At 44.9% G+C, this 62,461-nt stretch overlaps 1 protein-coding gene across 1 annotated transcript; it reads left to right on the forward strand.

Moving 5' to 3' along the window:
• Nucleotides 1-14,264: 14,264 nt before the first annotated feature.
• On the forward strand, nucleotides 14,265-43,122 carry LOC120839583 (venom metalloproteinase 3-like). The gene is made up of 10 exons (XM_040209897.2): nucleotides 14,265-14,307; nucleotides 25,219-25,394; nucleotides 25,906-25,998; nucleotides 28,732-28,858; nucleotides 36,500-36,538; nucleotides 36,634-36,752; nucleotides 41,393-41,470; nucleotides 41,528-41,655; nucleotides 41,774-41,823; nucleotides 43,010-43,122. The coding sequence occupies exons 1-10, from the start codon at nucleotides 14,265-14,267 to the stop codon at nucleotides 43,120-43,122; spliced, it is 966 nt and encodes a 321-aa protein (XP_040065831.2).
• The last annotated feature ends 19,339 nt before the right edge of the window (nucleotides 43,123-62,461 follow it).

Here is a 62,461-nt window from a genome sequence, read left to right on the forward strand (position 1 = left end):
GCAATCGCGGTGCTCCTCACCTGGGAGCGAGATTAGGTGACACGTTTTCTATTAAAAAGTGTTTCCCATTTGAAAAGGAATTTGCCTCTGAGTTTTCTTCATACCATGTTTTCTTTTTACGAAAGGCAAATCGGGAAAGATGCTGATGCACAGGTTTCGAAACTAACGTTCGACGGGTTTTCTATACAAATTCGCTTTTCCGTCTGGCGAAATTGGCTCATTTGAGCGGTGGCTCATGGCGCTTGTTTCTTTTTGTTTCGCTCATCGGCGTTCCACGGTTTTGGCCACATATCGCGCCATGTGTGCTTCAACGTCCCCTTCAGTATGCAAACTCTTGGGAAGCTTGAACTACAATTCAAAGAAGTGAAATAAACGCTTATCGAGATTCAACAAGCATGAACAGTTATTCGAGTGAGATCCAGAGTCGGATGTAGCGTCGTCCTTCAACGAACAAGTTTAAAATCCTCATAGGATATTCTCAGGAAACACTAATAACGAAAAGAGCACCTGGAAATCCCGATGTGCAAGAAAGAAAAAAAAACAGCAAATTGAAGCGGTGGTTAAATCACGTAGGTGCTAAGCAACATTTCCTTATTGCAAACTATGCGGCGTTGGCTAAGTGATCCCCCCAAAATGGAAACTGTAAACTATGCGGGCTGGCCTGACCGCTTTTTCCGCTGTTTAAAACGTTACTTTGTGTCACTTACATGTTTCTACAAAGGCTTGTTTTAATCGGCACCACTACATAAAGCGTTGGGTAAGGTGCCCCTGCTTTCGGTGATCGCAACCAGGATCCAGCCACCAGGCAGCCTAGTTTTTGTAGTTATGTTTACCTCCTCTAACTTTCACGGGCGCAAACACAAGTCCAGATCATGTTGTGCGTGAGGCACTGAAATTGTCGGATATGTTTGGCGGAGAGAGGCAGGGTTGTAACCTTCTGTCATCAAGAGAGCTCTCATTGAAATTTTAATTTTTCTAATTAATCTTTGATCAATTCGGCTGATGTTAATAAACTTGACGCTGTAACTTTTTCGTTTGTGATATTCATGGATCGAAGTCAAATCATTATATATGTTTCTTCGGAAGTCTCCTCCCTAAAGATGCTATCAGGGAACACCTTAGATTATATTCACTTTGTGGTTACATTTTGTATATTTGATATGAGAGCCTCACATAATAGGTTTGTCTATTCTTTTAGGAAAGCAACTCCCTCCCGAACCAGTGAATTCAGTCTGGATGTACGTGATTAACAGACAAGTAAATGAGAACGGTCATGTTATGGGAGACTCGTGCCCCCTGTCAACAGCGAGTCAGTAGTATGCAGCTGCAGACAAAGGTGGACTGAAACTACCTGCTGGGTAGGAGGAAGGTGAAGTGACTAGGACTTGAGTAAAGCGCGCAAGCTCTTGAATGCATAGACCAGAATTCTATGCTGTCGTTGAAGGGCACTTTAGGGCATAGGCGAATTCTTGTAAAATGTCTATCCAGCAGTGCAAGTCGGTACCCGATGTTTTCTTATAAATGAGTGAGTATGATGCCTGGGAGGACCACATCAATCTCAGCAATGCTGCACATGATTGCACTAAAATCGGAAAGCATATCGCCCCGCTCACGTGACTGCAGGAACTTCCCCTTTTATGGCCTATCGGCGCCTGGGTGTGGATCGCCGCTCATCGCTTTTCCGCCTCTCCGACGATGTCAGAGCTCCTGTTGACTCACTCATTAAGAAACTGTGGCTGCCCTTTCCTGCAGTCGACACGCTGTTCCAGAGTCGGTATGACATGTTTTGAGTACGACCAGACGTAGCGCCTCATAAAAACATATGCCAGACTGTTTGAAAACAACTGTGGCACCCTGATTTTTTGTTGAGTAAAGCGACGACCATCAATTGGTCGCTGTACTTAACGAAGACCTTCAGTGCCGTGTTCATATGGCTACTTGAACTTTTTTGGCTTTGAGAGTAAAGGCTGGCACCACTGCACTCTTTTAATAGGATCAATTATGACCCAAGCTGTCCTTTTTTTTTTTTAAATGACCCTCCTCTCGTGTCCTCGCCATATTGTTTTTCTTCTGCGCCACACACCCATTAAGCTTGTAACACTTTTGTTCACATTCACAAGTTTACGACGCGCAAAACGTCAAAGGTTTGGAATATATAAGCGCCGTGGAAAGGGTTTTTAGCGGCTATAAAACTTGTGGGTTCACTCTATATTAATCGCCTCCTCATTGGTCTAGGCTTCGATTGTCAAGCAGAGCCGGCAGTCTGGATTGCCGACCCTGGTTGTCGCCCGTCGTTCAGAGCTGGCAGTCGTAGCTTGTGCACAGGCCTCCGGATTATCCTTCCCCTGCCTGAGCTGCGTATGCTATAGCTTTTCTGGGCTATAATCGCCCGAGTCTTGCTGTGGTAGCACTCCGGGATCGTCGTGGCCTAAGCCGGTATGACCAGGGCTCGCTGTTTCCACCGGTCCTACTTGAAACGTCGCTGTTGGACTGTTGCGGGGATCGCCATGGGCCAGACCGGCGCCATTGTTCCTACCACACTTGGGTAGTAATTCAATTACAGGAATTAATTTGCTGTGATTTAAATGCTTTTTGGTAATTTCCAATTGGAAATAATTACTTTCGGCTAGAAGAAATTGTAATTGTAGTTTAATTACTTTCTAGCGTCAGTAATTGCATAATTTATGGCAATTACAATTACATTTACCAGACTTTGCGGCGCCGACAGAACCTCTGAAAGTGTCAGCGCTCGCACAATATGCCTATAGTCTGTTGCAGCATAAGATCAGCAGTAGATGGTACGCCTCCGGAGCGAGCTTTCTAACTTCGGTAACGCTTCGGTGCACGTGAAGCAAAACACGCCTAACATATTTATTGTGCATCATTGTTTCAACACTGACTCTTTTAAAATATTTTTTTCTTTAAATCTATCGATGAATGAAACTGCCTATCCACGAATGTTGTTACCAGTGAACATCTGTGTGGTGGTCTTGCTAATGTTCCTAATAAATTAGTGTGTTTCTAGCTTTAAAATGAAGACGAGTCTGTGTTGGCCTCATGGCTAGCAGTATATTAAAATAACAAAAAAAATTGTTGGTGGAGGCAAATTATGGAAATCACGGGGTGATTCTTTAATGAATAAGATAGCATTTATTGCTGCACACAGGAGCAGGTGTTTGGTTCCCCGCTAAATTTAGCGGGTAGCATGAATTGGTGCATAGATTACGTGACGTAAATTTTCCGCCAAATTTAGCGGGCAAACTGAATTGGTGCATAGGTCACATGAAGTTTTCTGCAAAATGTAGCGGGAAACCTGATTCCGCTAAGCTTAGCGGGGAACGTTTATTGGTGCCTAGGTCACGTAAAGTCAGTTTTACGCTAAAGTTTAGGGAAAATTTACCACATAAGAGGTGAAATACATACACAGAAATTTTCGATGAGTAGCTTAACAATGCTATTAATTTGAAAAAAAATGAATAAAATAAGACCAAATAGCGGGAAAATAAATTTTCATACACTGAACACATCCTTCACATATGGTATCATAAAAAAGTTCTGAATAATTAAAGCGAAAAAAAAAAACGAGTCCCGATGCTTCTTCGTTTGTTTCCACGTACGGGGACAGACAAAGCCAATGCATTTCGATGAGTTCGACTGCTAACGGACAACCCGGGTTCATGAAGGGCGTTGCGATCAGCTTTCGCCCGCGCACCGCGGGAGTTTCTAGTATTGGTCTCCATTGTGTTTCTGTCGAGCGTTTCCCTGTATGTATCCATTCGTTCCGCAGGGGTTGCACGAAGCTGCAGTGTTCAATTATGCCACTCGCGTTTGTAAGGGGTACTGAGGGCAACACACCCTCATATTTTACAGCGGTAGCTGTTATGGACTCAAATGACGCGTATTTTTGATGCTGTAGTTGTAATTGTTCATGTTGTAATCGTTCATGTTACAATTGTTCATGTTGTAACTGTTGAAATGAGTGATAAGGCGCAGGCCAGCTGGTTTACGTTCATGTTTTAAATTCATTTAGTTGGGTTCGTTAGATCATGAGGTTCAGGCGCGAGTACAGTCAATGGCCAGAGCAAGTGGGATACTCAAAAGTTATTTTGATGATTTCTTTATATGTGCATTTGAGGGCCCAAGTGTTGAAGAGGGGGTTGATTTCAGAAAACAGCAGGCTCCTGAGTTGTCTTTCACGAGTGATCTGTGTACTACGCACATTCTTCAGTTTCTTGATTTGAAAGATTATGCGGAGGGCAAGTTTGTCTGCTTCTTGAACAGAGTTTGCGGTGACGTCACAACGCTGAGCTCTGATTGGCTCTGCTTGAAGGATAGTGGGTCAACGCGACCCCCTATCTGAGCGTCGTCTGCTCCTTTGCAACGCCATCTGCTATTCAACAGCTGTCTTACCTTGACGAGCGAGCTCGACTTTGCCTTTCAGCGAGGACAGACGAAATAACTCGAGCGGTGCGCTGTATGCTTGTCTAACAGCTAGCAAACACGTATCAAGGAGCGAAGCCAAAGTTCTCACGGGAGAGGTGGCCGACGCGCCGAAGTTTGTTTGCTAACAAACGAGAATGAGGGTGGTTAGCCTCCGCAAGTTCCCACCTTTCGTGCGTGGCGTCGAGCGTATCGCGGAAGTCTTGTCGTAGACTCGTTGACGCCAAGAAGTAAATATTGTTTTTATTTTTGGCGAAATTGTATGGAAACTTATTTTTTATGCCCTGTTACTTAAACAGACGAAGACTTGTTCGGGGGTGATCCGATGGACTTCAATGAGCCCTCTGTATTTACTTAAGTCACTTTTTTCTGAGCTCATTGTCTTAACGGACAGGGATAAAAAAACGCTGCTTCCCACAGTGTAGCGCGCGAACGGCCGCGGACATCTAATGACATCACAGACCTGTTAATGCTCTGTTTCGTGCGGCTAGGAACCGCTTGTCCTTCTAAGAAGGGTGCAAGGTGCAGAGAACCACGCACCTATCTAATAGGCTAGAGTCTCGTTCATTATCGGAATTAACCAGACAAATCCCTCCACCAAGTAAGAACGGACATGCACTACCATCCACTGAATCACGAAATAAACTCTCAATCTGTGAATCCTCTCAGAAATTTAAAATGCTACACACCATCGTGAATGCGTCCACCACATCCGAAGACGGAGCAAGTTTTCATTTCCCCTGGTAACACTGCCCCTTAGACAGCGCCTGGTCGGAGCCGACCTCTCAGTCACACAAAAGAAAAGCGGAACGTTCTTTTCTCTTTTTTTGATCAACAATTACGCGAAGGACGTACGGCTACAGCCACAGCTGCAACAGCACGTCCTCCATTACCGACGCCGAAATGTTCGCACCCGCGACCACCCCCCCCCCCCTCCCCCCGTCCCCCCCTCCCCGAGGCGGAGTTTCGTATTACCCCCTTCCCACCTTAACACCTCCTTTCCCATGCGCAGAAAACCGAAACGCGCCCATTTGCAAGGTGTATTCTGTCAAAGGATTGTGCTGGGGCTACGGCAAAGAAACGCCGAGGCGTATTTGGCTGTACCACTGTTGCCATCCTAAGGCAGTGAAGCGAGGAAAGGCAAATTCACTTGTTACAAGTGCGATGAAAATATCATGCTGTTATCACCTTCAAATTAAAGTGGTTGTTCAAATCTCGAGGTTAGCGCAATCAGGCTACTGTTCGAATGTATCGGTTAGTGCGGTAAGGAAACACCCGTTTAGCTTAGCGAAAACAATCTGGAACGCAAAAAAAAAAGGAAAAACTAGGTTTGTATACCGTTCTATCATCAGTTCTCACAACATCCGAAATCTTCGGAAGGGAAATATGGTGTCTCCATGGTGTTCAAAAATGATTTTAAGTTGAGTAGTTCGATGCCCTTCTCGGGCCGTTTCGAAAGGTTGTCCGAAGAAACGTAGGGGTGCGTCAACTGGATGCGAAGAGGCTGTGGTTTGCGAAATACCGACGGCATCTGGTTTTTCCTATATAGGGCAGACGCGACGGTGCATAAATGATACGATCTTGAAACTCAAACGGGCAGTACTGACGTACACGTCAAATTCGGACACAGATTTAAAAAAAAAAAAAAAAAACATCTTGGGGAATATGGCAACGGTTAACCCCACGTGGACTGAAACTGAAATTGTTAACAAAAAAAAAAGATAATTGTAAAACGTTGTTGAAGGAGACTGTTCGGATAACAAGTGCTTGTAGCTGCATAGATGTTCTGTCCATTGTGTTAGACAAGGAGTTGCTGACGTCTTTATCTTGGGAGACTTCTCGGCGATCTTGAACTTTATGTGCGGTAATGTGAAGTGGTGTCTGTGTCTTTTCTGTTTCTTGGAATCGGTGTGCTAGGGTTGAATTCCGGCGCGTGTCGGGGGTGACGGTGGATGTTTTCTTGTTCTATTGTTATGGAAGTTCGTTCGGTTCTGTTCGGTTTCTTCGAATTGGGTCGTAGGGCCTGGGCTACGGGCCGTTCGTCGAAAAACAATTTGTAACAGGGCAATTCGTAGCAGGGCATTTGGTCGCGTAGGGCAATTCGTCATAGGGTTATTCGTCGCTAGGGCATCTAGTCGAAAACTGGGTTTTCTTTTTCTAGCTTATCCTTCTTTAGGAAATTTTAGAGGAATACGGGAAAGGGGGAAGGGACGGAACGTGAATGTATAAAATATAAAGTTCAGAAGTCTTCCAAGAAAAGTTCGAATACCGCCTTGTTGTCCGCGGTTCTTTCGGAGTTTCGGAAAGGTCGGGGTTTAAACATGCATGTTGTGTTGTATCCTGTTTGGATAGTTCACGATCCTTCCTTCGGTCTGACCGTACTTGGGAGGCGGTGTGTTCGCCGGGCCAATCTTATCACTCAAGGCCAACAGTTTGAGGGGTTCAGCAAGCGTGCAACGTTTTGTTATTTCTTTGTTATTTCTTTGTTATTTCGATTCCGCTTATCTTTTTTTTCGTAAACTCCAGAACAAACTTTCAAGACTTACAATATAGAGTTTATGAAACCTCTTTTAAACGGAGATGTATATGCAGAGTTTGCGATGCAAATAAAACTGATCATGATGTAGAAAACCCGAGACTGCTAAAAGCAGGGAAACGGTGTCGAAAAAGAAAGACAGAGGAAAAGAACATCTCAGACTCAGCTACTGCGTTTATTTCCTCAGTGTCTTATATACCCACAACCTAACCACCGACCACCGACGTCACAAGGTCAACCTTTGTTATCTATACAATCCTACCCACACTGGTCTTCACCTCAACCGTAAACGGTGACCTCAATCCCAAACTGAAAGCTTAGGACCTTGAACAAAACAAACAAAACAAACACACGGACCCACTTCCTTTCCAGCCGGAGTGTGGAAAGGCTGTGTTTTATCTAAGTGAGAGATGATATGACTTCCAAATGAACCCCTACCTTCAAAATGACTAATTCCAGGTTCACTTGCAACTATTACAAAAAAAAAAGAAAAAGAACTTTCGATATTAAGAAACTTGTTTGGAACTACTTCCGAGTTGCATCGAAGCATGACCGATACAATTACCGTTGGATTTGATACGAACTGTCACTCTTATGAGCCTCTTAGTGTTGTTGCGCTCTCTGTGCACAATGTCAGTTTGCGACCAATGTGCCGTACAATCGTTACACTCACTAATGTGTTTAGCAATCTTTGAATTGGGTGCGTTTATTTTTACATTTCTTTTGTGGTCTACCAATCTATCCTTAATACACCTTGTCGTTTGTCCCACACACTTGAAAGCGCATTCCAGTGGTATTTCATAGACCACCCCTTTCTTGCTATCAACCGACTTATCACGATGCGCTTTCTGACACACTTCCTGACTCGCCTGAAACGGTGTCAAACGGTTCAGCTCAAAGTTGGACTTAAACGCTACATCTATCCCAAATTTATTTGCGCATGCTTTAAGGTTATGAGAAATTGTGTGAAAATACGGAATAACCGCATAATGCCTTTTCGCTTCCTTTTCTGGTCGTTGCTTAGCTTTTTTGCTGTAATTCCAATTGTCTTTTTATGTGCACACAGTTATAGCTTGCGTCTTCTAACCTTGACCACTGCCTTTCTACCTCACAACCCATAAAATAGGCACACGACTTATCCATTGCGTTGCCGATTAGAGATCTGACTACACCTGCTTTTACAGATTTAGCATGACAGCTTTTCCTCCTCAAAACGGGATTTGCGGCCATTTTTCCGCACTCCCAACATAGAATCCCGGAGAAAAGCTCACCGGAGAAAAGCTCACCGGAGAAAAGCTCACCGGAGATAAGCTCACCGGAGAAAAGCTCACCGCAAAACCGGCGGATGCGGAGAAAAGCTCACCGACCTTTTTCTTCTTTTTACATAAAGGCTGTTAAATCATGCGTAACATATATCAAGTTATTATCATCAAAATTCGTCAACTTTGTAAAAAAGACAATGTAATTTTTTGTATTATTTGTTCAGCTTATTGGGTATATGGCCCCCAAATTAATAACTGCGGGCGAGTGTTTTCTGTGGCTTACTCTCTGTAGAGAGTAATCCACAGAGGGTACGCCAACGAAAGCCCAACTGTAAACTTTATGAACTTCAAAAACAGGAAAAAGTTCGAAAACTTAATAATGTCTGCCTAAAACCTAAAAAAACAAAACTGTAAATGCCGGAAATCCGGAAGTGCATGCGCAACAACGCGGTGCCTGAAAATCTCTTTGAAGCTTTTGTTAACCTTTGAAAACAGGATAAAATAATCATTAGGATATCGAGGCTTCTTTCTTCCACGGACATGCACTTTTTCCAGCCGTTCGTGCTGGTGTTTCCTCACGTTGCCTTTTTGTGATAGTGCCCTTCTACGGTGCGCCACTCATGACCTTCAGAGCTGCACACTGACACCTTTGTTCCTCGTGACCTATATAGGAACTAGTCTTCTGTACGGTAGCGAATACAGCGAGTTGGTAAACGTTATGCATGATGAAAACGGCTCAAACGACGACGACGGAGTGAAGACAACAAGCGCGACATGACGAAGCTGTTCTCGCAACTAAAGTTTTGTTAGTGAAATTAACAAAAAGAAAACAGTGTAGGCGACACTGACTAAATCAACAAATACCTACTTATATTTAGGCACAACAAAATATTTGAAGCTGAAACTAGTCACCACATCGCTATTCATATTAGTCCGCAAAAAACAAACCATTTATCTGACAGCGCTACCGACGGCGCACTGTCAGCTATTAATAAATTGTTGCCTATTTTTTTACCGGAGTACGATGTTCTGATTTCATACTTGCGGCTCCATTAATATACAGAATGGGTGATTACTAATTTCTGAGGAATTAGTAAATATTTCCAATGAACTTCAAGAATATTACAAAAAAAGAGGATATATTTTTAATGGAGTAATGAATGCGCCATGTTTCACGCAAAATCCGCTAAGCTAAAAAAAAAAAAATTTGTGAGCTTTTCTTTGCATTTGCTCAAAGGCCGGTGAGCTTTTCTCCGCATCTGCCGGTTTTGCGGTGAGCTTTTCTCCGGTGAGCTTATCTCCGGTGAGCTTTTCTCCGGTGAGCTTTTCTCCGGTGAGCTTTTCTCCGCCGCCCCCCAACATAACCCCCATACCTCCACGTGAATGGGTAAGTCCAGCAATTGTAAAATACCATTGTCCGACATTTCTAAGGTGAACTTAAGTTCCGGCGCCGCTCCCCTCATCGTCCGTTCCAACTTGAGTATATCCTCTTCGCGAAATGAGCAGATGAAAATGTTATTGACATATCTCCTTACAAAGCCCGTACTCGATGAAAAACAATTCAATTTATCCGTTACGGCAGCATCCGCGTTGTTAAGGCATATTTCTGCTAGCATTGGAGCAACAGATGAACCGATACATACGCCATCTCTTTGTACGAATTTGCGTTCATTGTACTCGACTATCGTTGCCTGGAGATGCAGATCCACAATTGACAAAAAACTATCCACCGTTATTCCTAAGTTGGATTAAAAATGAACCAAACTTAATTCCAAAGCCTCACGAACCCTCTACATTAGACGTGCCTTCTCTAGCGAATAACATAAGTCCTTTATGTCCATACAGACTACCGAACATCTCTTTCCATGAATTCCTTCCAGGATACTGATCAATTCATTCGAATTCTTAAGGGCCTGACATTTTTCATGCTGCACAAGATTCAACCCTTGTTGAAGAAATCGCAAGACGGTGTGCCGCCACGTTCCGTTCTGACACCTGTGTGGTTGGCCTATCAAAAATTACTGAAACATATTTAAAACTCGGCTGTGGCGTATATACCGTTTTTTCGTATACGCTCGTCCCCAGCCACCTAATAGGCGTATCCGGTATGGGCGAGGAAAAAATAATAAAACATTTCAACCTACATTAATTAAAAAAAGAAAGGGGAGGCGAAACGAAAATGGGTAACAGTTACGCTTATATCTTAAATGTATTTTATTGGCGTGGCGACGGCAAAATAATGTTTTCTCCGGGTCTAGGAAAAAATGTTCCCGGAAAAAATGTATCTCGGAAAAAATGTCCCCGGAAAAAAAGTCCCCGGACAAAATGTCCCCGAAACAAAGGCCCCACGTGGGAAGGAGGGAAAAAATGTCCCCATAAGGATCGTTTTTGTCTGGGTTTTCTCTGCCCCTCATGGCCTTCGGGTGGTCCGGTCATATGCCCTTGGGAAAAAAGGCACCCTGTGGCAAGCAGAAAAAAAAAACGGCCCAGCAAATAAGGAAATATTCGATTCCCCGAGGTACACATCGCGACACAGTTAGCGCGAACACAACATCGGGGCATTTTCCCATTTTAATTAAAAAGAGGATTAATGGGAAGGGAATTTTTAACGTCTGCATTATATCGTCAAATAAGCACTTTCAGTTCCTATGATAACTTTGATGACAACCTTTCGTTTCTGTGGAAAAAAAAAAAAAAAAAAAAAACTAGCGATCTTGTGTTGGTGCTAACAGTCTCACGCCTTTTACCTCTTTGGAAATGGTACACAAGTACCTCTCAAATTTCCCCAAACACATTAATTTGGTTTTGGCTAGAAGTGTTAGAAATGTTTATTTCACAATAAAAGAACAACAAAAAACAATGTTTTGGTTTTGGCAAACACAATAATTTGGTTTCCAAAATACCCCACAATCGATTATTTCCGTTGCTGTGTGTGACTTCCAGTCTCCCTTTCTACCTCTAGGTGGGCCAGGTCATTTGTGACCGGATAATGACTGGACCGCCCGAAGGTCATGAGAATCGCGGAAAACACAGCGATAGAGAACCTTTAGGTAATATTTTTTCCTACTTTCCAAATAGGGCCTTTTTTTTTCGGGGAAGTTTCTTCCGGGGACATTATTTCCGGAACCCGTTTTCGCCCATACTGGAAGTGACGACAATTCAAGATGGCGGCGCCCTTGGGAAAAAGGTCTATACTCACATAAGTAGACAACGCAAACTGCGAAAGTAGAGTGTTTAAGCCAAATTTTAAACATATGCTACAAATCAACATACCAAATGAGGGAGAACCTTCGTTCGTAATTAATAATTTTGAAGCGATATACTCGATAAACTGCGTAAAGTAAACACATAACAGCTCTTAATAAGGTGTCGAATAGCCTTTCTACACATTTCCCTATGACAAATCGCCTTATGCGACGAATTGCCCTGCTACGAGTTGACCTGTTACGAATTGTCTTTCGACGAATAATCCTACAGCAGTTGGGTCTTGCCCATCCGACGGGTATCGTGGGGTTCACGGTAGAAAGTTCTAGTGATAGTCGTTTTATAAAAAGGACGAGCCAGAAAAATTAATTCGCAGCTGTGTTATGAGACTTTATCGTGTTTGCCCTTCTTGTTTCCCCTCTTTCAGGACTGTCTTAAATCATGATGTTGTATTTGTTAATGTTGTAATTTTTAAGGTTGTTACCGTTCATGTTGTAGAGTTGGAGTTGGCAATTTTGAGCGTCCATCGCTGATGTTCCAATCCTGGAAAAAGATCCCCCGCCGGCCGCAGGATTTCGAACCTGGGTCCACTGCGTGCTAAGCGGAGGCATTACCACTAAGATATGCCAGAGCGTTAGAACCCGCACTATGAGGAGCGCAAGTTCGTCTGCTTCTTTTACATGGGTTATGATGACATCCAAACGACGAGCTCTGATTAGCTCTGATTAAAGAATAGTGGGTAGACCTCAAAGCGGCTTGATTTGAGGTCTACCCACTCTCCTTCAATCAGAGCCAATCAGAGCTCGGCGTATTTCTGACGTCACCGCAACACCTGCAAAAGAAGCAGACGAACTTGGGCTCCGCGTATTTAGGTATTTTGTTGTACCCAACGCCCACTGCACGCGCTCCCTGAAAAAAAAAAAACGATAACCAAATGCGGTTGTAGCAAAGTACAGTACATGCCAAGAGCTCTTGAAGGAACACGTGCTTTCAAGCGCTCCGGAACAAAAAATAAACAAAAGCGTTCGGAACAAAATTCTGAGATGTCTATTGTGTTCTGAATGCTTTTCTTTTCACTCACCCCACGGTGCGTAAACAAGACACCTACGTCCAACAACCTCGACGTGACTTGTCGCAGCCATCGTCGTGACCAAACGCTGCAGTAGCGCAGGACTGCTCAATTTTTGTTTATCGGCACTCGAACATGCCCCTGTGAAGCGCCTGTGTGTTCGATCATCGTGAAAATCACTACTGAACGATATTCACCAGTGCCTGTTTTCGATAAAGTCTATATGAGAAGTTTTCTTTTCTCCTCTTCGCAGATTTTTCTCTGCTTTTTGATGTATCTAATTAACGTACTGGGACCTTTCTTGCCAGCTCATGTCCAGCTCTTTTGTAATAAAAGGATCTCCAGAACGTTTTGCATAGCCCTGTGCACAGATAAGCTGGCATTTACTAGAAACTAAGGTCGGCTGCTATGCACGATGTTTATGCGAAGGGCTTCTGTAAGGAGCCGCGCGGTGGCGCTTTTCGCGCGCGTTCAAGACTAGTGCAATAGCATTTCAAGTTGGTATCTAGAAATCCTGTTTATTGTTTAAGGTGTCTTCTTTTGTTAGAAACGTTTATTTATCCAAAGTTGCGTCGGTATTGTTTTTTTGTTGTTTTTTTTTGTTTTCTTTTTAGCTTCCTATGTTGGTGTCGGCGTTTTGGAGGGAGCATCTGCGGGGGCAGAGCGGCCGAGAGGTTGGAGCGGTACCCCCGCGGTCTTTAAGAAACGTCTCGGGTTTCGGGAGTCTGCTCGGACAGAGACTGGGAGAGCCCGCGCTTGGAGGTGTTTGTGCCTTTTAACCGAGTGTGCCTGTATATAGAGGGTTTCGCCCCTTAGTGTCAGATTGTCGCTTTTTGTCCGGTGTAATAATTTAGCTGTTGGCGCAAACCAGACTGGGGAAAATGCAGGGAACGACTCTAGAAGGAATTTGGTTTTGGCGGTTGAAGCGCCAGGCTGACAGCTCGCCGACCATTGCGTAACGGTGTACCACGTGGGAGTGGCGGAATTCGAAGGGATTGGTCGGTCCCTGGTGGGAAAGGAGGACCCTGCGAGCGTACAAAAGGAGTGCCGAGAGGATTGGCAGGGAGTGATCTGGATTGGAGTTTGGATCCGATTGAGGGAGACCGGAGACTGGGGTCGAGACTCTAGACGAAGCAGATGGTCTCCCAAGTTGAGACTTGCAACTAGTGTAAATAAATGCACATAGTTCTCTACAAGCAGTGCGTCGACCCGTCACTCAGCGACGTTCGTGCCACCACGCTCCAGACTATTGGAGCGGAACCTGCCTCCCACGCCACCGGGAAGACCAGAAACTCAACCCATGATCTCAACGTTTTGTGAATATTTCTTCTGTTGTTCTCATTGTCGACATCATAGGTTTGAAAATCATTTTGCATTGGGCACAATTCACCTTTTGGACTTCCTTCGAATAAGGATTATTTTTTTCTGTTGTTTCTCACTACTGAGTAATTATTAGCCCCTTCCAATTATCGACTCAACTCGAAAGCTTGTTGGGCACGTGTGTTCTTTAAGTGAGAGTGTCTCGGGGAAGAATATATAGTGGCATTTATATCTGAGGTTTTTTTTATTTTAAAATGTCATTTTTTCGTAATTCGCGAGTGAGTGCTTATGTGCTTTTCTGCAGTCAGTTCGACCTTTTAAGAGTAGGCTTACAAAAGCAATATCCGGGTAGAACATATTTTATAACGAAGGGACAGTAACGTCGTTTCGCAGCAAGCCGATCCACTTGACTTGTTATTCTCATTAAGCCATTATGAAAATTATCAAGATATTTTTTATTCTGCACAGACTATCATGTGAGTGCTCCAGTTCATAAATTGTATAGGTAACGACCTGTGTACATATTACTCACTACTTTCTGGCTGTTTTTAGGACCGATTTTCTCTTCTCATTTGTATTAGTCTGGATAGTAATATCTCTCAGGATATCAAAAATTGGAAGGGTTAACAAAGTGTTTTTGAAGGAAAAACAGGGCTAATATTTGTGACCGATATCTTGATGTCTTTATCAAATAAAGACGGTGTGGTAAAAGCTGGCAAAACTATTGTGCGCCAGGTCCTCGTGAAGACCCGGACTTCATAAAATGTAATCTATATTCAGTCTCCATCATGTCCTATCCTCTTGACTGCTGGCCGAAAATCACCCTAACAATACTATTTTCTAGATAGGATGCTCTGGCTTTTCGTAGCGGTGGTCCGCTTTTCAAGCTTGGAAAACAGCTAAATATGATATCTTAAAAAAGGCACTCATCGTTAATCGGAGGAAATAGAAGTAATGCCAGTCTGTCAACTTGAACCGTTTTGGTTTCAGAACAGACCCCTTTCGAGTATCACGTGCGGGTAATTAGAAGCTCGGAACCACTGCACAGTAGCGGAACAACTGACATCGTGAAACGGTCGAGTCATTTTTGTAAGATACCGAACGTCTGAGCGCGGCCAACGCTAGGAGACGACGAGCCAATCACACATCCTCGAAAGTACAACGTCACTGCGCTCGTAACCTTTTTCTGTGGACACTCTTTTGCCCTCTGATCCAACCAAACGCATATACTGCGACGAGACGTTGCGGATTTAGTCCGGCATTGCGGGGGCACGGTGGACAGCTGCCAACTGTGGGCAGTCTTTCGGAAGCTTCCGCCGCGGTTTTTTGACACGCCATTGAAATTGTCTTGAGAAGCTTGTGATAAGTAACCAGGATCGAAACTCGTGATGTCCTGACGTCACAGAAAGGAACCACAGCCCAATTTTTCTTTTACGTTATGTTATGTTACGAAATCTTACCCCAGTGAAAAGTATTCTTTCTATGAGAAATATTTCGGTTTAATAAACGCAAACGATCAATAGGATCATATAAGAACATATGATAACTATAAAATAATGTATAATAATCTTTAAGTAGGGATGTCACGACCCTCCCGAAGGTCGAATTCGGCAATTCGGGAGCCTTTCAAACCTCCCAAGGGTTCAATTTCGCTAAGTTCGGAACCTACGAAGCTGCCCGGATTTGAATTCGTAAAGTCCGAAGTCATCGAAGTTTTAAAATTTCAAATTCGATGGTTTAATTTCTTTCTTTTTTTTTTTTTTTTTTTTGAAAGATTGAGGTTTGCAAAATTTGATAACTTCGAGTTGGCTTGAGAAGTTCAAGCAAATTCGAAATTATGGAAAACTTTGGAAGGTCGGATTTTTTCGGAGCCTAAGCTCACGAAGTTCGAAGTCTCCGAACCTCACGAAGACAGTAGTTCTAGAAAATATTGCGAGCTGAGCTCCTGAAAGTTTTCAACGAATTTTACACGTGCCGTAAAGCTCATTTAGTGTTCGCTGGTGGAAAAGACGACGCTCACTAGGCTCTTTCTGTGGAGGTGTATGGATCGCGGGACGGAGAAAATACTGGTTCACAGGCGAGAATAGAATTAACACAGGACTCGACACAGCGAGAGCGAAAGCAGCACTCAACGACTAAAGTCGGTGCCCCCAGGAACGCGGTTCAACAGGCTCTCCGGACGCATTCTGACCTTATTTACCTTAAAGCTACATCTTCAAACATAAACAAGGCTTTGTATGTACACTGGTCGGCGTACAGTCAGCCTAAATGCACACGCCCAAACACTAGGTATAAAATTTGGTTCTCAGCTCGACCGCTCTGCACTTCTGTCTGTATGTGCGTGTTTTCTTCCGATGGAGCGGCGATGGACAACGGGCTAGGCTCGCTAGTCGAAAGGCTCCTCCACGGTATGCCACGCGCACCGTCCATATGGGAGAAGGGTGCCCCAGATATACTACATTCAGCACTCTGCCTTCAGCCAAACTTCTGCACACTTTTTCTGCCTTTGCCGACAAAGGCGTGCACGCGCAACCAAAGCACCGCGGAAATCAGCGAGCTGGCGCTGAACGCAGAGCTTCTCTCAGCGATTGCGTCTCTCGCATTGCTCGCTTTCCGAAGCTAAAACAAACGCGTGCTGGGCTGTGGAGATCGCACGCTGGGCTGTGGTTTTGTAAGTATTAGAATGGTGTGTACACCATTCCAAGCTAGGGTGCCTTTAAGTGCACTTTGCTTGGGGTGATAAGAGTTCAGTAGCCGCTTTTCTTTAGTGTTTGCACAATCGTGTTCTTTTAGTTCGTTTTAAGAATATATTTGTATGTACATGCATTTAAGCTTCGGCTTTCCTTGACACAGGAAAGAAAGAATCAAAAGAAGAAAACACATCTCAACACACCTCATAAAAAAAAAATACTTGGTCGGAAAAACTTCTTAGGCTGTCAGATTTTACTCACCGCGAGAGAAAGAGAGAGAGAAAGATGTAATTTGCCTCTCACGAAGCATGCTATAATATTGTTCGCAGACAGTTTGTCCACTAACAAACCGAGAGACAGTGGATTGTCTTCTACGCAGCGAGAGCTGTGAGGTAGTGAGATCGGATGCAGGTCGAAATTGAGATCGCCTGCTTTTTTTTATGTTGAAAACTATTGAAACTCACGCTTCGTTTTGAAATCTCAAGTTGTTCTGATGTTGTACTCAAGCTGACATCGACCGGTGGATGAAGGTATACTACGAACGAGCATCCCAGAGGCCTCGAGACAACTCTTTCGTGATTTAGGTATTGATGACACCTTCTCACCAAAATACTGTCCAATCGCGGAACGGCGAAAGGGTAAACATTTCTCCCTTGTAGATTACAGGCGCACAGTAGAAAACTGTGCCGCAACGTTAAATTATCAGCCAGATATTGCTCTCGCTTTCACTTTCACCAAAATCGGACACCAGTAGAACCTGAAGCCCATATCATTTCGAAGCGACAAAACGATTTGAGAACCGCGTGAAAAAATAAATAAATAAAACTGTGTTTATGCATGCCCTAACCCAAGTGAAAATTGCTGAGCAAGGATATTAAAAATATTGCCGCACGCGCAGCAAACGAAGTAGTCAGTGCGCTCGTGGCCTAACGGTTATCACGCTTGCCTTTCACGCAAAAAGCCTGTCCGCGGGTACACATTCCTGTTGAGTCTGTAATGTGATGTTCTGGTAAATTCGAGAACCGTGTTGTTGGTTCGAGGTTAGTATGTTCTACGCGCTGAACCCTCTACGCAGATTGCTTTAGAAGCCCACGCGTGCACTAAAAGTGCTCCGCGTGGCAAGCCACAGTCAGTCTCGCCCAGCGCTCCATCCTGCTGTTCCGCCGACTTCGACGTCCGTGACGCTCTGTTGTTATCTTCTATTGACTTTTTGTTTTGGGCGGGAGTTCGCCACATTAAATGTTTATTTATTGTTCTTTTGGTCACCACTCTTGACAATATGAACCATAAATAAATGGAGAATGCAGCAATTTTTATACGTTCATTAAATGCAAATTATAATTATTTTTGTGCAATCATAACTTATAAATACGTAAGCTATAGATATTTTCTCCACGCATTACCTGTTACAAAAAAAAATATTTCAGAACGAGCAGCGTTAACCTGAACTCGCAGCCAGACAAGCGGCCAAGTGATCGGGAGCCTTCATTTGCAGCCAGTGTTTATCGTAACGCCGCAACGTGGTTGGGAAAAGGCAGGGCAGGCGCTGAGTCGCACACATTGTTAATAATCGCCTATTCCCGTTATCACAGTGTTTGGGCACAAGGCACTACTCGAATGCATGCCGAGGCAATGACTGTCACAAGCCCAAATCCAACGCTCACGCGCAGCGCCTATTAGCCGCATTTAAATGCCGCCACTTCGGGTATCGCAATGATTAATGATAAGATCCTGGGGATCACATTGTTGACAACGTAAATGTGCGATTCCCACAGTTATGCCGTCAAGTTTGTTTTGCGAAAAAGAGACTGAAATAAAACGCAATTTTTTATCCTTGAAATTATGCGGCGACAAAGAAGGTTTTTGTTAAGTGGCCCTGCGTTCGAGCATACTTGGGTTTCACTTGTGCAAGTAATCCTGTGTTAAGGTCAGACACCCAATACCGTTGCACGGTCGTTCTAACCTCAGAAATACAGAACGGTGAATAAGAATAAAAATACTAACTGCTCAGCGTAGGAACTCGACTTCGAGGAGCCTAGGCCAATTGTGAAACTGACCTTTTGCCGAAGGGGCAACGTTGCCGAGTATGCATCACTGATCACTCACCTGCCATGCTCCGTGTGTGTCGTACCCGCACCCTGGCGGTCGCTGAGCCGCGGCTCCGCTAAGGCGTCGGTAGTAGCTTTAGCTTATTATATTCGTAGATAACAATCTAAAACAAGATTAAAGACGTGTTCCTTGCTACGGTTTTATCGTGTAGATGTATTTTAATCATCTCAAAACATTTTATTCAGCACCGTGAACTGGTTAGGGATGTGATGCTGTTGCAATGCGAATTGTCAATGGAAAATCACGCTACTCATACTTGCAAAATATTTCTTATATCACGAGCAATAACAGTCTGGACAGTTCGCCACTCTATATAGTTCGAGTCGAGTTGTTCTGGTTCACAAGCTAATGCTGGAGTTCAAAGTTTACATTAGAGCCCCTTAATATTTTCAGAACTGAGAGACAGTGGGTATTGTGAAGAGAGCAGTTCTACAAAAGGTACATATCTAGAGCAGGCGCACATGTTCTGCTACTACATTCTGTACACATAGGCGTTTATGTGAGTGTTTCGGGTAAAAAAAAACTTTCCGTAACACGAACACTGTAGATAAATTAATGTTTCATGAGGAAAGGGAGCTCTAGGCCACTTTGAACATAAAATCTAATGCCCGACAGCAAATTTAGCAAAGTAATGGCCCGAACATCGTCTGCCTCCGGCATTTTGCCAAAAGCAGTCGAGGCAGGATAATATTAACATGCAGTTCCGAACATTGTGGTAATGACCATCGTGTGTTACAGTGTAAAAATATATGTTAATAAGCGTTAACATCTGTTAACATGTTAGCAGATATAAATACGTCTGTGTTAACGTGTCAACGTGGAGTGCCTAACCTAGTGTGCAGTCTTCTCTCCTACGCAATTGAGGCGGAAAAGAGAGGGAATTATTAACGCAGAGCTGCTCCCCCATTCCCCGCCCTTTTTATTTCCTCCACCCCTTGCAAAAGTATAACGGAAAAGACTCGAAAAGTAACATTGTCTCTGTCCTGTCAATTTCTTCCGTCATGCCCTCGTTTTTTTTTTTTTTTTTTTTTTTTGCGTTATAATTTTGCCATGAATATTGACCTAATTCAACAGTCAATTATGATTTCGCCACCCCGCAGACCTTTTTAAAAGGTGCCATGAATTTCCCTTTTTCACAAGTTTACCTCATGTAGTAGCCGCTGCGTGAATTCCGATTTATAATAGTGACATACGCCAAAAGACTACGACAAGAAAGTGAGTGGCACACAAGAAAGTGCTTAACGTTCAACGAAAGTTTATTAAAATACACACATACAAATTGTAAAACTACACTTGCGCAAAGAGGATACACTTCGATTATGAACCTGAAGAAGCCGGATCACAGTGTTGCATGACTGAGGCTTGACCGATAAACGCATGTTGCTTATCGGAAATGGCCAAAGAAGGAGCGCTGACACTGACAGTCAATCCCTGTGATTTAATCATGAAAGCTTCATGTATGTCACGCTCTAGTTTTCTTTTAAAGCTCCCACAACCTTAAAAAATCTTAAAACGCAGAATCCTTAAACAAAACTAGAGTGTGATGCACATGATGTATTCATGATTAAATCACATGGGCCGACCGTCTGTGTCAACGATCATTCTTTAGCCCTTTCCGATAATGAACGTGGCTTTATCAGCCAAGCGCCAGTCATTCACCTGTGTCGTCCGGTTTCTTCGGATTGTTAATCTAATGCCCGTGCCACACCGGCAACTCGAATGCCATTTACGAGTGACATTTGTGTGACCGGCGAATCAGCTCGCAATCTATCGCGCGTGGAATGCGCCACGTTCAAAGTGTCGCGCGCTGATTGGCCGTCCGCTCAAATGTCATTCGTTGTAAATGAATGTCATTCAAGTTGCCCGTGTGGCACGGGTATTAATACATATTCTTTGCGCATATAAAGTTTTACCATTTTAGAGCCCAGCTCTTAGGGGCCCGATTCCGGCTTGAGCGGCGTCGGCGTCGGTGTTGCCGTCGGCGTCGGTGTTGCCGTCGGCGTCGGCATAACCGCGAGGACACGTGACCCCTCCCGAGGTCACGTGACCCCCCCCTACGGTCACGTGACCCCTCTCTCCCAGGGTCACGTGACCCCCCTCCCCCCGAGGTCACGTCGCCCCCCAGGTCACGTGCCCCGAGGTCACGTCAGCCCCCCCCCCCCCCCCCCGAGGTCACGTGACCACCCCCCCGAGGTCACGTGACCAACAATTCTTTATTTGAGCATTTTATTCTTTGTTCGAGGTTCAGTTTAGATGCAGCCAACGCTACGAGCTAATGGCATCGTAAAAAGAAAAATGCAGGTCACTGAGCCTTCTCAGTTTCTAATTGGTTTAGCGATGATAGGACACGTAAGGAAACATGCAGACATGCACAAGTTACTCAAAAAAGGTAGTTAAGTTAAGTTACTGAGTATCGACGCCATAAGTAATTGGAGTAGAGTAGAAATTACGCATTTGTAATAGTAATTGAGTAAACTACTAACTACTGTAAAAAGTAGCGAGTTACTTTGAAGTTACTTTCGAAATTACTTTTTTATATTTTTGTGGTAGCAAAATGAACAGCAGTTTTGATCAATCAAAAACCCTGCGAGCCTAAAATAAATGCAGTTTATTTATGGCTTGCGTTTTCACCAAAATAGTTTATTCGCTCGCAGAAGCAATTGGCTTTCAAAGTTCTTGATAGGAGAGTTTTCCCCTTTTCCTTCCAAAGGCGTCCCGAGCCAAGCTAAATAGACGTTCCACCGACGGGCTGGATGGAACGGCAGCGTTGAATTTGAGAAACAGGCTGTGCAGGGTCGGGTAAGCGAGTGTCGGCATCCTAGGTGTCCATGACGAAACATGTGAGGTTTGCCTCGGGTAGAGGGTCTTTTATAACAAACTTTCCTCCTTTCTTTCATCTTCGTCAAGTTGAGATTGTTACGACTGGCCCCTCTTTATTCCGACGTCGTTCTGAGAGTACGCTGAGCGAGTGCACATGACCGTCAAGGGTTCAAGTCTCGCGCTACGACGATGAGATCATCCGGACGACTGCGCGTCCCGTTGTAATGCTAGTGCTACGGTACTGAAAAAAAAAAAAAAAAAAAAGATTGTTTTGGTTTAACAGAAGGTGAACCGAAGTATACTTCACCGCTGACACCGGGTCCAACAAAAGGATCTCCCAAGGGTAAAACTCGCAATCCTCACCGGCGACTACAATATTCTGACGCGCCTGACACGCCTCACAAGTAAATAGTTTTTAACAAAGAGGAGGTCTCCCAGGCATGGATGGTCGGAAGGACGCGGAGGATTACGTGAACAAGCATCGGCGCTCGTATACAGTTGCAGCTGGAAGCGAGAACGTGCTCCCATGAACGGATTATCCGTACCAGGTTTTGTGCGCGAGGGGAGTCCGGCTTTACAAAGGCGTATGCGCTGACGACAAGGCGACCATGGGAACAGGTGCCCAGCTGCGAGGTCATTCCAGTGGCACCTCCCGTGGAACCTACCGCTTCAGTCAGAACTCACTAAAGACAGACAACACGAAAACAACAACAACTCTCGGAGTGTCCCCGTCTTTCGCGGTTGCACCTGGAGGCGCGGCGTCTGCGTGCATTACCGGATTGGGTCAATACCTGACCAAGGCTTGTTGTTCGTGCTTGTCGGTGTTATGTTTTGGCTGCTCGTCGCCACCTTGCCCCAAGGAGCCTTCCCGAACAAGGGGGCCCCTTGTTCGGGAATGCCACTTCATATGCCGGCGTCTTATTAATTTCTGTGCACAAACTTTCGTGATGGGCAAAATTAGCACTATATAATTTCGAGAGTAGTTAGTAATTTGAGTAGAAGTTACCTGAAAAAAGTAGTTAAATTAAAGTACTAATTACCCAAATCAAGTTGTAATTGAAAGTTACCAAGTTACTCGAAAAAGTAGTTAAACTACAGTAGTTTGAGTAGAGTAGTTGAACTACGTCCAAGTCTGGAAACATGACGAGTACTAGAAAGGTGCGCTGTAGAAGCTCTGTGGTTGGTCCTATCAGCAAGTAGCCTCGGCAGCGCCTGTACTTAAATGGACACTGCAAGAAAAAAATATTTGTTAAAATGACATAAATGGGACACGGTTTAAAAAAAAAATTCTCACTGAAGAATACTTTTGGGGGTATTATTGGGGGACGCCGTTAAACGCAATTTAGATAGAGGTCACAGCCCGCTCTAAGCCCCGCCCACAGATCATCCCCCCCCCCCCCCCCCTTTGCCACGAGACTGGCTTGGCTGCTACACCGAACGCGCTAACGAGCGTAGTGTCTCGCTTTCACGTCATCCGGTGCGTCTCGTCTGGAAGCCGAACACCCACTGATATCTATTGTAGTAGGCTGGATCGCGAATCGGGAGCACGTCGGTGTCGCCACCGGTGGCCATTGCTTGACACCAGACAATACACGCGAGTCTACGGGAGAAACGAACAAAAGTAAGAATATTGAAGCATGTACGCTGTACTCGGAGGCAAGTTTTTTATGGTGTGCTGCGAGCCTTATGTCGGGTGTTTGGAGATCGAATGGGTATTTGTCAAACGTTCGAACGCCGATTAAAAAGATCAAAAGTACCGAAGCACCTACGGCTCAGCTGGCAAGCTTACTCTTGTAGTGGAGTTAACAAAGGAACTTGCCATGAATGAGACCGTCCTCGGGGAAGCCCAAAAATTGATGAATGACAAAGAAGTTCCATCTCGACAGCGGCTTTCGGGGAGTGAGCGAATTCCTTGTAGCAAAGCCTTCGAGCTTGTCGTCTGCTAAACCACACTCAACGAAACTGCCACCGACGCCGCGGTAAATCTAGGTAAATCTCGCCTCGCTGAGCTGCGGTACAGCGGATTCACTCTCGTCCACAAAATATTTATTGATAAGAACGGCGAGGGCTGTCAGTTTTAATGCTTGCGCGAAGCTATTCGACGGGCTAATCGAAAAGAGTCCAAAATGTTTCAGTGCCGACAACAGCTTAGAAACGTGGGAAACGGCACTTTTTCTCGTTCTTCCCATAAAGTCCCGTGCATTAGCTGGTGTCAATCAATGGCCGCCGGGGCGACACTCGGCCCCAGCTGCCGAGGCCGCGGTGCGCGATCCAGCCTACTACAATAGAGATCAGTGCGAACACCGCCTGCTAGTCGTGTGAACAGTCGAGCGGCAGCCTCCGGCATTCTCTGCTATTTCACCACCGCCTATAGTCGTCTGCAATGTCATGAGGCGCAGACAAGAAGGCTGCACGTCTGCGTCCGTTTTTGCCTCCGTCCGTCTGCTATTCATCCCCGCCTGAAAACGTCTTCGACGCTAAGAAGTCGCTGCCATGAAAGCAGCGTTCTGGCAATTCAATATTCTCGAGCCACGGTCCAATACACATGTTTTTCAGCGTGTGTCGATGTACTCACTAAGCGACCGAGACAACTAAAATATAAATAAATATATATATATGGAGTCTTTCTAACTTTACCGTTCTTTTTTTCATTTTTTTTTTTCACCTGGCAGCCGCGAGCAAGGTGGGTGAGCGCCGTATTGCAAAATTGAAAGACGACGTAAAAATATTCAATTGTGGTAGACCAGCTGCACTCCAAAACTTAAAAGCTTGCCTTTCGAGGCGCGATGACGAGAACATGCTTAGACAAACTTGATGCGAGCTGAATTCCAGATTGCCTCCAACCAAATGGCTAGCAAATACTGTGCTGTGTAGGTACCCTCTGGGTGGTAAAAAACATGGTCGCAATCACGACGGTTGCACAATGCATAGAACAGTGGGGCCGTTTTCGGGAACCAACATCTCTATTCAAGATCAACACGCGCAAACAGGGCAGATCAAGCCAGATCAAGCAACATACTTGACGCGAGACGCCAGGTTTACGCCAGACCCGCCACAAAAAGAGCTCTTCCGAAGGCGCGTACTTGTGACAGTTGCTTGTGGCAAACTACGTCGGTTAAGGAGATCTTCGTGTAAAATCCTCGGTGAACGCAAAACGACTAGCTCTCCTAAGAATAGACGAGCTTCACGAACACCGCTCGTTGAGCACTCCGCAGCCGCCAGCATCTATGATCGTTATCGTTATTGCCGAAAAGGCAATCGTGGGATGATTTTTAAAGCAATAATGACTTAATCTGAACTATTTGTTTTCCAAACACAAAAAAAAAATATATTGTGGACTAAAATACTATTACGGCACGGAGCTACAATTTTACAACCGACATTTCACGCGTCAATCATTTCTCCCATGAGGGCCAAAAAAATGCTTCTTTATCTAATCACCGGTCAGGGCCTAGAGCAGGGCTACCCTCCCCCCCCCCCCCCACCCTTTTACATTAAATTTAACAGCGAAAATATTACTAAATTTTGTTATTTTTGTGGAAAAGTTGCTGTTTAGAAAACAATTAAAAATCGCATCTTTTAGTGTATTTTACATCTTTTTTTATAATAATTGCTTGATTACATGCTACATTCACGCGCAAAATGAATGAAACTCAGTTTATCTCTTTTTGTGATATTTTGGGTTCTATCAGCATTTAGATGAAAGCCGCATCTCGATTCAAGCATTGCTACACACATACATACTGATTCTTCGTTTCTCCTACTTAGGTGTATTTCCAGAGGAAGCTATTGTGTTCCCAAGACTGCTCGAAGAAAGGTCAGAAGGAGGGAAGCAGATAGTTCTGGTTAACAAAGACTTGCACCTTGAACTGCAAAAAGCCTCAATATTAGCCGAAACAGTTTTGATTGAAGGGTTCTCTGAAAGAAATTTCGCTCTGAGAATGGTAGGTTGCATTACTAAACTGTATTTATTTGACGTTTATTGCTTAAAACAATTGTATTGGAAACAGTAGTAAAAAAAACTGAGCACTGCAGTTTCTGGATTAGTATGTAAACAGTTTATTGTTACAGAGTAAACTGGTATCGCAGTATTTGCAGCTTTTAGGTTTCAAACATAAAAGCCCAACTGCATTGAGAACAGATAAATTGGTTGTAGGCTATCTGTCATTTACACTCAGTATTTATAATACCCCGTGTTCAACTGCTGTGAATGTGGCGATGGCTGTATTGAGGGCTGAAGCTGGTGATTTCTGAAAACCTGCTACATTTGAGCTCGAATCAAACAAAATATTGACTGGAATTATTAAATTATTCCATTCTTCCTTTTTTTTTTAATTTGGGGCCCAAAGTGTGAATATTTCGTGAAGAAAATACTCCACCTTGAAGAGTCAAAACATCTGCCGACCGAATTATTTCGGTGTTTATAATGATAAACATTGCATTTTTTTTTTCCAGAAAAATGGAACGGAGTTGGAGGAAAATCTATACGAAGACAGAAAGAAGTTTGCTTCAGTCATAATGATCAAGAATGACGAGGGCATTACATTGGTAAAATAATGGTTTTAGATTAAGTACAATAGATTAATAGCATAATGATCTTACCTTGTAAATGAAAGAAATCGGATGTACTTCTCTTGAACGTGCCACACCCTGTGCAAGTGAATGCGTTCGAAGGTTAAGTTTACGGAAAAACGTACGGGATATTCGAACCTTGTCTACACTTGGGAAGTAATTCGCTTTGATTTATCGCGACGGTAATTCATGATGTATTCATTTGCAAGAAAACAGGAGCGCCACTGCACGGCCCATAGCAGATGCATTTCGAATAGACATCTTGTATGGCTGCCGACGTGTGTTTAAAGTAAGTGTCAGCTTTCCTAAGCACAGCCTTATACAAAGCTCTTGAGTTTGGGATCTGCAGCTGGCGTTTTTGTTACACAAGACTTGTACTTCTAAAAATATACTTGCACTCGCCAGAACAGCCGCAGTAATCTAAATTCCAGTACATCTGTCGAACGGCCATCGAGCGAAGAGCAACGTGATAATAAGAGAAGCGTAGATTTCTTCTGAACTTCTCATGTAGATTTTATTAATCACTGGCACTGATGTATGTCGTCCCGTACCACTGATCTCTATGACCTTTTGCTGGATCGCGTTTGACCAGCTCCGCCTATGCACGGGAATGCGGCCACGGTCGGCCTTCTTTTTGGTAGAGTTATATTATCTCTAGCGATCATAGTAATATGGCGGACAGCGCTATGGCGGTAGGCTGCTATAAAATAGCCGTGGGTCTAGTACACTGTACCCTGGGTAATATTTTGTGCTTGATCGAAGTTGTTTGACGAAGTAGATTCTTTAAACCCGGTGTCAACGGTGGCCACATGTTTGAGAACCCGGCAAAAGTTCTACGAAAGCGCAGTACCGGGGGAAAGCAGCGCAGCTCGCATCAAAAGCAAGCGCCGGTACGGCGTCTGCTTTCGATTCTTCTTTCGATGCGATTTTCGATGCGTGCAGTGCTGCTTTTCCCCGGTGCGGTGATTTTGTGAAACTTTCAACGGGTCTTCAAAGATCGAGCTACCGTTCACGCCTGGTTTCAACAATATGGTTCGTCGAACAATTTCAATCGAAAACGAAATAGAACCCACGGCTATTATCATGGCACCCTGCCACCACAACTCCCACAACACTGTCTGCCATGGATGGATGATAGTGGCTCCACCAGCTGTACATTGGCTAGAGGTAATATAACTCTTCCAAAAAGGTGGCCGCCAGTGGCAGTATTTGCGGAGCGGGCAAACACGATCTAGCAAATAAACACAGAAATCCCGTACTGAGTTCTGGAACACCGAACAGACAGGCGAACGCAGACTCATATTACTGTTTGTAATATCATAATTCTTGGCTTCACTGTTTCGGTGAATAAGCATCACTTTACACAAGGCAGGATAATTTAAAAATACCCGCCTATATGCCCGTTTTGGGCGAAGTATAGACGAGCGGACTGTTGACAAACAAATCCGCCAGATATGGGCACTGCGCGTGAGCAGAAACCAGATTCGTGTGAACTCAAGCGTCCGCGCATGCGTCACGCCGACTACGGGGCCACGGGAGCGGCGTGACATCAAAGCCACATGTTGGTGTATGTAGCCGTGTGTTTCAATGTTTTGTTCCGCAAAAAGATTGATACGACCAAGTACCTAAGAAGCCACAAAGAAAAAAATGCAAGACTTTTACAACTCCCTGTAATGCCGAATTAGAGCGCAGCTCTTGAGGAGAAGGAGGGGAGGGTACGGAAGGGACGGTATGACCCTCCTCCTCATCCGTCACCTCTCCTCCTTCCTCTTTACCTACACCTCCTGTGCTCCCCACCTCCTCCCCTCTTCTCCTCCTCCCTCCTCCCCCTCTCCCTCCTTATCCCCCTCCTCTTCTCGCTCCACAGTCTCCCTCCTCCCTCCCGCGCGGTAGCTTATGGAAAACATCACATAATGCAACGCGCGCGTCACCGCGGTGCATTATGGGACGTTTCCCATAACGCACCTCGCGGTTACGCCAACGGCGACGGCGACGCGTTACGGTTATGCTGACGGCGACGGCGACGGCATCGTGTCACGCCGATCCGTTACGCCGACGCGTTACGTTTACGCTGACGGCGACGCTGACGCCAACAGCGACGCCGACGCCGTTTAAGCCGGAAAGGGGCGCCTAGAGCTGCGGTTTAAAAAGAAAGCTGTGGCCAAACTTGCGCCCGAGCGACTAGATCTTTTTTCAGCACTGCACATCACTTTTTTCTGTTCACCGCTAAGACGACAGTGCCGTGGAACCTACGTACCCAAGGGACGAGCAATTCGTGCAACTTTCGACATGTGATCTCTCTACCGTGCGAACCCAGGCGCAGTGATCGGTCTCAAGTGATGAAAGGAAGGCGGTTCGTTGGTTCGGCGAATGCGTAGCACCCACTACATTTTCAGATTAAGGATGAACAGAATATAATGAAATCAAAACACCAGATTTGTGTTCACTTACTTTAGAGAAGTTTTATTAACAAAGTAGTGGGAAAGTAACTTGTGACGGATAAGGAAAATAAATTTGTCGAAAGTAACTGCTAATACATCGATGTTAAGAATGAGTAATTAAAAATAGTATTCAAATACAGTATCCGAGTGTCGAGCCAAAATATGTGAATTGCAAAACGCGTGATCTTACGCCTTAATATATTGAGCTAGGTATAAAAAAGTCATGATAGAATTACGTCAAATTTCTGATAAACGTGTATTCTTTTAGGAAGGAATACTTACTGAACAATTAAAAATTGAGCCCTTGCCTATGATGCAACGAATGCCTGGGAAAGGACTACCCCATAGGATTTCACGGATTGAACTGCCTCCTTTGGCCACGGCTTCTTACAGTGGTATGCATCACGAATGTTTTTACTCGCTAACATGCGTCGACAACAAAGGCAATTGTATCACTTATAATGTTTGTACTTTATCGTCCTTCATGACGCGTTAATCTACTACCCAATTTAATAAAAACCAATAAACAGTCCGATAAAGTTTATACCGTAAAACAGGGCTGGGCAGTATCGCGATACAAATGTATCGCAGTGTTTCTATGTCGCATCGTACAATGACTGTCCGGGTCATATCTTCGCTAACTCTGTAAATAATATATCTGAAAGCCCGGTTTTTTGGAGGAACATTCAGCTATTTGTGAACGCTGTAGCTAAAATCTCCTAGAGATATAAAATATACAAGCTCGGAGGGTGGAGATTGTCGAAATTTCACTATAGTAATTTGCACAGTGGCTAGTGTCACACCAAAGCAGGCATGCGGTTTGATTTTTTTTGTTTTGTTGCGTATATTTTGTAGTCAGTTTGCGAAATGCACACCACACATTTAAAATTTGAACAATATTTCTTTGTAAAACAAGAAATACGAACCACGTAAAAACAAAAGCGTTTTAGAGGTACTTTCGCAAATTATTTTGCAATAAACACCTTTACGCAAAACTTCGTTAAATATTTTAAAATGTGCGTTTCGAAACGCAGCTTGTGAATATATGAAACATATTTGGCTGAGCCATTATTGTAGTATTGTTATTAATTCGAAACCTATGTAATTTCTCGAAACGTAGCAAAATTGCACGTCAATATTTGAGAAACTATCTTTTATTTCTTTTAAACTGTCCGTAACCCCTTGCAATATCATGAACTAACTTGAGATGGCTCAATATTTTGTAGCATATCAATGTGAATTGAGTAACCTGACAACAAACCTTCACTCGAATTGAGCTGGCTTGTCTTCGTTATAGGGGTTTCACCGCACGACGTCGGATCCGAAGGTACTCTCTAGAACTGACAAACTGTGTGCTGTAGTGCTGGTCTATTGCAGAGCGCAGGATGTCGTCATAGCTTAAAACCATGGGACTAGGAAGAATAAAAAACGGACAACAACACAAAATCTCAGAAACAGCTGAGTTCATGTGGACACACCAAAACGAGAAAAATCAAGAAACGAAAACATGACGTACCAAAGTTTTGAACTGACGTGGCTTGACAGGCTAAATCCCTACAACACTAGACACGCTTCCGACAACGAGCATCCGCCGCCGAGCACCCGCAAAGAAACTCTCCGCGAAGACTACGATAACCGACCGATTTCCTTATCTCAGGGTGTTAGATTGATGTTTTCTAAGCAGCTCGTTTGCCTGCGTTCACTTGTCAGAATGTCGTTTCCTTGTTTCTTGTTTCCTTGTTTTGCCTCCTAATGACCGCCACCCTTATTTCCAAAGAGTGTCGTCGGACGTCACTGATGCCGGCGGCTGCAAGCAATATGAATGGCAGGTCTGGAAACTCAAGCACGCAAACAAGGAAGGTCGGCCACCGCGTAAACAAAGCGAAAGAAGTAGTATCCGGGGGATCGCTATCTTGGAGTTCAACATTGAGGTAGAAAACAAACAACACCGGCTTATCCCTTTAAGGTGTAAAAGGAAGTGCAAGGAATTCAGAGAGAAATCGGCCACCAAGAGTACCTTTTCTTGCTGTTTGGATTTCACCACGCTAACAAAATACTTGGAGCCTTGAGAGAGGCATTCAGAAACTTTCGCATTAGCATTTAGAGAGAACATGTCAAAGAAGAAGTCTCTCGTTTTTTATCTGCAGTGACTGACATTCGTTATGTGCGCGCTTGAGTTTTATGGCAATCTTCCATTCATACAGTTCGCAACTGCCGGCAGCAGTGGCGTCCACCAAAAGTCCTTAAGAAATAAGGAGGGGGGGGTGCAACGATTTTAAGATTAAAAGAATATGCATCTCCTCATTTTTACGTTCTTTATCGCGTCCCGAGGGATGGAGAAAACATCTTCATTCAAAAATGTCGCGATTCCACAGCATAATCGGAAAGCAAAAGTCGAGCTTTTCCCCTCACCTGAAGCCGCAAGTGGCAGCCGAAGAAACTATGGCGAAAACATAAAGTGACTTCGATCGGCTCTAAGCTGCACCATAACGCCCGCTAATGTCACCAGAGAGAGGGAGATTAAGCGTCATCCGACAGAGCACACGGGAAGCTACACAGCACCCCGAATTACGTCAGTTGGAGGGGGACCGGGTGTGGCCCTGAAGACTGTGAGTGAGTTGAGGGGTGCCAGACGTGGCAATATTTATATTTTCTTTACACAACAACTTGGACACGCAGGCGAAATCTGTTTTCTGTTCTTTATTTTTGAAGTGTCAGAGGGCAACTTCCACAAATATTTGACCGAAGTCCGGAAATCATTGCACCTTCTTCTCCCCTTTTTTAAGAGGCAACACAAGGAAACAGAAAGATAAAAAAAAAACCTTCAGCCTTTCCACTCTGGGGAAGATGGAGATCCAGCGAAGCTGTACTATGGTCGTTATGAAGCCAGAGTGGAAAGGCTAGAAAGGTCGCCGCCATCTATGAGTCACGGTGGCAAGCAGGCAACCGGGAAGCCGGTTGTCTGATTGCCGCCGTCACTCATAGAGGGCGGCAGCTGTCCAGAGTTTCGTGTCATCATTTGTTTGCTGACAAACACGATACTGGAGAAACTAGCCCTGAACAGCTCCGCTGTGAAAAGACAAATCTTGCGACGGTATGAGTTTCCGAGAAGTGAACGCAGGCAAACGAGCTGGTTAGGAATGATCATAATCTTACGCCCTGAGATTACGAAGTTGGGCGGTTTTTGTAATACTGACGGAGAAAATCTTTGGGCGTGCTGGACGGCGCATGCTCGTTTTTGAAAGTGTGTCTAGTGCAGTAGAGATTTAGCCTGTGAAGCCACGTCTGGTGAAAACAAGTAGGCGACGTCATGTTTTGTTTTCTTGAACTTTTCTTGCTTTAGTGTGGTCGCATAAGCTCAGCTGTTTCCGAATTTCTTAGTTGGTTTGTCCGCTTTTTTACGCTTACCTGTCCCATGAATTTAAGTTATAACGAATTTATATGCTCTCCAAACGAGCAGCGCCGTTGCACACAACTTTGCCCCTTCAAGAGAGTATATCTTTGGAGCAAACATCGTGCGGCAAAGCCCCTTATAACGTAAACAAGCTAGCCCAATGGGCGTGAAGGTTTGTTGTTGCTTTTCTTAATCGGAGCTCATATGCTATTCAATATTTCGCCATCACAAGTTAGCTCAAGTTACGGCAAGGAGTTAGGGAGTGTTGAAAAGAAATAAAGATGGATATTTTTTTATTATTAACGTGCAATGCAAGCTTTAGAGAAATGACATTAGTTTCTGCCTTAATAAGAGAACTACAATATTGGGTAAGCAAATATTTTTTTTCATATTCAGTCGCTTCATTTCAAGACGCACATTTGATATATTCAGCGAAATTTGGCATAAACTTGGTTGTTGCTAAATTATTTGTGAAAATATATGTAAAACGCATTTTTTTACGTGCTTCGTATCTTTTTTTGCATAAAAATATATATTTTTATTCTTAATACTTTTTGTATGCATAATTGAACTTGTGAATAATATATAAATATATATATATATATTTATTTATATATTACTAAAGCCGGGACTCCGGCCGAAACATCGAAAATTAAATCGCCCGTTTTTGCTGTTTTCACTAAGGGTCTTTTCTTCTCAGTTATATATATATATACATATATATATATTTAACTACTTGCTTGCTTCGATGTTACATTGGTGGCTGTGCAAATGCTTTGATGAAATCACGGCAATGTCCACCCCTCGAGGTTCTCGATCTTGAATGAATGAAAGAAAAACTATAACCGAAAATTGATACGGAGCCCGACGTTTTAAGGCCAGTTCGGCCCCTTGATCACGTGTGACTGTTTTTTTCCTTGTCGTCGTCTTGCAAATTGCCCGGTGTTGTTGGCTTCTCTAAAACGGCCGTTGTCTCTGAAGCGTTTTATGGTTCGTAGCGCCTCGCGTGACGCACCGCAAACCGGACACGTGGGTACTTGGCAATGTCCCAGCTGACCGGTTGACGTTATTTTTGGTGTCCTGGATGTACCTTATATTCTTATATATCTCAGGGAAAAATGTAGGTACGGTGGCCACATATAACTAACTGTTCCTCCCAGGGGCATGGGTTTAACATGTATTTATTACAGAAATATGAAAAATATGGCCCGGATAGTCATTGTACGATCCGACGTGGACACACCCCACCGTTGTATCCCAGAGATATTTTTAAGTATCTGTATATCTGTATCGAGTTACATTAAAAAAAAATATTGTAGCATGCGTCGGTAGGGTATGAATATTATGCCGGTCATAGCTATTTCGTTAGAATGGCTGTAGAAACTTAACTGTCGGGATTTCACGATAAACTGAAAAACATCTTTTTGGCAATACTGCTGCATGACCCCATCTACTTGCTACATTCTATCGGAGTCATGGACGCCAATGTTTTTTATTCCCATTTTTTTAAATAATAGAGGAGAAATGGTGCTAACCGAATTATGCCGTATTCACTAATAATAAAAAAGTACGCTCGTTCCTCTATTAGTAGTTTGTTAAAACTAAATTTTTAACGAGTAAACATAATTTAGGTTCTCTTCAAAAAGACTAGTACTGATTTCACAACTCTGCACCTTCACACAAAAACAAAAAAAAAAACATAAAAACAACAGGACTCGAGGTTTTTTGGCACGAAAAGACGTGACGGCAGAAATGAGCAACCGGAAAGGGGATTGTCCCAGCTAAAACGGGACGTCCGGTCGCCCTAACCATTTGGGAGTAAATTTTGTTTGTATCTGCATTTCAGTATTGCGGGATACTTTTGTGCCGTTTCTGCCGAAGTTTTTCAAGATTATAAAGTTACATAAAAAACAAGCGTATCTCAGTATCTGCATTTTGTCCGTAAAATACACGTGTCTCATTGTTTGTGTTCTGGAAATCTTTTTTGAGTACCTCTGCCCATCCCTACCGCGAAACAATACAGCATTGTATGTTGAAATACCACCATATAATTAAACTCACACAGAAACACTTTGCATATACAAAGTAATTCAGGTTGGCGCACAGACTTTGGCCATATTCGGCAAATCGGGAGGGGGGGAGAATTCTTTTTTTTTTTTTTATAAATGTCCGAACTGTTTTTTGAGGGGGTGGAACCCATCTCAACCTCTAACCCTCCCCCCCTCCCCCACCCCCTCCCCTTTGGCGTTGGGCTGGGGAGCATACGAAACATTGAATTTCGAAAAGATGTCTTTGCAATAGCCTCAACAAAACATAACTCATCCTTTAATTAAAGCATTTCGCTACCTCATGCAAATAAATGTTCTAATACTTTACGGAAAACATTTTAATTTTGACGTACTAGATATTTGAGGGCGAAAGAAGACACGGTCATACTCTTGAATTTAAATATTAACGAACGTTTTGATATAGCATTTTCTCAATTATCCAATAACTTTGGTGTATGTTGGAGGTGTGATCACATATGCTGCGCTTACTAGCGTATGCAAATGTAAAGTTTCTAAATCAAACCTCTGCAGAAACACCATATCGCCCTTGCGTTCTTAAACCTTATTTTAGTAATTGAGGCGGGTGCGCATGGCACTTGCTTTTACGTTCCCAGCATATTTCTGCATTTCCGTTTTCAGTATTTTGGTAAATGGTCTTACAGTGACTGATTTGCACAAGAAGTGTTACATTCGTCGACAACAGACTCTTAATAAAGCTTTCAAAATGCACGCGATTAAGCGGGCAAGTGTATGGGATGTCTGTAGCGCTAATAGATAAAAGTTTGATACAATGCATTTGCTCAATAGAATAATAGTCGTCTTTTACTGCCCTCCATGCACTGAATGTTTTCATAAAATGCTCCAAACCGCCAAATATTTTTTTCCCAAGTATCATCTGTAAACTCGTACCGTTATCTGATGTTACTATATTATCGAATTTAACCTGGAAACGTCATATCGATATAATAATCGCCAAAGCTAACCGAATGTTCTGATGCCTACGACGAAACTTCAGAACGGCCCCCGTTAACTTAAAACTTCTTCTTTATGACACTCTTGTACGGTGGTCAAAAATGGAATACCCAACCTCTATTTGGGATACAAACCACCCCTTTCTACATAAATCTCTTGAACTAGTTCGAAATAGCACCGTTCGTTTCGTTCTGTCTAATTATAATCGAACAGCCGGCATATCATGAATGAAGTCCAGTTTGTTGTTGCCCCCTTTGTCATTGCGCGGAAAGTTTTTTCGACTTTGCCTGTTTCATAAAGTGTACCATCATCAGTCGCTGCGAGACCATTTCTTTACATCGCCTAACTATTACCTCTCCCGTCTGGACCCTCAGAATAAAGTTGGATTAACAGGCTGCAAAACAAACACTCTTTTTTATTAATTTATCCCGCATGCATCAAATGGCTGGAACCACCTTCCAGCAGATATCGCAACTATACCCGATTATTTTCTTTTTCACCAATCTTTGTTTACATATCTGTTCGATGAGCCAACATGAGTCATTTTAATTTGTTTATTTTTGTTCGTAACAGATGTTGCTTACAGCTTTTGCCAATCGCAGCGTATTTTCGATATTTGAATTTATTGCCGCGTGTTTTTTGTTTTGTCATTTTCTTTTATTTTTGTTTGCTTTGCCCCTCCCCTCTTCAACGCTTCGGCACTTGAGATTATGTACCATAAATAAATAAACAAAAAAAAGCATTCTCAGTTGAACAATTTTAAGCCCAATCGACTGCAACACGCAATGATAGTGACACGCTCTTCCAGCCGTAAGAAAATAATGATAGACGCGGTATACCAAATTATGCCGTCCATAGTGTTATCAACATTCTAAAGTGCGAGTTAAAAAGAGAAGACATCACATGACCAACTCAAGTAAATAAAAGCAAAGCACTTTCAATATTATTTCCATTTATCCGCGAAGACATTAATACATTTGCCATGCTTCAAGAATATGCTATCTGATACTTGAAAAAAAAATAAACATGATGATTGCGAACCAGTTAGCGTTTTCCTCACCAGGTGTGTGTGCATAGGGCGCGCACAGAAATAGCATTCGCGTCAAGCGAAACGCCGGCACATGTGCAGAGCCGAAAACAGCACCGTGCCATCAAAGCCACGCGTAGTTGTACATGCAAAAAGAGGGAGCTGTTCAGAATTTTGGATATTTCTCAATATTGTGCGCGCACAAACATATCTAAAAGTAGAAATATTGCGTGGTGCGAACAATCATTTGGTGCGGAGTTTATGGAGATTTTTTTAGGTTGTTCATTAGGACGATACGTGACGGATTTTATCAATGACAGCGTAGGTTAATGATGATTCATGTATGACACGAGCTTTTTTTTGTCAGCTAATATAGCAGGTACTTGTCACTGCGAGCTGTGTATGACAGATTTTCACGTGCGCACTCTGCACCGAGTGCGGTGTGTACACGAGGTGTGAACTATTCAAAGAAAACAAAAATTGCCAGTATTTTACCTGGGGACAATACAACGGGTGCAAACCATTGTAAAAAAATAAAGTAATAAATACTACGTCTCTGAGCATTTCAATTATCGTGTGGTGAAATTTCTTTCAGATCTAGCGGTTAAAAATACATCGAAATTGCACCTATTAGGTAAGCATTCTCTTCGCATCATCTGAGAGTCTTGCTCAAGCACTATTGGGATGGTATACAGAGTGACTTATTCAACAATTTACCTTTCTTTACAGAAAACCGACAAGTTGCATCCGCTTCCCTTATTGTTTGTGAACTATTTATATTGGTAGATTCTGTCTATGGCATAACTTTCCCCAACCTGTTCACGTATTTAATTGCCCTACTGAATGCGGTGAGTTATCATTCTCTACAAATCTCGAACGAGACACTTAAAACGAGCGGCGATGTTGAGATACGATTTTATGTAGTACGTATATTGCCTTGCAAATTGTATTCAGAAGCGTATTTTGTGAAAAAAAGTCGGATTAAGCTCTCAATGTACGTTTTTACCCTGATAATACACATTTTCCTTTTAATACAAAATCTCTCCGTTATCTAATCTCTGCCTTCAGAGTGAAGAGTTTATTGATGCTATGAGTAACCAAAAACAATCTTTGTTATCTTTTTTCACATGGATGTAGGCTCCATGATATCGCAAGTTGATGACGTTGAAGTTCTTCTTAATGCCATGCGTTTTTCTTTCAGCCTACTTATGTTCTCTTATACCTGGTAAACTTCGGATTCATATGGCTTTGTCCTGCCTAATACAAACATTTTTTTGTACTTCAAAATCCTGGAAGTAGGGAAGGTGTTTTAACGCTTGTTAAACTATCATTGAATTGTTGCATTCTTCCCAATTTTACGGAACTGAATGCCTCTTTTGAATTATTCTCAGAACTCTGGGATAAGTACGTTTTCAGGGTGCTATATCAATCTCCCTCTGGAAATATAAACATCATGCTGTCTCTACTTGAAAAAAGTGAAAGCCGCTTACAACTCCCTGTAACGCCGAATTGGAGCGCAGCTCTTGAGGAGGAGGGAAGGGAGCTGGGGGGGGGGTTAGACCAACCAGGGGGGGTCACGTGACTTTGGGGGGTCACGTGACCCCCAATGCCGATGATGTCATCACTGACGTCACTGATGACGTCATTAGTGACGTCACTGATGACTTCACCAGTGATGATGACGATGACGATGCGAATGTCGGTGACGTCATCAGTGACGTCGCTGACGACGTCATCAGTGATGATGACGATGACGATGCGGATGCCGGTGACGACATCAGCGACGTCACTGATGACGTCATCAGTGATGATGACGATGACGATGCGGATGTCGGTAACGTCACCGGCATCCACATCGTCATCGTCATCATCACTGATGACGTCACCGGCATCCACATCGTCATCGTCATCATCACTGATGACGTCACCGGCATCGACATCGTCATCGTCACTGATGACGTCATCATCATTGATGTCATCATCACTGATGACGTCACCGGCATCCACATCGTCATCGTCATCATCACTGATGACGTCACCGGCATCCGCATCGTCATCGTCATCACTGATGATGACATCAGTGATGATGACGATGACGATGTGGATGCCGGTGACGTCATCAGTGTCGATGACGTCATCGGGGGGTCACGCGACATCGGCGGGGGTCACGTGACCTCGGGGGGTCACGTGACCTCGAGGAGGGGGTCACGTGACCTCAGGGGAGTCACGTGACTTCGGGGGGTCAGTGACCTCGGGGGGGTCACGTGCCTCCCCACGAAGTCACGTGACCCCGGTGGGGGGCTCGCGCGGTGCATTATGGGATATTTCCCATGATGCACCGCGCGGTTACGCCGACGGCGACGGCGACGCCGACGCCGCTCAAGCCGGAAACGGGCCCCTAAGAGCTGCGCTCTAAAATTATTCAGTTAAGTTAATGACAATAATTATATATTCCTCCTTTTAATGTGGTTTTAATATTGATATCTTAAAAACATCAACTCTGCACGATGAAATATTTTCTCTAGTTGAATCAAATTGTATTGGTTGTATTAATACAATTGTAACGAGAATAACAAAAAATGGCTGTGCGTTACGTGATTACTACGTTACAAATTGCGAACAGGAAGATATTTATGCATCAGGTTTAATTAGCTACAGCATTAGTGGTCATTTACCCATCTCCTTCTTATTAACAAGCACTTCTCAGCCTGAAAACACAAATCATAAGGATTCAGAAAACGTAACATTACATAGCAAAGTACGCAGTTATTTAGGGAGTTCATTGGTAAAGCTAATTGGGGCCCTGTTTTAGCGAATTATTCCCCTGATGCAGCATACGAAACATTTTTGGAAACTTTCCGAGAAATTTATAACAAATTCTTTCCTTATAAGTGCATAAAGCCTAGCAAAAGAGCAAATAAACCTCGGGCTTCCATTGATTTATTTAGGAAAAGTTGGTATCAAAGTAGTTTATATCCCAAATTTCTAAAACCTGAAGACAATCACGATCTTGTAAAATGTAAGACATGGAGGAACAAACTATAAGTACATTGGTGAAAAAAAAGCCTAGCAAAAATATTAGTCCAATCTATTCGGTAACATTGGGAAACTTCATGCCTGTTAGGACATTTAATTTTGAATTTACGAACCACCTCACACAAAGGGTTCATTTTATCTGGCTGTGGGTTACATATCTGATTCAAGAATATAGTCATATGCAACTGTTAAGTAAAAATGTTTAAAAAAAGTCTTGGTCACCTTCCTAACAAAACAATCTGCTTGTTTTTTGGGTACTGCTCTCGTGCTAAAATTTACAGGTACGGGAACCTGTGCTTCTCGTACAAAGTTGTTTTAGCACGCCATCTGCCGTGTCACGCTTGAATTCTACTCCTGAAAATGTTAATGTCAGTTAGACCTCGGTGTCTGTGCTCGACGGACTTTGTTACCACTGCTCATAACCAGCGTTTCGACCTTTCGATATGTATCGATAAACTCCGAGAGTAACCCTCGTGCCCGTATTTACGAAAGTTTAAGACAACCTAAGAACCTCGAGTTTCAGCGGTGATTCAATAAACAAACAAAAAAAAAAACGCAATTAAGACAACAAAAAGTGGGCGGCGATTGACGGGTTGAGCTGTTGCGTTATTGAAAGGTGTCCTCTGGAAGATTTGCTTTTAGTCGCTGTGCTTTATGCTATTTTCTTTTATGATATTTCCTTTTTTGAGCTTAGTGTGAATGGAATAATTGTAAGATGTGTTCTTTAGGCGGAGTTTTAAAGGAGCTTACACCATGCCTCTCGTGCGCGAGAGTCAGGGTCTTGTGCCCTTTGCTGTCCTCAAGTCTCTTATCCCTAAGTCTTTTCGCTCAGCTGGCCGCGCTTGTCATCACTTCCCAGAAAAAAACCCGCAGAGAACTTCCTGCGAGGCTACCTCCTTTTTCGGGAATCACAGCTTTTCCCTCGTTTCCTTTTCTTATGAATGCCCGGCCGGCTTCCAAGTATGCTGGTCCCACGCATGGTCCTGGGAGATTGAAAAATCACACGAGAGTGTCTTCTCTACTTCAGCATACTGTGAGAAGCGGTAATTTGTTAAGACAACGAGAAACACCGATTGTACGGAAAAACAAAAAACCTCCCCTACCAAAAAGAAACAAACAAAAAAACTTTGAACTTGAAGAAAAAAGTTGGAAACGATCTTTCTCCTCAAAAACCTATAGTGCGTGAATAGCAAAATTTAAGGTGCGATTGGTTAGCAATATTTAAGACACATTAAAATGACATTTCAAGAGTAGAGTGTCTTTTTTTTGGAGGGAGAAACTGGGTGCATCACGCGACGTTAATTTTCCAGATAAATTTACTGGGAAAACGAAACTTGTGTATAAGTCACGTTGCGTCAATTCTCCTGCTAGATCCATTGGGGGAATCGTATTGTTGCGTCGCGTGCTGTCAGCTCACGTGACGTCGGTTTCGTTGCTAAGTTTAGTATGGAAGCGAAGGAGTTCGAGACACGTGACACCGATTTTCTCGGCACATTTAGCGAGGGAACTGAAATGATGCAGATTAGAAGTCACGTGACGTGGCGCCACGTTACGTGAATTTTTCTAATAAATTTAGCGAGGAAACTGAGTCAGTGCACATATAACGTGACCTCAGGTCAAGTGACATCAACTCCCATGCTGACTCTAGCGGGAAAACTGAAGTGTTGTATAGATCGCGTGATGCCAGGTTATGCGACTTTAATCCACGTCACGTAACCTAACCGCAAATTTAGTTTCGCCGCTAAATTTGGCGGGAAATGAACGGACAGAAAAACATTGGAATTAGGGGTTTCGTTCAAAAGCATATAATTCCTTACAAAACGATCAAACGACGAACCCACACTGATGACTTGTTACGACCAGACGTTTGCTATGAAAATTGCAGTCCGTGCAACGGGTCTAAAAAGGAAAGCTACGAGAATTAACGGAGTCAGGTCTCCTCAAATGCAAATGTCTTAGCCAGTATAGGACAAGTCAGCGTTCCCCTTCATAAAAATACACCAGACGCAAAAAGTGGACAGACACGCGTTTATTATCTCCGCCAAGATTTCTCTTCCCTCGAGCTCTTCACTAGCCAATCAAACGTATGTATTTTGCTGAAACAGCCATGCATTTCGCGTTCACGCACTCTAGTTTTTGCTTATTCTTAATTAGAAACCAATACTAGCTGATTACGCTCATAAAATTTGATGACACGATTAGTTGTTTAAACACTTTCTAAATATTTTTTCAATTAAATGAAACTATGATCATTTTTATTTAGATGCCCAGCCTATAAAGTAAATAAAAGCAAAAAGTAAAAAATGATTGATACTTAATTATGTCGTGTTTTAATAATGGATTGAAAAATTATGTTTGATGGTTATAAAATAAAGAATTTGTCATTTAAATATCACAACAATAAACATGTTAGAAATAAAAAAAAATTAATCCAACTGTCCTTTAAATTTAGGTGAAACTTCGGTTTACACTGCTGTCCGACCCCTTTGTTACCATACGAATTGTCGGCATGTACCGACTGACATATCAGGTGAGTGAATTTTTTTCTCTAGTAAGTGTTTTTGTTACTTTTAGAATAATTTTCTAGGAGGAATCACTCATATACTCTTATTCATTGGGATATGTATTGGCTGAACAGTCATTGAGAAACTTATATAGGTTTCTTCGTCAAAGGCCCGTTTTTGGGAATCCAGATTTCTTTTATTTGTTTTCAGGGTGAGTGACAAACCTTATTTGCATTCTTAATATGTTTGCTTTTTTAAAGTATATTTACTCTAAACAGGATGTCTCCACAATGTCTACACTAACGTATTGTTCCTCCACCTGGATTTAGGAGAGACCTTGCTCAGATGAACGGCCAGAATCTTGACATAACTCTTATGGGTGCGTGCATTATGACTGGATTGATTTATTTCACACTAAACTATTAGAAATGATAGGTATTATTACAACTGTAACTACTTTCACTGATAGCCGCATACCGATTAATTTAGACTTAATCTATTTTATCATTAAATAGTCTGTTACCTCGTATAATTTTAAGATTGCCATATCTCCGAAATGACCATTCATTTCCCTTTCTCTCTCTTTTCCTACCTAAGATTGCCTCGGCAGAATGTCGTAGTTCTCACTTCTACGTTAATTTACTTTTAAATTGAAAGCATTAACTGTTCCATGGAGTGCAGCCGGCGTTGTCTGTAACCACGAAAAACGGCAGCTAGTCCCATTGGCTGTTTGTAATAATCCCTAAATGCCCATTGGCTGAGCAAACCGGCACCTAAATGCAAGTCAACAAGCACGCGCGTTCAGAAGTAAAACAGAAAGAAAAGCACAGCAACGCATATGCACCGTCACGGCAGGCGTGGAGCCAGCGGGATTCACCGCGCCTGCGCTGTGGGGGATCGTGACGTCACCAGCAGAGCGCTGTGTGCGGTAAGAAGGCGTGGCACACTGCTTGTAATGATTGCTTTTAATAATTGTCATGTGAAATAATAAACTGCAGGACTTTTAATGAGTTAATGGGTATTTAGATGATTGATTGGTCTAACATTATTCCAAAGCAGAAGATACCAGAATCATGAATTTTACAAAATATTGCCAGGGGTGATGAGTTTGGAATATGTTCACAAAACGTTTAAATTAAGAAACGCTGTTCTCACTAAAAATACCCAAAGACGAAATCCGAGTCAGACAGCAGAAGTTTTTGTGTGTTTTTTAAACGCGTGACGGATGCGTAAGACTTTATATTACATCCAGTGTTTCTACAATGTCAAAGTTTTTCTAGGCTAAAAAGAAAAGCAAAATAAGGCCTTTTTGGAAATACTATTATGATTGAATGGCGCAGTTGGCACTCTTTGGCCGTGCTTTTGAAAGGGCGGAACGTGAACAAAAGAGTTCGAAGTGAGGTTTTTTACGCAGATGGATGACTGTATCTAGCACTTAATAGTTTAACGAGCCTTAAAGAAAAATTCATTTTTCTGACTCGCAACTTAAGCGAAGTTTTTTTTAGTACTGCAAAACGGGGTTGGATTATTGATGTGCCAATTTACTGCGTCTTTTTTTTTTATAGGAATGACTTTTGTCGCGGTGATGTGCGGATTCAACAATGTCGGAGTTGGAGAAGACAAGCCGGGAACGTATCAAGGTGTCCGTGTAACTGCTCATGAGTTGGCCCATGCGTAAGTAAAAAAGCTACGCGGTTTGAATAAGCCAGAAGGATAAGATAGTTCTTCGAGTTTCCGTCGAATTAGAGAACCTATACGCGAGTACGCGTTGCCCAGATGGTTCCTCCGCGGGGCCTCGACGGCGTATAATCTCTTAGCTTTGTTCTTACCTGCACGCACCTCACTCTTCTACCTGCGACGAACGACGAGACCGGTCAGCGTCGCCGCCAGCGTTTCCTTCAGCGTCTTACAAGAAGCGCGACGCTAGCAGGCGGTGACGCCAAGACAAACGTGTGTCCCCCTGCAGCTTTCCGCCGTACTCTCGTAAAACTTCAGCGCATTTACCGCCTGAGGTGGCAGAGGAATCTACTAGCCATGACCCAATGCACACAGTCCTTTATCCGGGCAGTGGCTTGCGAAACTTACGGAGGCTTTTAATTTTGCTGTGACACCCTGTATAGAAAGCCCGTACTAACCAAGAATAAAAAAAAAGAAGCGTCTTTTGGAGTAGCAGCGTTCGCCGTGTTGTGTGTCCTCGCCTAAAATGTATCTTACATCGTGCCTCGGGGGAGATATTTATTCGATATTTTGCCTCTGAGTTTCGACAGCACGGTTCCTTTACAAGATTAAATCGACCAATGAGGTTCACCAGACTTAATCTAGGTTTCAGCATTATAACTGGACTATTTTCACTACGACTAACAGATTTTTGATTGAAATGTGTAAACTAGTTCGCAAGTTTAGGGAGAAAATTAGAGAATTTTGCTAAAAAGTGAGGGTTTATCGCTTTCATCTCGTACTCGGACATCCACCGCGGCGTAGAGCAGCACCCCGAAGGAATACGTTTATTTATTAGACTTTTTTTGTGCAAAGCACCCGGAGTATTGCAATGAATACAGAGAGCAGGTTGGGCATGACCAACCGATTACTTTGAAAGATCGATTGGTACTTGTAAATAAATATTGCCACGCGAGCCCCGTGCCCTGTTATGTCTTGGCCTAAAGGATAGCTAAGGTCCTAAGAGACCAAAAAATAGGTGCTTGGATTCATGTTGCTCCACCTACACCCTCCCTCATTTCCCCATTCTCCCGGCCCTTGAGGGCGGTAGGAACGGGAGTGTGCGAGCCAAAACAATATTTTTATTCATCTGATTTGGACGACCCCGGCTTAGTTAAAATTTCGCGATTGCTCGCAGTTAATACCTGACCAGACACATCAACGGAAAACAGTGAGGGTGAATGGCTAGCTGCGTTTAGTTTACTCTGATGTTAAATGCCATGGGAAAGGGGAAAGTTCGTATGGTATAGAGGGGTGATGCAACAATTTTTCTATTTTGCATAAATACAGCTTAGAAAGATTCCTTCACGTTTGTGAACAATGAAAGACCGCGTTGCTCTTTTACTCTACTCAAAGGCAGTCGCAGAAAAAAAAACAGAAAAAAGAAACACCGTTTTCCCCCTCAACTCGCAGCCAGAAACAAGCAGCCACGTGATATAGATCCGATTATACGCCGCCAATGCTTTTAACACAGCCACGCGTTCGGTTTGGTAGAGCACAGGGCGCTTGCCGAGTTCAACGCATTGTTAAGTCTCGGCTATTCCCCTCATCCAAGCACATTTAGATATCGTTACAGCGGGGTTCGCAAACCTTGACGGCGCACATATGCGGATTGCAATGTTGGCAATGCCTCCCCAGCTACGCAATTGGCTCCGTCATCAAGTTCTGCGAAGGAAGCACCGGAAGGAAAGGTCCGCTTTTTTCCCTGTAATTATACCGCAACAGAGGAGTTTCTTGGTCAGTGACGCTGCGTTGGAGTATCCTTGGGTCCCACCAGTGCCAGTAAGCTGCTGTAAAGAGAGGAACGTCCCCACCAAATATCGTTGCACATCCCCTTTTTTCGCAACATAAAAAAGTGGCGTGTTTAAGACGGGTATTTTAATAAACGCAGTAACTGCGCTTGAGACGATGTGTATGATGTATCTACCTTAATTTTTTGGTTTCTGGGTGATTTCAGATAAGATCGACCAAAGGATGGCTAGTCGACATTTTCGAATCAACTGATGTTTTTATATGTTATTGTCTAGTGTCTGGTATGAACGAATCCAAACTTAGTTTTGACTAGAAAAAATGCTTGGGGAAAGGAAAAATCGTAAGGCATGAGGTGGTGGACAGTTGCATTAACGCGCACTGATGGAGGGGGTTCGTTTGAGAGTGAATAACTAAAGCGATAACATTAGGAGAACTCTAATACGTTTTAGGCGCAAACTATGGGTATAGCTTGCTTGCAGGGTTGTAAAGTACCTAGGTACAAGTAACTGTAAATCGATAACTAGGTACTTTTGTTGTACCTCAGGTACAAACCTAGGTACTTTCATTTCTCAGTATCTGTATCTGTATCTTAGGTACATTTTCCAGTAACTTGTAACTAAGTAAAGTTACTTTTTACAGGTACTTTTCTATTCACTTCGTCAAAATCGTAGAAAATACAAGATAACATATAACTGAAAATAAATTACAGTCGTAAAGCAATTTAGCATCACGTAGTGTTTCCACGCTATAAATTGAGCTCAAATTTTGTACTTTACAAAACTGAAAATGCTACGCCTGAAGAAACTCCCTCCTGGTTTCTAAAACACCCCCTACAAATACTACTTCCAGAGTCACAATTATAATTACGTGCGGAAAAGAGTATTGGGAGACCTTAGATATGTAAATGTTCAGTTCACATAATTAAGCACAACAAAACTGGCAGGCTTCGTTATCAAAACTTAATGCACCAGGAGAAGGATACAAACATCAACGGCAGATAATCTAAGTACTCGTACTCTGGCCGAACGGGGACTTCAAGCTCCTGATATAGTCTGCCACTGATGGCTGGGCTGCTGCTATTCTATGTTGTGGAGGCCCTGTGCTAGATTCGGGTCTTTCCTTGGGTGCCGCGGCTTTCCGTTTTACCCTGTCGTCATTCGTCTTGCTCTTGTCAACACTCTTTAGTGCTTCCTTGTGAGACCTCTTAAAAAAGCAAAGCATGACTAGTTAATACTTATTGCACCGTATCAGAACAGCTCAGCGGCGCAGGACACTAATCCAACTAGGTTTCAGCATTGGCACTTGAGACGAAAACGATATTTCTGCCAGACGCCAAAGATGGTCAACAGCGGCGGAAAATTCCGGACCTGCGGGCATTAAAAAGGGAAAAAGTGGTTGCTTCCAGTAAAACTAAAATGAAGACGATATCTAAATGACCAATGACAAAGCAGCGTACAGATAATTGTTGTGGGTCGGTTCATTTTCTCGGAAGCCTAGTTTACCTAGCGCATCCGGACATCTTTTTAACGACCTCTTACCGTCGCTCCAGACGCCCTCAAAAATGGACTTGCACCGTAATTTGTATAAGTATGACCTAACCTTTTTTTGTTACCCATTCCTGACGAAGACCGCACACCGGTTGAAACGTCGAAAATAAAGCTTCCGTTGTTCTACCGAGGGACCTCTACTTCGTCATATAAGATATATAGGTGAAGTCAGAGTGGTGAATGGGTCGAAACACGTCGAAAACGAAGAGTGAGTTGACGCAGGGACAGGCTTTGAACAACGTTTTCGAGGGGGTCCTGCAAAGTTCTAAGTCCCAGTTACCGAACATCCGCAGTTGAGATCAACGAGAACTCAGTAGCAGGCGTATTGTACGCACGAAAAGTTGCTACCCTGACGTACGACGCAACGTCAATCTCTTGGCCGACTGACGGACGTAAACGCACATAGTACGGAGCATAACAAACCTTACACAGTGATGGAAGTGCCATTTGACCTTTTGGAGCAGGACTTGTAGCAGGCAAAATGTTGTTTTGGAGCATTTAGTGGCCCTTTTGGAGCAGGGTCCGGCATATGTTGGCATATTACTTAAAAATGAAATAATGCTGCATTGCTATATAAAGCCCATCTCTATTATTGAAACACAGCGCATGTCGCCTTTTTTAAGACAGGATATATAAAATTCAACAAAGTAAACACAAAAAAAAAACATTTAAAAAAAGTTTATCTGCTCGTCACATAAAAAATACAATTAAATATGTAACACTGAGTTCTGATGATACAGGATATTTAGTTTTATCAGCCTGCACTTCTTTTAACGTATCGGCAGCAGCATCTAACGACCCTCACTGTTGTGGAACGTTTTAGTTCAGAATAGAGTTGTTTTTTTGGGCAGCAGCTTCCAATGTTGTGGTATCTGATATTGCCGCGCGCAGGGCTGAGAAAGCAACGCTCGGTCACGGACCCCCAGAAAGTTCTCGTCTATTCATGTACCGCACGTAACTTCTATCATTTGTTCCTGCTTTTGTTTTCTAGAAAGTGCGTGTTCATTCTCGCCCCGATCACGCGACGCTCGAGCCGCTTTCGCCGAATCTTCGAGATAGTGACACACTCTAGATAAGAGGCCGCCCGCTACCTTGTCGAGTCAGTTTCGCTTCAGCGTTCGACTCTGCTGCCACGCCGACTTCGACGCCCGCGACGCTCTATTATTATCTTTTGTACTCTTTTATTTTTGGCACAAGTTCGCCACATTAAACGTTTATTTCTTCCTGTTTATTTGTTATTTTTGGTCACCACCCGTGACATTTTGGTGGAGGTGCGGGGTACCGCATGCCCGTGCAGCGTTCCCCTCCAAGGGCCCGCAGCACAAGTCCGATTCCCGGCTTGGTGAGAAGACCATTCACCGCGGAACCTGAATCTCGGACCAGCCGCCGCATAACGGGAGAGGATCCTGAGTACGGTCTGCTGCCGGACAAGCCGAGGCCCAAGACGACGGCGATGGCCAACCAGTCGGAGATCCCGGCCGCTTCTGCCGTCGTATACTTGCCCGTCGCACCCCGGACTCCGACGCCTTTCACCGGGGAGATCCACGAGGACGTTGAAGATTGGCTACAACGTTACGAAAGAGTGGCCCGCCATAACCGATGGACACCGGAGCAGTGCCTTCAGAACGTCTACTTTGCTCTGGAAGGCACGGCACGCACCTGGTTCGAGAACCACGAAGCGTCCATTGCGTCGTGGGAAGAATTCCAGGCCGAGCTGCGACGGACCTTTGCCAACCAGCACCGACGGCAGCGTGCCGAAGAACTCCTGCGTGCGAGAACCCAAGGGCCGACCGAGAGCGTCACAAGCTTCGTCGAAGACGTTCTCCACCTCATGAATCGCGCCGACCCAATCGCTCCTGAAGAGAAAAAGCTGCAAGTCTTGATGCGCGGCGTCAAGGAGAACATCTTCGGTGGCCTTGTGCGGAGCCCGCCTACCACCGTCGAAGCTTTCATCGCCGAAGCAACCAACATCGAGCGCGCGCTTCAGGCACGTGCTTCCCACTTCCAGCGACATCCAGGCGTCGGTGCACCCGCACCGCTTAATGGCGAAAACAGTCCGGATACACCGGACATCCGGGAAATGATCCGAGAGGTTGTCCGGGAGGAACTGCGAAAGTTGCTGCCAACTACCAACCGTCCGCCAGCCCTTTCCATCGCCGAGGCTGTCCGAGAAGAAGTGCATCGGGCGCTCCAACCAGAGGTTCCCGTCACCACGGTGGCACCGGAGGAACCCATGTTGAGCTACGCCGCGATGGCCCGACGACCGCCGCAAGCCCCCCGCCAAGCCACGTCGCCACCCCGAAGCGACGCCCCAACGCCGCATTACCCCCGACGACAGGAAGATCAAGGGCACGTTCACCCAGAGCAACCTGCGCCGAGGAAGACAGACGTCTGGAGGACGGCCGACCGACGCCCGCTGTGTTACCACTGCGGGGAAGCTGACCATGTGTACCGCCGATGCCCATACCGACGACTCGGGCTGCGCGGATTCCACCCAAACGACCCGCGCCCCCGGTATGGTGAACGCCCTCGGGAGATCGACGAGTATCTGCGACGACCCCAGTCCCCCGAGCCTGCGTCCCACCGAGAGTTCCGATCGCCTTCACCACGACGTCCAGCTTCGCCGATGCACCGACCCCGACGTGAAAGCCTGTCGCCCCTCGCTCCACGGCGGGGAAACTAGGCGCGGCAACCCCTGGAGGTGGAGTTGCCGAAGACGATCGACGCCAAGATCCTCCACGAACGTCGGAGGGCCCCCACTCGAACGCTACCGGAGACCGAAACGACGCTCCTGAAACGGTGTCCAACAACCTAAACGTCATCATCGACGGCCACGACGCATCGGCACTGGTGGACACCGGAGCAGACTACTCAGTCTTGAGTGGGAGGCTCTCCCGCCACCTTCGAAAAGTCACGACGCCGTGGGATGGACCGCAGATACGAACCGCCGGAGGACACCTCATCACGCCTGTTGGAAGGTGCACCGCTCGCGTCGAAATTCACGGCGAGACGTGTCCTGTGAAATTCGTCATTCTACAAGACTGTTCCAGAGACGTCATTCTCGGCATGGACTTTTTGTGTGAATACGGCGCCGTCATCGACCTTGGAGAAAACAGATTGACGCTGCGGACACCTGTTCCGCCTTCAGAGAAACTCCAAACTGCGTCAGCCGCCGTCCGAGTCGCTGCCGACCACGTGAATCTGCCGCCGCGATCAAGTGTTGTCGTACCCGTCGTGACCGATGCAGCTACCCGTAGCGAAGTTCTTCTGGAAGGTAACCTCCAGTTGCTCCTGGGAAGAGGAATAGGCGTCGCACGAGGAGTAGCTGAACTTCAGGGTGGCCGCACTGTGGTCCTCGTGACGAACTTCCGGAATGAAACGCAACACCTCACAAAAGGTGCAGCGGTTGACCACGTCGAGGATCTCCGAAACTCCGCCGAAATCGCCGCCATTACTGATGAATCCTCGCCACCTCAGCAAGACGGTACGTCGCCAGCGCAACTCGACATCGACCCTAAGCTTCCGGACCCGAAATGACGGCAGCTGATTAACCTCCTCGCCGAATACCGTGACTGCTTTGCGACGTCGTCGAAGGTACGCCAAACAGCCGTTGCGAAGCACCGCATCATTACCGAGGACGACGCGCGCCCTGTGCATAGACCACCGTACAGAGTCTCCGTTAAAGAAAGGGAGGTGATCCAGGAGCAAGTTCAAGAGATGCTGAACGACGACATAATCCAGCCATCAAGCAGTCCGGGGGCCTCTCCAGTCGTACTGGTTAAGAAGAAGGACGGAACGCTTCGGTTCTGCGTGGACTACCGGCAGCTGAACGCGGTGACGAAGAAAGACGTCTACCCACTCCCCCGAATCGACGACACGTTAGACCGGCTGCGCCACTCTCGATACTTCTCATCGATGGACCTGAAGAGCGGCTACTGGCAGATCGAAGTCGACGAACGGGACCGAGAGAAGACAGCTTTCGTCACGCCAGATGGGCTGTACGAATTCAAGGTGATGCCCTTCGGACTGTGCACGGCTCCAACAACTTTCCAGCGTGTTATGGACACCGTACTGGCAAGACTGAAGTGGCAGAGCTGTCTGGTCTACCTCGATGACGTCGTGGTGTTTTCCAGCGACTTCGACGAGCACTTGCGACGACTCCGAGCTGTTCTTCAAGCCATACGGACCGCTGGACTCACGCTCAAACCGTCAAAGTGTCGGTTCGCCTATGACGAACTGAAGTTTCTAGGTCACGTAGTTAGCAACGAAGGCGTGCGCCCAGACCCTGAGAAGACTCGCGCCGTCGCGTCATTTCCAGCGCCGACAGACAAAAAGGCCGTGCGAAGATTCCTTGGCCTTTGCGCCTACTATTGTCGCTTCGTTCGGGATTTCGCACGGATTTCCGCACCGCTCACAAACCTCACGAAGGACGCCGAGAGGTTCGAATGGGCCGAGGAACAGCAGCAGGCATTCGACGAGTTGAAGCGATGACTCCTGACGCCTTCGGTTCTTGGACATTTCGATCAGGATACGGACACCGAGATTCACACTGACGCAACTAACGCAGGACTTGGCGCGGTACTAGTTCAAGTACAAGAAGGCACCGAACGAGTCATCGCCTACGCAAGTCGGACACTGTCCAAGGCAGAGAGAAATTACTCCACGACTGAGAAAGAATGCCTTGCGGTCGTCTGGGCAATCACGAAGTTTCGTCCGTACTTGTACGGAAGCCCGTTCCGCGTAGTCACGGACCACCACTCGCTCTGCTGGCTTGCGAACCTCAAGGACCCGTCAGGACGCCTCGCTCGATAGAGCCTCCGGCTACAAGAGTTCAACATGACTGTCGTTTACAAGTCAGGACGCAAGCACAGCGACGCTGACTGCCTGTCCAGGGCCCCTGTCGAAACACCTTCCGGCAGCAGCGACGACGATGATGACGAGTGCTTTCTAGGGGCAGTGAACACCGATGACATGGCACGACGTCAACGAGACGATCCGGAGCTGCGAGCCTTAATCGAGCACCTGGAAGGGCGCGGCGGTACCGTACCCCGTGTTTTCTCACGAGCCGTGTCGACCTTCGCCATTCGACAAGGTGTACTCTACAAAGAGAACTTCGGGGACAACAACTCGCCGTGGCTGCTGGTAATCCCGACCGACCTTCGAGGGGAGATGTTTCAAGCATGTCACGACGACCCGACATCCGGATACCTTGGATACAGCCGGACACTGGCCCGTATTCGTGAAAAGTATTACTGGCCCAAGCTCCCCAAGACCGTCCACCTGTACACACGATCATGCCACGAGTGCCAGCGACGCAAGAAACCTCCGACGAGGCCGGCCGGACTCCTGCAGCCTATTTCTCCTCCAACTGCACCCTTCCAGCAGATCGGAATGGATCTACTTGGTCCTTTTCCGCCTTCGACGTCGGGGAACCGCTGGATCATCGTCGCCACAGATTATCTCACACGGTACGCCGAAACGAAGGCTCTTCCTTCGGGGACTGCTGTGGAAGTTGCCAAGTTTTTCATTGAGTCCATTGTCCTCCGGCACGGCGCTCCAGAAGTTCTGATTACAGATCGCGGATCATCGTTCATGGCACAACTGACCCAAGAAATCCTCCGACTCAGTCATACCAGCCATCGTCGTACAACTGCGTACCACCCGCAGACCAACGGGCTGACGGAGCGACTCAACACGACAATCGCCGATATGATCTCTATGTACGTCGACGTAGAGCACAAGACGTGGGACGAGGTGCTGCCCTACGTCACGTTCGCCTACAATACGGCGGTTCAAGAGACCACTGGATTCACCCCTTTCCAGCTGGTACATGGTCGGAAGGTAACGACGATGCTGGACGCCATGCTGCCCCATGAGCCATCTGATAACGAGAGCGACGACGCCCAGGTGGTTGCTCAACGCGCCGAAGAAGTTCGCCAGCTCGCCCGACTCCTGATTCAAGACCAGCAACGCGTCGACGCCGGCCGCTACAACCTTCGTCGCAGGGACGTCCACTTCCAGCCCGGAGATAGGGTGTGGGTATGGACGCCCATCCGTCGCCGCGGCCTCAGTGAGAAATTGCTGAAGCGCTACTTTGGGCCCTGCAAGATCATCCGACGCCTCGGCGATCTGAACTACGAAGTTCTACCAGACGGAACGCGCCCATCTGCAAGACTTCAGCCGCGACCCGAGGTGGTGCATGTCGTTCGGCTGAAGCCGTATTACGAACGATAGGACTCTCCACTCTCGTCGACGAGTGAACTGTGGACTGTGAACTCCGGCTAGCAATTCTGGTGTACTTTTGTTTTTTTGTTTTTTTGTTTTCCGTTTTTGTGCTGCATCGGGACGATGCACTTTTAAAGGGGGGGATAATGCCGCGCGCAGGGCTGAGAAAGCAACGCTCGGTCACGGACCCCCAGAAAGTTCTCGTCTATTCATGTACCGCTCGTAACTTCTATCATTTATTCCTGCTTTTGTTTTCTAGAAAGTGCGTGTTCATTCTCGCCCCGATCACGCGACGCTCGAGCCGCTTTCGCCGAATCTTCGAGATAGTGACACACTCTAGATAAGAGGCCGCCCGCTACCTTGTCGAGTCAGTTTCGCTTCAGCGTTCGACTCTGCTGCCACGCCGACTTCGACGCCCGCGACGCTCTATTATTATCTTTTGTACTCTTTTATTTTTGGCACAAGTTCGCCACATTAAACGTTTATTTCTTCCTGTTTATTTGTTATTTTTGGTCACCACCCGTGACAATATTCGCTTCAAAAATTCCGATTCATTTTCGATGTGCTGGCGAAGTGACGATCGGATCACGGCGAGTTAACCCGTTGAGTGCGCTTCTTGGCATGCACCGACGCGCTGCAGAGAAGCGACACCCGCGGAGCAGACACCACAGTCGCGCGAGTCGCGCAGTGCTTTGTGCTCCGAAACGGACGATGAGGCTTTACCAGCACTACATCCAGAGTTTGGTGCAACTCGTTCCAGCTTCGGTGCGAGCGCAGCCGAAGCTACAAGCACCCGCATGGAGCCCGTAACGGTGCCCACACAGTACGAGCCCACGCGCGAGTCAGGACTCAGGAATGCACAGAGCATTGGGATCGCGCTAGCTTTGACTTCGCTGGTAGCTAGGCACGGGAACAGGGCGGGAACAGGGCGGGAACAGGGCGGGCCCATTGACACTAATAATGTTTATCAAACAAATAAATCATGTTTATCAAACTTGTTTTTGTGTACATCCCAGTACACAAAAGATTTACCTCTAATAATAATGTGACAAATTTGAGAAAAATGCTTGACCTGAAAATAAAAAGTACCTTTGAAGTAACTGTACCTGTACCTAGGTACATTTTTAAGCGAGTAGCTAGATGCGCACCTAGGTACATTTTCGTATGAGTAACTGTAACTGTATCTTAGGTACATTTTTGAAGTAACTTTTACAAGCCTGCTTGCTTGTAATATAAAGTAATCATATTTATTTAAAATTTATTTATTTTTCTAAAAATTGACAAACACGCCTGCTCGAACGACAAATGGCAAACTTTGGAGGTCTGTATCTCATGAAATAATTTAATCATTATGATATAATTTGCAGATATTATTCTACTAATATATAGCTAATATTTAAAAAATAACTAAGGTATCTGTGTGATACAATAGTTAGGATATATTTAGTCAAACATGGAAAAAAAATCAAACAAAGAAAAATTCCGATGCGAATTAAAAAAAACACCACCCTCGATATTTTTTAAGTTTAGGTAACCTGTTATACTCTATTTCGGCATTCATTTCCATTAAAAACATGTTGCATCATTTTATTGAGAAAGAAGATACAACTCCCCAAAGTAGGGTCCTTTTTCAAAGCCTACACTTACCAGTGTTTTATACAAGAACTGACTCTGAGTTCCAGTTTCATGAAACCAACACACATCTTTTATATATTTTTATTCAGATGACGCCAATGATAACTAAAGAAATCGTTCACACACTTAAATTAAGGAGAAACAACTGTGTACAAAGAGGTATCATATTACGGACTAGTGATCCGAGAAAAGATCATGCAGCCATCGGCCACTAGGAACTTTGTTTACTTTATTCTCCTGCGACACTATATGCTATTCCCTCTTCCGCTCTACCTTCATCTCTCTCTCTCTCTCTCATATATATCCCTGATATATATCCAGAAAAAAAAACATGTTCAAGCATTCCCTTTCTGCGTGGTAGTGTTCTGTGGCTAGCAAAAATCATTTCCTCGCTAAGCTCACGATTATGGCAAAATAGTTGCCGGAAACCGCAGACGACACTCGTCGCTAGTTCTGGCAAAACGGCCGATACAATCTTTTTTTCGCATTTCCCCGCTCGCTGTCAAGGACAAGGGGGTTCGCTTCAACCAGCAAAACATGGCCGCCGACGCCTGTTTACTGAGCAGTCATGCCTGTCGCCATCTCACTCGCTGGCGTCACGGGCGATAATATCAGGCACAAAGGGGCACACCAACCGGCAGCATTATCCCCAAATACTCGAGCCTCGCGTAAATACATAGAGTGTAAACGCTGTCGCCATGTTATCGTAGTAAGACAGCCCCCCCCCCCTCCCCCAACGGGGGACTGCAGTACGCGACGGCGTACTAACACAACGGCGACGATACCGACATCGCGGGGTTCGAATTTTCCCATAGTTCTACTCCACGGCCATTTCCCGAAACGCTTCATATTGTGTACGCCCGCCTGGAAGGATTTCAGGCGCGTAGTTAAGATAAGGCGGTTCTCCGCGGCAAAAGAAAGCAATTTCACAAAAGCTTAAAAGCGGCGGCGACGCGTGTGCGGTGAACGCTTGTAGTTTTGGTGCAGACAGGGTGTGTGTGTTCTCGTTGTTGACACCAGCCGGCGATAAGGCACTGCAGGCGGTAGCTCAGTACAGCAAGGGCTAATCCGAGTGACCATCAACGTAACCCCACCGCCAACCCCTCGCGAACCGGTCGCCGACATGGCTCAGGCTGTGTCATGAACCACGTGGTAGAAGCTCGGGTGCTTTCATATCAGCGCGTGGAGGGACGACAGTGCGATTCCGGAAAGTCTTTTTCGAAGGTCGCTGACCACAATTTTTTGTCTGGAGACTTTCCCTCTTTCTTCCTTTGACGTGGATCAAGTTTTGCCGACAGCCTCAGTTGTGACCTCTCTTTTCAACTGTACGTTTGCAGTGAGTGAGCTCCTCAGCCTCGGACTTGTCACTTGTGCACCCAGTAGTTCTTTCACTTGGCAATTATATGCCATCAGTTGGGGTTTAATTTCTATTATTTATGTATACATTATGAAGACGTCCTCGAGCTCCGAACGAGTGTTTTGTGCAGATTACTTTTGCAAACACAAAAAGACTATACCATAGCAGCGGAATTTTCGAAGTGTTGGCGAGTTGGACCTAAACTCGTTGAAGCAAATTCTTCCGCCTGACTGTTCCACCAAAGTGAGTGCGACGGACTACCTGTGCTACCATTGTTTCATGCACATCACTAAGGAGATCTCGATGCGAAGCTCAGAGCAGTGCCCTGACATATTTGTGCCAGCTGAAGAAGCAATTGAAGATCTAAATCGCAGCATACTACCTACAGATGTGTCCCCGCTGAGACAACCAAGCGTCGTAAGAAGTCGGGACAGGCCAGCCTATGTCAAGAGAAAGCAGACAGAACTGGAGCAGGTTGCTGTCAAGAATATACGCTCAAGGCTACGTATTGCGTACGACAGGGACGCACCATCGGGGTCGTCCGAACCAACATGCTCCACATGCACTGAGTGGGTGGACAACTTTCGGCAGGCCTTTGAAACCGCCACCTCTCTCCGGGAACGTTGTCAACTGCTTACACTCCTGCCGTCAACACTGACGAAGAATGAGGTTCAAAAGATGATTCCACAGGCCTCAATGTACCTCATCAGTAAATCCCGAAAACTCAAGGAAAAGCATGGCGTGTGGTATGAGCCGGATCCTTACACGAGGTGCAAGGTGAGCCCTGAGAACCTGTCTGCTGCCCTAGAGTACTTCACGAAAGACGAGCTACAATGTTCGCGCCAAAGTCCCAACGAGAAGGACGTCATCTCTGTCATGCTCAACGGAGAGAAAACGTTCGTGCCAAAGCGCTTCATGACACGCTCAATACGAGAGGCCTTCCGTATATACAAAGACAAGCATCCCGATTCCGGCGTTGGGCTAACGAAATTTTATTCGTTGCGCCCTAGATGGGTCCAATGTATTCCACACCAGAAAGTGTGCGTTTGTGTGCGCTGCGCCAATTATTATCTTTGTATTGCCGCTCTAGAGAACTTTACAGGCTCAACATTCAACACTGGTGAAATGAACTCGGCATTTCTGTGCGACCCAGCAACAGAACTGTGCCTTCAAGGAGACTGTGATCACTGCGCAAAAGGCCAGTTTCTTACACTCCAGGAACTTGATATCCCGGAGGATGAAGAGATTGTGCTTGCAACATGGGAGTCCGGCGACCTTGTGAAAAAAACTTTGGAACCTGAGACTTTCCTAAAAGTCATCCAAGTGACGGTTGGAAGTTGGGTACTTCACAACCATATCCGGCAAACGCAAGGTAAAGCGATCTACGATGAAAAACAGTGCATGCAACGCGGGAGCATTGTCTTTCATTTTGACTTTGCTGAAAACTGGACCATCGTGCTTCCTGACGAAGTGCAAGCATATCACTGGAAAAAAAAAACAAGTTTCGATATTTGCATGTGTAGTGACGACAAGAAAATCTACAAACAGCTTTGTCATCATCAGTGAGGACCTGTGTCACGACGCCGCTCACGCTTGCTTGGCTCTAGAAAAAGTGAAGGAGTGGGTTGAAGACAACGTTGCGGTATACTCGTACGTGACGTACGTAAGTGACGGCGCCGCCAGTCATTTCAAGAATCGCTACCAGCTTCACCAATTTGCAAAGGACGATTGCCCACAAGCCCAGTGGTTATTTTCTGCATCTGGACATGGGAAAAATGCATGTGACGGAGTTGGCGGACTCGTGAAGCACCAGGTCACGCTGAACAACCTGAGAGAACGTTCAGTAAGCGCAATTCAGACGGCCAGGACAATGGTGAGCGTTCTGTCAAAGAAACTGAAAGGCGTGCATCTTGTATATCTGGACGAAAATGAGGTTGTTCGGTATCGTGAACAAAAAAAAAGAAGAGTGGCTGACGGTGCGCGCCTTCCCTGGCATTCAGTCTTGGCACGCGTGGCGGCTCAGCAAGTCATCAACAGAAGGGACCTGTTACGTATATGTAGCACGGACAGTCGGATCTGCTTGGAAGCAACTTTATTAAATGGGTACAGCGAGGAAAACCTTAGCGTAAAGTGCCGAATTTGATTTCCCAAGGACTGCTCATTTTGAATGCAGGGACATCTTATTTATCACATTTTTCTTCACGGGGTATTTAACCTACTGTTTTTGTTGGTGGTTACTAATCATTTTTATCTGATCACTATTAAAAAAATCCCAAAATGTTATCCTCGAGCAGGATAAAATATATCGGCTTGCCACGATTCATTCATACACCGAGAGCATCGAAGCTGCTCCAGTTAGGCACTATGGCATCCGTCACCTGAAATTGTTTGTAATCGTAAATACACAGCCAACCTAAATATCTTACTATTATATCTTTGTTTTTGTGTGTGGAAGTAAAGTTATTTATTTTACTCTAGATGTAAAATATACCGGAAGTAGGTACAACATCACACTGCATCATCTTTTCTCAAATCATTAGTCTCTAATATGATACCACTTTGTACGCTTATGTAAAATGCTGTATATAGTTTCTCCTCCCTTTTACTGTGTGACCGATCGCTCTTTTTATCAATGACCTCATCTCAATAAATGTAAATAAAAGATTTGTGCAAGTTTCATGAAACTGGAACTCAGAGTCACTTCTTGTATAGGACACTGCTAAGTGTAGGCTTTGAAAAAGGACCCTACTTTGGGGAGTTGTTTCTTCTTTCACAGCGCAATGATGCAACATGTTTTTAATAGAAATGAATGCCGAAATAAAGTATAACAGGGTAGCCAAATTTAAAAAAAATCGAAGGTGGTGTTTTTTTTTTTATTCGCATTGGAATTTTTCTTTGTTTGATTTTTTTCCCATGTTTGCCTAAATATATTGTAACTATTGTGTCACTCAGACACCTTATTTATTTTTTCAATAATAGCCATATATTAGTAAAATAATGTCTGCAAGTTATGTAATAATGATTAAATTATTTCATGAGATACAGACTTCCAAAGTTTGACATTTGTCGTTCGAGCAGGCATGTTTGGCAATTTTTAGAAAACTAAATAAATTTTTAATAAATATTATTACTTTATATTACAAGCAAGTTTACCCATAGTTTGTTTGTAAAAAGTTTTAAAATTCTCCTAATTTTATTGTTTTAATTATTCACTTTCAAACTTGCCCCCTCCATCAGTGCGCGTTATTGCAACTGGGAACGCGACAGAACAGCACACGACAAAACAGCACGCGACAAAACAGCACGGTCAAAACAGCACGCGTCAAAACAGCACGGTGTCAAAACAGCACGGCGACAAAACAGCACGCGTCAAAATAGCTCGCGACAAAACAGCACGGCGTGAAAACGGCACAGCGACAGAACAGCACGGCGTCAAAACAGCACAACTACAAAACAGCACGCATGTAAAAAGGCTCTAATAGGTAGCATTTTATGAAAACAAAACAGAAGGTAAAGAAAAAGGGTTGAACATTGCATGGCATTATTTAACAGATAGTGGAGACACAATAAAAAAAAAGTACGCTGGCGGCGACGGGATCGCACTCAAGTCAGTGTCCCGAGTGCTGCTGCTGTGTGATTGCTAAAAACAAATAAAGTTAGCAATAGTTACTACTACTTAACTACGCTAATCTCTGGTTTGAGGGGATACCTTCGCGTCGATGTTGGCTGGGTTGTCTGGTCTTTTTTGAAGTATCAGGGAAAGAGGAAAAGGGTTTGGGAAAAAGATATCCATAAGTTCAAGTTATGAACTGCCTGGTTTGTGGCGGTCCGGTGAGGTCCCGTAGTACTCCTCGTTTCGTAATTACCACCTAAGCGTAGAACGTCCCCCCCCCCCCCCCCTACAAAAAAAAAAAAAAAAAAAAAGCGGGAGCTGCGCCGATTACAGATGCATTGATAGAAACGGTAATATACGTTCTGTGGGGTACATTCGCCGTGAATAAAATCTCCTCGAAACACGCAGCTGGAGCTTGCAGGCGAGAAGTTGTACGTTTTGAGTTAAATTCACAGATTATTGCCGACAAAGGCCTTGATCGAGTGGAAACCGGTGAAGCAGTAACATGCCGCAGCCTCAATGCTGTGGCCTTACACTGCAGCATGGGCTGAACACACCGTTGCCGCACATGCTTTCTGTTCCTTTTTAACAACTAACGACAGCACATTGCCGTGCGATTGAATTATTTATTCTAGACGATATCACCAGCAAACTTGCGCGTCAAAATGAGAAAAACTGCTCGAAAAAATTGCAGTGGCTTAGCTCGGCTATGCCAGGATATGCGTAGTGTGAGCTTATGCGCACAAAATGAGAGGCGCTACCAAGCGGCTCCGGTGCAGCGTCAGACTTGGCTACTGCGCAACGGCGGCGCACAGCTGGGCACGCGGTGGTGCCAGTGCGTCTGCCGCGGCTATGACGTCACTCCTCTGGAATGCACAGACCGGCGAGGCGAGCGCGGCGGCAGCGGAGCGTGCGGCGACGGCGGCTCCGGTGCGCCAGCTGTGTGCCGTGTGACGTCACTGCTCCTCGCGCATGCGCAGCACGGAGCACGGCTCATTATGCGAGCCACGCGAAACTGCTCAACCTCGGCCAGTGTAGCTCACGCTACAAACTAGCCAGAATAAGCACCAGCGGGGGAGGGCTTCGGTGCTACCCAGGGAACCCTCATGCACGCATCGAGTATACTCCCCACTCCGAACTTGCTTCCAAAAGAACAGATTCGAAAAATTGGCCGTCGACGAGTTGGATTTCGACGAATTGGCCTAGAACCTCAATTCCTTTACAGTGCCTTATTTAAGACGTGCATTTTTTAACTTCAAACGCTATGTATAGGGTTCAGCGTTTTCGGGTTAAACCAAATATAACCGGTAAAAGTACGCCGAATTCATTTTTCCAAATTCGCTCTTAACTGAAAAAGTTCAGTATTTTCGAGGGCGTTTGGAGTGGTGTGTGTGTGGGGGCGGGGGGGGGGGGGGGGGGGGAGGGGGAGAGGGGGAAGGGGCGGGGGGAGAATGTGACTCATAACTAGGGTTTCGTGTTACCCGCCGGTAAAAGTTTCGTCTATTCGGATTTATCTGATAAACTCTGAATTTCGATGTGCCAATTCCCTCCCCCCCCCACCCCCCCCCCCCCCCCCCACACACACATATATTTTACAATTAATGGTTGAATCAGCGCGTAGAGTAAATGGTCTTGGGAAAATGTCACCACACGTATCTTTCAAATTTCGGTCAGGGCAACAGGTCATTGTACTATCGGGTCAAGACAAAAGTCACTGTTTATGTTTCCGGTTTGGGTCATACTATTTGTGCCTGAGAGGAAGGAGAGGTTGTGTTTTGTAACTGTGAAAGCTATGGACCATAGAAATTACATAAAGTGGGGAAGAGGACAGTTGAAACTTCTCTATTTCATCCTTTTCCACTCTGCCTCTTGCGGCAGCGCGGTAGGTTTATGGAATAGCATGGAATGAATACAGGCTTCCCAGCAACTACCTCCGATAGGATATTGATTTTAAGGTATCGACATTTATCGAAATAACACTTGTGTGCCACTTTTGTTCTAGGACAAATTAGTATTGCCAGTAGTAATGGCACCAACGCCAAATCCAACTGAAAAAAAAATCAATTGTTACAATCGCGTTTTTTTTTTCTTTTTTATCCAGCATTCGTTTACATTTGGATATTATTTGTTTATTTTTAATAAGAAACACTGCGGAATTGAGCTCCGAATTTCGGAGGATTCGGAATCAAACAAAAGTAAACTCCGACGAACTCCGAATTTTAGGCAAAAAAGGAACTCTGAAAAACACCCTCCGAACTTGACGAAAAAAAAACTGAACTCCAGAAACACGGAACCCTACTCATTACTGACCTTATGACCACTTTTTTGCGAAGTTTTCAGCTTGTCTGCGACATCGGTTCAACTTTCAACAACAGCTCCGGAGGCGCAGGGTTCTTCAGGACGAAATCTGGGTTTTTCACCTGATAGGAATTTGTACAGAATTTTTGTTAAAAGAAGAGAGTTTAATCGTGAAATCGAACAACGGAAATCAAGAGCGGCCGTAAATGCCACGCACTGTTTAACACCCCTAGCTTCCGTCTACTAGAGGAGGACATAAATATGAGTGTTTAATTGTCATTTCTGCCGTCGGCGCGAACTTATCACTTCTCGCAGTCGTGAAAATGGGGGAAAGCGCAACGAGTACGATGCTTGCTAATTCCTCCGTTTTGATATTTGCCTCTCCGACCGAAGTGGTACTGAAGCTCATGCTCGTTCTGTGTACAAATACGAGCACACGACGATAATGTCGGGTCACGATAAGGCCCCAGTGCGTCTTACAGAACAGGTCGCGTCGGCTGTCAAAGACGGCAACAAACTCAATATACATTTTACACAAACGCTTTTGATTATCGCATTTCCGTTAGTATACTGGTTTTCGTCAATAAACCTAATATAACTGAGAAGTTTTTGAGTCTACAAATGTTCACCGCAATAAACTGAAAACTTTTGTTTGGAATAAAAACCGAAAAAAGTGCGCGTAATTTCAAATAATACAAATCGAAAACGCCGAACTCTAGCTATATTGTCAATGTCATGTTTTGACGCTGTGCTATTTTGTCGCTGTGCTGTTTTGACGTCGTGCTGTTTTGACGCCGTGCTGTTTTGGCACGTGCTCTTTTGTCGCTCTGCCGTTTTGACGCTGTGCTGTTTTGTCGCGTGCTATTTTGACGCG

The sequence above is a fragment of the Ixodes scapularis genome, unplaced genomic scaffold (genome assembly GCF_016920785.2).
Source record: "Ixodes scapularis isolate PalLabHiFi unplaced genomic scaffold, ASM1692078v2 PGA_scaffold11__112_contigs__length_91849675, whole genome shotgun sequence".
Classification (NCBI taxonomy): Eukaryota; Metazoa; Arthropoda; class Arachnida; order Ixodida; family Ixodidae; genus Ixodes; species Ixodes scapularis.

Excerpts from the sequence above, each read along its gene's own strand:
- LOC120839583 (XM_040209897.2), top strand. The coding sequence starts at position 14,265 with ATGAAAATTATCAAGATATTTTTTATTCTGCACAGACTATCAT. Across the intron at positions 14,308-25,218 it reads TATTCTGCACAGACTATCAT|GTGTATTTCCAGAGGAAGCT; the intron begins GTGAGTGCTCCA and ends TCTCCTACTTAG. Across the intron at positions 36,539-36,633 it reads ATCGAAATTGCACCTATTAG|AAAACCGACAAGTTGCATCC; the intron begins GTAAGCATTCTC and ends CTTTCTTTACAG.